The 72,089-nt window shown below is 37.7% G+C and overlaps 1 long non-coding RNA gene across 1 annotated transcript; it reads left to right on the forward strand.

Moving 5' to 3' along the window:
* Window positions 1–4,860: 4,860 nt before the first annotated feature.
* Window positions 4,861–43,159, forward strand: LOC136012566 (uncharacterized). Its single transcript, XR_010611822.1, has 3 exons — window positions 4,861–4,963; window positions 19,948–20,042; window positions 43,047–43,159. It is a non-coding gene; the product is annotated as an uncharacterized LOC136012566 (long non-coding RNA).
* Window positions 43,160–72,089: the final 28,930 nt, after the last annotated feature.

Raw genomic sequence — 72,089 nt, forward strand, 5'->3', positions numbered from 1 at the left:
TCTTCCTGCTTACTTAAACAGCCCATGAAAGACAAATATGTGGTTTTCTACTGATAAAACAGCATTCAAAACACTTTCTCTTTAAATACAAATGGGTATTTGCCCAATAGGGTAAACCAAAACCCAGTTCTGGTGTCTATATGTAGGTGAAATTTCCAGTGGAGTAAACTCAGTTAACTGCTTGCTATATCGCTCACATTTTAAAAGACCATTGAAAATGTTCAACAATCCAGTTTTTGGAAGAATTGTCAATTTGGCAGAACTAGTTCCATCAGAAAAAAAAAAAATTATTTTGGAAATCAAAAGTATTGCTAGTTTAAAGGTGAGTTTTTCTTAGATGAGATCTTCCCTTGCTTATGATAACAGCATGCAATCTAATTTAAGAAAATTAATTAAGAGTAAATTAAGAGAATTCAGCAGTTATTTTGATTAACTCAGATCTCATATAGAAGCCCCAAAAGCAGCTGTTCTAGCTACTTGAATTACAATTTCATGTATATATTATGGAGGTAAGCTTTCAAATGGAGGGAAAAAACAGATTAAGTCCTAATTTCAAAAAGAAAAATCCACTGTCAATGTTATTTTGGATTTCTGAGGTATGTAGCGAATAACCAAAGTCCTTATTTATTTACTGCTTGAGCTCTTAATTACTGTTTGAGAATCGTTCTTGTTTTCCTATGTCTGATTTCAGAAGACTTAATATTTAATCTGGGACTCTCAGCTAAAATCTAGTCACTCCTTACCCAGATAATACAGGAAACATTTTGAGAATGGAAGGTAATTTTCATTTTTGCAACTAAAGGTGTTTTGAAACAATGATGTCTGATGTTAAACAGTTGCTGTGTTCCATTCTAGAAGTGATTGTTTTCACATGTATTTAAAGTGATTCCTCTAGGTGCATCACTTACATAAATGTTGTTATGTACAAGACTCATCCAGTGGCTGAATAAGCAGCTAGCATCCTTTATTTCTTTACTGAATCTGAACATTATAAGTTTGAGCTATTTAAGGGTTTTGGTCTGGTTTTAGTAGCAGTTTTCTGAAGAGTGGGATCAGGCTCTCCGTTATGGAGCTGGGTCCCTCCTGTATCCACTATTACAATGAACCCAACTCAGCTCAGAAAGATCCTATACTTCACTAGTAACTAGTAAAGATATTCAAGTCTGCTGTCTCTTCCCCACCTTCCCCAAAGTCTTGAACACAGATATTGCATGCCAGTTTTCAGCTGGCACAGTCATATTGCATTTGTATATATACGTGCTGAGTTTTCAGCACAAAAATTACTTATCTTGGGAGGTTTGAAAATCGTACTGTTTCACTGACATAGAGAAATAGACAGCCGGGGAAAAGAAGTGTATTGTGACAGCCTGTTAGGCTGTAAGGTCTAGCATAAAACAGGGAATTGAAAATCAGAAAAAAAAAAAGCACAGACAGGTGGGTGGAAATAATGCTAGAGGGAACAGAAACTGCTGCAAGCAAGATTTACCATAATCATTCATGGAAGGTTTACAAAAGGATATTACAGCTACCTGGGAGACGAGGGCCCAGGGCCCTTTTGGCACACAAACTAGAGAAAAACTGTAATGCAGTAATACTGTTTTGGGAGCCAATCATAGTAGAAGTGTTTGGAGGCAGAAGGCAGCAAAAATGATTGAAATGTGAAAGTAAACCAGTTTTCTTTAAGCAAACAATATTGATGCAATGACACTTTCAGAGGTTTTCGCCTTTCACAGGCAGTATAAGGAGTATCACATGAAACCAAAAAAGTAAATATCCTGCAGACTGAGGGTGAGCGTTCCTTACATTAGTTTATTCCTGGAGACTTGCATTGGCTTAAACCAAGCAAACATTGGCATCAGGAACAATTCCTGTCACAGTAAGGAGATCCCGCTCTGTGGGCTTTGACAATAAAGCACCTTTGTGCAGATAAATCTCCTGGATTTTAACAGCTCTTTACAACTGTAGGTTAGTAATGCAATCCCTATCTTCATTGTTTTGATAGTAGGAAATACATTTTTTTCTCATCTGTTAATGGCGGCTTCATTGTAGCCACTACTGATGGCTGTTTGCTTGTCTTAAGTTTAGTATCTTGTGTCTTTTTCTATTCTTTTTTTTTAATTTTTTTTATTTTTTTTTTTTTAATTGGAGGGAGCTGGGGAAATAAAGGGTAGGATGTTCTTTTTATACCGGCCTTAGCATTGAAGAACCATATGACCAGAGAGAATGTGGAAGTTCTAGCTACTATGTTACCTGAAATGATTTTATTTAAAAGGGGTCTCAACTACTCACGTGGCAGAGGCGTAATTGCAGGAACCTAGGAGTTAGCTATTGCAGCACTTGGGAGTACAGGGTCTCCTCTGTAGAGCTAAAGTTCTATAATATGTTTAAACTATGAAACTGGGCTGATATGAAAAGTGGTGGACCTGCCTGTCTTCTCATTCTCCTCCTATGAGGCATTCCAGCCTCATGTCTGAGTCAGTATTAGGTTTGCATTGCATTAGGTCACCTTGCCAACCTGACAATGTATTTGCTCTCTTCTGCTGTAGCTGTCTGCCAGATCAGTTCCTTGAATCAGTTTACCACACAGCCAGCTGGTTGCAAGGGATAGGGAAGGGATGAGGGTCCTTCCATCAGAGCAAAGGAAGGGATAGCAGCTTGGCCTAAAACCATCTTACAGTGTCCTAGAGCCACAGCAGATATAGAGGGGGTACTCAGCTGCATGACCCTGGGTATAGTATGTGACTGAAGGAACATAGTATGGGTTGTATCCAATAGCAAGAACCGAAACTATGAGGCTTCCTAAAACAGCTATTAAATTTGTGTTTGAGATCACTTGTTTTCTGGCCCTCAGCTCTTGCTTGGTTTCCCCCCCGTAAGCTGAGAAGGAACACACTCCTTCCCCTGTGCTTTGTATGGCTTCTGTGTTTCTATAGTCATATTTTTTGGGTGACATCCTGCATGTCTGTGTGCAGCACATGGTACAATAGCACTGTGACCTGGGGGAGGAGGCAAGAGGAAGAAGTCAAGGATATCTCTCACTATTACAGTGATGCAAATAAAAAATAGCAATGTGTTTACTGGGATTGAAATCTGTAACCCTAGCCAACTGTAATTGTAATTCATTCTGATTTCTAGTGGCTATATATAAATGGAGTGTGGATCCTGGTGCTGTGGTAAATTAACCTTCATTTTATTGAGTAGTTCTATAAATAATTATATAAAAATTATGTATATCATCACAAATGTGTTATAATTATCTTGACAATTATTCTGTATCTCAGTGGGTATGGGGAGAAATGAAACGTGTTCCTAGAGCATTTCTGGTTGCTAAGAAACAGTTGCTTCAGTTGTAGAAATTGTCTCACACCAGATATATTATTCTGGCAAATTGGACTTTCAGATTGAGTACCAAGGGAAAGGGGAACAATCAGAAACAGAGAAAATTGCTGTTACAGAGCTGCATGGGGTCTAGTATATGTGTGTCAAAGATTCTGGTTTTATATCTACCTCTGTGTCTATTTTCATGAACTCTTTTTCTTTGCTTTTAATTTTTTTTCTTTTTGTCTTCTTTTATCCCCCATCTCCTTCCCCCCAAGAAAGCATTGACAAGGCAGCATATCATAAACTCTGGTTTCTTCTTGGTGGGGGAGGGATGGTAAATATGATGATTACCAGTTCCTACTTCCCTCATCTCTTCAAAAAATAAACCCCACGTTAAGGGATTTAAGACGTTGTTTCAGCAAAAACACATGAGGCAAAGGGGCTCTGCTCTTTACAATATGTGGAGCAGATGGGAATGATAACAAAGACTGATCTGCATCTGCTGGGTGACCCAAACTCTTTCTCCTTGCCCAGGCAGCTCTGTGCCGCAGCCTGGTGTTGGGGCCCATGAGGAGGGCAGGATGTTTGTGCTGCAGTCAGCCTCTTGGGGCTCCAGGGGCTGCCGAGCCCCAGATGGGACAGACTCCCAGTCCCTGAGCAGGACAGAGTCGGGGACAGGTTTTACAAAACTCATGTGAGCTGGGGGCTGGAATGTCAGCCAGGACTTGATCCCAAGTTTAATGGACTGTGAGAAGTGGTACCTACGCTATGAGAATGAAAGAGCTTCTGAAAAGGTCATATAGCAAGAAGGTGCTGAGTTCATTCATTAGACCTGGGAGCAGTTAGCGTGCGTGTTTATAGTTCATTTACTCTTTACATAAATTATAAATTGTCCCAGGTCATCTTCAGACTTATCTATGTTTAATTCCCTTTTGTTACAGCTTCATATTTTGCTCATTTTGAGATGCATTTTTTTTTTTTAAGATGCAATTATGTTACCATTACATAAAATAAACAGCAACCCAGCTAGCTTTCTGTCAACAGCAAGGAAAACAAGGAATTAATCTTTGCCGAACTCCATGTTTTAAGTTTGAAGCTGTTACAAACTCTGACCTACGTTACTGTATTTTATGTTTAAACATCTTGGCTAATTAAATTCTGGATGACTTTTTTCTGTAGCTTGCTTAAAGATTTATAACAGCAAAGATCAGAAGGTTGAATCAAGGATTTAATAAAATGTGTTGTACAAAGAAAGAAGTTGTGTCGGTGCGCAGAATAACAAGTGCTCATTTTTGCACTCTTCATGTGGTCATAATGAAAATTAATGCACATCTACTGAAATTGATTTAAGTTTTAATCTTACTTAGAAGTTTAAACATATCATGAATTAAATACTTTAGATTAACAGATTGGAGGTTGTCCTGGTTTCGACTGGGATAGAGTTAATTTTCTTCCTAGTAGCTGTACAGTGTTTTGGCTTTAGCCTGAGAACAATACCGATAACACACTGGTGTTTTAGTTATTGCTCAGTAGCACTTACCCCGATCAAGGACTTTTCCGGCTCATGCTCTGCCAGTGAGCAGGGGCACGGGAAGCTGGGAGAAAGCAGAGACAGGACACCTGACCCAAACTAACCAAAGAGGTATTCCATACCACAGCACGTCATGCCCAGTATAGAAACTGGGGGGAGTCACCCAGAAGGTCCACATTGTTGCTTGGGTGAGGCTGGGTATTGGTCAGCATGTGGTAAGCAGTTGTATTGGGCATCACTTGTATTTATTGTGGGTTTTTTTCCCTTTCCTCTTTTTAGTTTTATATTCTCTCACCTTGTTATTTCCCTTACTATTATTGTTGTTGTTGTCATTATTATTATTACTACTATTATTAGTAGTAGTGTACTGTACTTTAGTTATAATACTGTTTTTATCTCAATCTATGGGATTTGTACTTTTCTGATTCTCCTCCTCATCCTGCCTGAGACACAGGGGAGTGAGCAAGCGGCTGCATGTTGTTGACTTACCAGCTGGACTTAAACCACAACAGAGATATTGCTGAAAATCTTGTAGAAAAAGAAAGAAAGGTTTCTATAGTCATGTATCACTTTTCCCATTACATTTCTCTGTGTTTGAGAGGTGTGTGTTAAGTATATAGGCAGACATCATAATGTGTTGCAGTCATTTGTAGATCTTATCAGAAACAAAGTATTATCATCTTACTCTCTGCTGCTCAAATCCTATTATAGTTAAGGGATTTGTATCTTCTATGTGTGAGATAACAAAACTTAGAGAAATGTTTCACAGGGTTTTGATTCCATGTAAGTGATGGGATGACACTTGTAAGAGCTAGCTGTCTGCTACTGTAACATGCAAACAAGGCAGCTTAGAAAAGAGGCAAGAAAGTCCAAATTCAAAATAAATCTTTATTTCTCTAAATCTTACATAGCATGGCAGAATATTCAAAAGTTGTCAAAGGCTTCTGTGGTTGATTTGAGGGCTTTGTTTGTGGTTTTGTTGTTGGTTGTTTGATTGATTTTTTGTTTTTTTCTTAATTATGTTTTTTCTGAAGTGTACTGTTCTCCTTTAAGTTGTTTGTAAATCAGAGTTACAAGCTGACCTTTGAGGGAAGCTAGAGTTTGACTGCTTTGTAATTCAAGGCCCAGAAGGTACAACTTGGATTGGATCCAAGTTTTAGTATTTAGAACATAACCGGCACTTTGAAAAGTAACCCAAACAATGGGGGAATTAGCTTTCTGAACTCTAATTTATTTTGCATCAGGGAACGATTGAAGTGTTGCCACATGGTCCTTGCTATCTTGGGCAAACGTTCCTCAAGGGAAGGATCAGCCCATGCTTTCATAAATCCATGCTCAAAACTGGTATTAGTCATACTTCTGAAAAATGAGTGATTGTTGTTGAACACATCTAAGGAACTGGGATATACATCTCCTGTCCTTACATATTCTATCCAGTACACTTAAGGCTTCACCTGGGTGGACTTTATCAGAAAGCTTGAAAATTTTCTCTAACACTTTTTTATATCTGCTTTCTTCATAAAATAATGACACTTTAGTGGCTCTAATCTCGGGGGTCACAGCTTCCATTTGAAGACAGCAGGATGCTAAAAGAGCCCTTACAAATCCAATCAATGGTGTACACTGGTATTAACCTGCAGCTTCCTAATCTCCATAGAAAGAATGGCAGCTTTGGATCTGAACTTCAAATTCAGTACCACTGAGAAATGATGGGCTGGGGTGAATCTCTGGAGCTTCCATGTGTGCTTTTTTCTTGGAAGAAAAAAAAAAAGGAGAAAAAAAAAAAAAAAGTCTTTCAGCTGGCATGTCAAAGCCAGGGAAAACTGTTTTGACCTGCAGCTCTTTTCACACTGCAGGGCCAGCATTTAGCATCCTCCATCATCCTTGTTCCTGTGAAGGGGATGGGGATGAAAACCCCCTGCCTTGTGGTTCTGCCCCTTTGCGCTGTTGGCAGCTATTAGGAGCTAATGTGGGTCTTGTGAGATTGGTCTGAGGTAGAGGAAGAGGGTTTTACTCTCTGTGCAGCGCAAGGTTCAGCTGTGCTGTGGATAAAACTTGGTGGCTTTACTGAGCAGAATGGTAGTACACAAAGTTAATAAACTGTTCAGCAACAAACACTGTTGGCTGGAATTATTTCTCCTTAGTCAGATTCCAAAGCAAAAATAGATACTCCAGAATAAGATTCGTTTTGTAACTGCAAGTGCCATTGTTGCACAAGGAATTGCATATATTGATTAAAAACTCTTAGAAGAGAAGGGAAATGAGCTGATGACAGTTCAAAAATTATCTTTTTCAACAAAATATTGCTTAAGGCCATGCAAGGAAGAGAAGAAGAAACTAAATTGATGTGACGGAGAAAAGGGAATATGTTATCATCTGTGTGTTTAGACAGATAAAGCAAAGAAAAAACAAAGAAAAAATGTTTGAAATAAACTTTGGAAATACATTTGAGATATTATAAATAATACATTTGAAAATTATAGATGTGGAACTGGAAAACTCAAAGATGCATTTCATGAAGTGTATAAATTTTTGGTTTTTAGAAAGAACATTTATCCATTTCTTTTAGCTGCTCATATCTTTTACAGACCTTGAATAAATATAAATTATTAAAATTGCACAAAAGCAGATACATAAGTAAAATACAAAATTTTACAGGTAAGAGCTACCTTATTTTGAAATATGTACTGGAAATGCGAGGGTCTATTCCCATGCATGTAGTGGTTTTCCTTTCCTTTTTATTTCCCTTTTGTGACACTGCTGTATCTTTTCATTAGTTGAAAATTCAGAAAAAGCAATACTAATTACAGCATCTTGATAAATTGCCTTGTAGTACTATGAGAAGTAAGCCTTTACTAATTCAGAGAAGTAGAAGAGTAGACAATTTGCCTCACTGAAGACTGCAGTGCAAGTCACTACAGTCATACCAACATGAAGTATTTTAAGTCCAAAAAGTGTATTTGTTGCCTTTGTTGACTTTAGATTGTATTTAGATAATAGGTAACCTAAGAAGGAATCAAAAACGGTATGTATCTTTTCCTTAGGGCCAATTCTTTATGAAGTCCTGAGTTAAAAGCAACTTCAAGAGGTGCTATGCAGTGTGAAAAAGGAAGATCAGATATGTCTTTCAGTTGATTCTGTTTGGATATATGCAATTGGTTTGATATAGTGTAAGGATGTGATAATGTATGATAAATATATAATATGTGATAAATATGTGCTCTATATGGAGGAATAAACCAGCACAGCCAATAGCTCATTTTTAACATGTAAGTAGCACCTTGGGTACATCTATAAACGTGTTAGCCCTTGCTAGGATTTCTGGTGCTTTATTAAGACAAGTGCAGAAAGTATGCAGCAATACTGAGCAAATCCATTTAAGCATGTTGTCATGATGGAGCTTCAGAAATAAATCAAATTCCAAAATATTAATTCAAAGTTAACATCAACCAACCTGTTAATATCTTGTCTTCTTCCCAAGAGGATTACAGTAGGTATACCAAAGATAAATAAATAATCAACACCTATTGTAATTCAGAAGATGATGATGGAGGAAACACAAGTCCTACTTTTAACAGAAATGCTAAATGGTATGAAAAGATAAATGTGAGTCTCCACGCAAGATCATCGTGCGCAAAATTTGGAGGAGATATTAAAATCCTAACCTGAATCCAGATTTGGTGTCCAGTCTTTCATGGAAGAAGCCAACTTAATTTCTTTAAATTGACTATTGCTGTACGTTGGAATTTGGAAGCTGACTCTTGGAGATGTGCAATCCTAAAATCCAGATTGCTCCAATACAAAAGAACAGTTAAATGTTTACAATAATAAGCAATCTAGGCTAAAATTTCCAAAGCTCCTTTAAAAAGTTACACTTCAGATCTGAATTTACTTAATCAGATGGAGGCCATGGATGTGACAACTGGCTTACACTTATATATTTCACTAACTTTAATTGCAGTTTCTTCCATGGGATGGAATTGGACACCCTGCTCATTACAAAATGTCACTTTTACCATTATGGAAGTAATTTTCATGTTTCTCATAAACCAGGACTATAGACACATGTATTTAAGAGATGATTGATTTTTTTTAATCCTTTCTCAGCATTAACTTCTATTGCAAAATTGTGCTTGAAGTATTTTTCTTTATATTTATGGGCAAAATTAACCGTTCGCTCTCAACTAAAGGACAAGAAAGTATGACAAAAGGAGCTCGCACAGTGGAGCAACAGGAAAAACAACTAATAAAACAACCAAATATCTGTAAATAGGACTTTATTCTTAAGAGAAGTCTTGGCAACAGATTTCTTGTAACAAAACCTAAAATATTTTACATAAAGAAAATTTGATGTAGATATTAAATAGATCTAAAAACCCATCAATCTTCACAAATATTCCAAACTGTAACCTTACAAGCATAAATTTATTTTTTGACTGTGCTGTCCCCCTTTTGTTTTAATTTCATACAGATCCATAAACAACTGAGATTTAATTTAGTGTTTGAGGCATGCTTAGAGATGAAATTCTCAGTGATATTTGTGGCAGAAATGTATTTTTTGTGTGAAAAAATGTCACAAACCATTCTAGGGCAGAAAGGAAAAGAAATGAGCTATTTCTAGTGGTACAGTGATAGTACAACATCACTGTGCAAAGTTTGGTTCAGAATGAACAATAAATACATAATGTCACCTCTGTGATGTAGGAGGTCATATATTACTTTCAAAAGAGACTTGAACACTTGAACCCTATTGCTAGAAATCAATGGCATTTAAGCTTTTAAGCGCCAGAGACATTGTAAAGCGGGCTTAATCTGTTTTGTTATTCGTGTGTGGGGTTTTTTCAGTTTTTTTTATACTTGAAAATTGTTTTACTAGGTTACATTTAGGGTATTTTTTGTTTGTTTGTTTGTTTTGTTCTCTAAATGCATGCCAGGAAAGAAGTTTGACAGTCATTATAGTGCAGTCCTTGTTTTTATGAAGAAAATACAAGGCTCTTGGGTGAAAAATTGGTCCATGTGTATATATCTACTATGCCCTCAGCAAGATCATCAGATCATTACAGTCTATCTGGAGTGCTATGGACATGCCACTGAAAAATATTGGATTACATTATGCCTATAAACCTCAGGCATTGTGCACTTTTCTAAATTATTCACACATAATTACTCTAGGGGATTACACTTTAGAATGATGGGAGGATGCCTAAAATCAGACAGCCATGAAGTACCTTTATTCTTCAGTATGTTCTTGGAATACATTAATCTTGAAGCTTAAAATGCACAGTGATGAGTTTACCTATTTAGAAAAGATGATGATGATTGCCGATCTGCCAGATAGCAAGTTAATTACTATATTTAACTTAGTTATTGGGAATGAAAGGCAGGCTGTGATTTCTTTTTTCACCTTTTTTTTTTTTTTTTCCAAAAGGACACTTCTAATGACAATTCTTTCTTATACGTGGCATGGCTAGTTATTTTTAGTGGATATGATTGCTGCTCAAAATTCTTTCTGTCAGAAATAACAAGTGCATTAAATTGGATCTCTTGAACAAGCAATAGAAGATTACTGTTATTAATAAAACTATTTGCTCTGGGGAGAATATAGTTTGCCTAAGGAATTTTTAAAGTATAAAGATAGCAAAGGTGATGAGGCATCTGTTTTTCCTAATCAACTTGAATATTTTCCTATTGTGAATATATATACATATATATATAAAATAATAATATTGGATACAGAGAGGAATTTTGGAAATTCAGAGCAGGTTTTATAACCTCCTCATGTAAGCATTCATGCCTTACACGGACATTTTAGTAAATTAACAGCTCTGAATGATGCATAAAATAGAAGCAGAATTGATGTCCCTTCCTTATTTCTCAGCCTGACCAGAGTATCTCAGTAGAAAGCATTCACTATGGTGAACTCTGGGGCAATCACATCAGAGAACATTCTTCATTTTTAAAGATGAAGTGAAATCTATTTTGATGACAGCTGACTTGAACACATACATCTGCTGCAGAGCCTCACTTTAAAAGTAAATAAAAATACCCTACAGAAACTCTTGGAATTGTCTTGGTAGACAATTTTGAGATCAAAATGTAGTGTTTTCAGGCATATATATCAGGTCATTTGAGACTTTAAATGTCACCCTGTGAGTGCTCCTGTTTTCTTTTGCAAAATGAAGCAGACAAAGTATTTTTCTTTTCTCCCTTGTTTTACAGTAATTACAAAATCAGAGAATAGCAGAGTTCGGAAAATAACCCTGGAGGTCATCTGGTCTGGCACCCTGTGCTTGAGCAGGGTGAGCTGGGGCAGACTGCTCAAGGTTGTATCCAAGGGTTGGAATACCTCCAGAGATGGAGACCCCACAACCTCCCTGGGCAACCTGTTACAGAGTTCAACCACCCTCACAACAGAAAAGTGTTATGTTTATATTGGGTTCCTCGTATTTCTGTCTGTGCCCATTGCTGTTGTCCTGTCACTGGCCACCCCTGAGAAGAGTCTGGCTTCCCTTTCTTTACTCCGCTGATCACATTTGTATTTACACACATGGGCCAGATCCCCTGAGCCTTCTGTGCTTCAGGATGGACAGTCCTGGTTCTCTGGCCTCTCCTTGTAACACACATGCTCCAGTCCCTTAATCATCCCTGTGGCCCATCTTTGGAGTTGCTTCAATATGTCCCTGTCTCCCTCATAATGGAGAGCCAGTGCTGGACCCAATGTGTTTCACCAGTGATGAGGAGAAGGATCAAGCCCCTTGACCTGCTGGCAACACTCCCCCTAATTGCATCCAGGAAGCCGCTGAGTCCTCTATCCGCGAGGCAAAAAAATGTCATTAAAACATTTTGCAGTTACCTCAGTTTGTGTACGCGATGGACTTTTGTGTAGAGGCAAGGTCAGGAAGGCAAGAGAAGAATATACGTAGCCAATAAAGAGAATATAAAGTGACAGTAAAATATTATTATCTTTAAGAGCCCCCAGCACTTAAAGATACTTCAAATTAATGTTGTTGCTTTCACATTTAAGTAGGAGTTTATTTAGATATTTGGTGTAAAATAATTTTTTCCTATAATATACATTTATATGCATTTTCCAACAATATACATTTCTCTATAGAAAAATGTATTTCTTTACTGGAAAAGAAAAAAATAAAAAAAAAAAAAGCAAGCTCCTGTGTTATTCCCACACAGGATTTTAAATGTAATTAGAAAGTTCCCTAAGCTGAGCAACCTTATTTTTATGGTTCCTATTTGCATACAGATAATCAAATATAGCTACTGGGAGTGTTTCTAAGTTTGAGCAAGACTGAACAACAAAAAAATTGAGACCAGAGCAGCAATGCAGATTGCAATGAGAGCTGGACACTGGAAAACATACCCTTTGAGGAAGCCTCATAAGCAATGTGAAAATGTTTGAAAAATATGCCATTTTAGAGGAGATCATGCTCCAGAACTATGAGAAACTATCCACATTTTTAGGAAGTGAGAATTCATTCATGTTATTCAAGTAATGATACAAAAACATCTGTGTATGACAGTGCAATTTGTGCTTGAGACACTTACATAATGTTAGGTTTGCATATATTAGAGCAAAACTTAGTCTAGTAAAATGGAGCTCTGTGCACACTGAGTCCTCTCAAATGGCATACCAGTGCTTTGAAAGACAGGTGAAAAGTTCTTTTGTCCTTTTTAGTCTATGATTCAAACATACAAAGTTGAAAAGAAAATGCTGTTACTAGAGTGAAAGTAATGAATCAGTTCTAAATAGTTAAAAATAGCTTTTGATAAAATCTCCAAGAGAAAGGAGATTTAGGATTAAAGGAAATTGTTAATTAGATTAAATCTTTCCATCCTGATGTGGCTCATGAGTGTAATTAATCTTCTTTTAAACACAGATGTAAGAGAACATTTTATATGGGTGAACTGTACGAATTATCCAGGAAGCTGTTGAGTGAGGTTATATACGTATTTTTATGCCTAAACTTGTACATGAGCGATAAGTATTGTGGATGTTAGGACTCACAAAAGGACAAAACCAAACATACCCTTAAGGTCTTTAATTCCAGATGCTGCATTGTTACAAAAGTTTTGTTAGTGTTTCATACAGCTACCTTTTACAGTGAAGTTTCACCACTTCCCTGGAAAAATCTTGTATATGCAAGAAAAAGAAACCTGGTTCATGCTCTTTGAAGTTATAATCTGAGGTGAAAACAACCAACGTGGAGCAGATTTTTGTGGAATATAATGCAAGAACCAGTGCAGTTTATAGCTTTGTGGATGCTTCTAATACCCTACTTTAAATGGTGTTAAATAGGAATTTTGCCACTGACCTTTCAGAAGGTGAGACTCAGAGGTCAGCATAAAATAAGGTTGTTGTGTAGATAAGGATTGTATTACATGGCAAATTACTAATGTGTGTTCTTACAATACTTGCTAATAATCTGCAATTTTAACAAATAAGCATTTCCTTCTTTGATTAGTTTCTGTGTTAACGTCTTCTTTCTCCTCCCACCACTGCAGTCCAGCGTTGGTTTTGCCCTTTTTCCATACCATGAATGTGATGACAGCTACCAAGTTACATATCTCCATTAGGTTTTTCTATTAGATGTCACAACAGATTAGAGATGATGTATTACCCAAAAAAGAGAGCTTACTGTACATGTAGGATTAAAAAACCCAACCAAACAAGAAGATATGCCAGTGCATGCATGCAAATGTGTGCATGATCATCTATTTAAATTCAGATTTAAAAGAACTGTATGCACTAGACCATCAAATAATAATTTAAAAAATAAAACAACTAATTGAAAACTTGTTACAGACTAAAGTTTTTAAGTTATACATATAGCAAATGAATTTTACAACTTTTTTTTTCTTTGTTTCATAGAATCTGTCCACATCAGTTATTTTTACTTCTTAAAAAGCACCCAGGTTCCACACTACCAGATGGAACAACTCCCAGGTTGTAAACACTCTTGCATGAAGTCCACTGTCATCCCACATACCAGGGATTTTATTTAACATTTACTTAACCAAAAGGGGAAAAGTTCCAAGTGGAGGCAGTGTCATTTCCATGGTCATTTCAAACAGCAAGACACAAACCAACCAAATCAAGTTTTGTTTGTTATGGCAATTGTTGAACTATTTGCAGAATTCTACGTAGCTGTGAATTTTGAAAAGTATGTTCTCAGGTTACTAGATGCTGTAAGCTAAATGCTAATAAAAATATAACTCATTGCAAAGGTGCACATTTGTAGGTCATTGATGCAGTTGTGTAATTTTAGAAAAATTCTGTAAAGTCATAGCTAGAGTAAAATACAGCTACAGCAAATACTTAAGGGATTAAGAGGGGAAAAAACAATAATTTCATGTAGAAATCCTTGCAACCTCCGGGCAAAATGCTTTGAGGATTTCACTGAAAGGAGAAGACATAGAAACAAATCAAACCAACAAGCAAATAAATAATCCTAAAATATAACAAATATTGCATCTACTATATTCCTGGCTACATTTTTATATGCTTCTTTGTTGCATTGGAAGGTACATTTTCCTAATTATATACTATAAATAAAATTTTATATTAATTATCATGAAACAGCACAACTTTCTACTCATAGTCTTACAAACCTTTTGCAAAGCCCTTAAAATGTGTAAACTATTCTGGGATGAAGAAAACGCTTCCGCTTTATAGTGTTCATAAATACCAACAGAATGTGTCATTATGGTAAGAAGAGAGAGGCTAGTGAGTTAAGAATATCTTTTCAGAGTGATAAATATTTTCACGGGCGATTTTAGTCTTTATATTGAGTTTATGGTTAGGGTTTTTTGTCACCTACAAAATTGAACTTGTTTTCAGAAGAGAATGTCTCAATTCTACTGGTGACAACATTTGATGCAACACAGAGACTATAGTTCAGTCTTACAGCAGACCACAATTTTCCAAGAATTTCAGATTAAGTGGTCAATAACCTTTCTTTAAATCATCGTGTTTAGCAGCAGTTTATGGTAAACACTACTATAAAACCAGTATCAGAATTATACCTCAGATGTAACTGAGCCTATTTAGATTATCAAAACAGAGGGGCTTTTCAAATTCTTCTGAAAGAGTATATGGAAATAATTTAAAAATAAATTGCTCAATCCACTTGGATGAGTAGCAGTTGCTGATAACCAGCAAATGTTACAGGGTGTTACAATTTGTTATGAATTTGGACCATTCTGTAAGTGACTGTATATATTAGGTTATAATGAAACCTGCTGGTGGCGTGCTAGGGACATCAATATTAGATTTAAAATTGACTTGTGGAAAATGCAGGAGTTCTCAGATCCAACTGATCAAGGTCTCATGCTGTCACTGCCCTCTTGGCGCCATGTTTGTAGCTTTGGGGGAGTTGTATCATCAGTCAGCTTTAAACGGGTTTTGCTGCAGGTTCTTTTTTTCTTTCATAATTTTTCATCCAGCTTTGGATTTTCTGGAAGAAGAATGGATTTGCTTAAATGGGTTAGAAGAGGTGATAGGAAGCTTAGCAAAATGTAGGCAATGTTTCTTCAGATATCCCTTTGTGCCTTATGGGAAGCTTATTCCTTTAAATTGAGTGTGCAATGAATGGTCATAAGAGGAGGTTGTTCCTAAGAACAGATGAACTATTTCCAGATTGTATCAGAGGTCCTTCAGACCCTATAGTCTGTCTAGTGGTGGACAACTCCTGAAGTACAAGAATCAGGATTTAGATGCATTGATTCACACTTTTGGCAAAGACATATATTGAATGTTTTCAATAAAAGTTCACAAGACAGTTTGTATTTATGAGCTGTTCATCCTGCATATAAACACATTACTTTTATGGTAACATGCAACAGTCTTGCACCGAAGGCACCTTGAAAACAGCAGATAACATATTCTGTACCTTATTCAATTTGCAGCACAAGGATCTGTGGCACATCAATTGAAAGCTGCTGCAATTTGAACACAAGCATTAAAAACTGATTCCAGGATAAAGCAGCATAAAAGTTTTAAATATCTATGTAACACTACATTACATAGAGAGTTTCAGGTTACTGAAAATTTCTCTTTTGCAAGGCGCTTTTTCCCCCCTCTTTTTTTTTTTTAATATACATGTGCAAAGTTATGCAAAGTACTTTTATTTTTCTCTTCTGTATTTTGTTGTCAGGTTCTCTTACATTTGATGTAAAGTGTGTGTACACATTCAGCTATTAAGTTCATTTGCTCATCAGTGTAGTGGCAGCATCAGAAGTTCGTATTTTAAGTCATACCTAAAAAAATTTGCATTCTCATTTTCTCCCAATGGAATACATGGATTTTATTATCGGACTTGGTCAGGAGCTGGCAGCTCGGCTCCTTTGGTGATTCTCGCCACTCAGAGTTGAATCTCCTGGATTCTGTGTTTCCCCTCGCTCTGGTGTTGAAAGTGTTCTCTCTGGAGCTCCTCACCTTGGCAAAAATCAAATATGATAATGTTGAAAGTTCTGGAAACATCTGTATATGTATATATATGTATACACACATGGAGATGCACATAGGCATACTCAGTTTCATTTCTCCGTGGTGTAAAATACTGTATTTCAAATAAAGTTATGACTGCCCTCATCAGGTGATAGCACATTAAAGTTTTCTGAAGAGACCTTTACGTGTCTTATGCTTTCCTGGTTGCTTAACTTAGGCGCTGAAAATGTTAATTTAAAACAGAAGCTTAGGTATTCTTTCAAATCAACTGCATGTAATACAGCAATACTTAGAATCATAAACCTTAATACCACACTGATTTATAGCAATACTGAATCATAATTAACCTAAAGGAAACATATAGTTCTGAAGCTGATTTTAGCATTGTTTCTTTCAAAAAAACAGGTCAAGATCAAGATTTTAAAAAACCTACTGAGATTTCAAGTAGCTTGTTTTTACTGATTCCTTTTAAGAGCTTAAACGACATTGAACTAATTTATACATCCTTGCTTCACTATTTGTTTATGACAAGTGACGGAAAAAACAATTATAGTGATAATTCTGCCTGCTGCTTGTCTTTTTTGGGAGTAATTTATCTTATTTTCTACATCAAATTAGACAGAGCAGGAATAGTCTAACTTTGTACATCTAACATTTGGATATCTAGAGCTGATTAATCACCTGCTGAGATAAATCACATCCTATGGGTGTACAGGCTTCTGTCCAAGTAATTTCCCAGTTCATGCAGTGTGGGATTGTCTCTGATTGCAGGCAGAAACCTTACTTGGTGTCTGTATATGTATGCTAGGTATCTCTGCTGTGTCCCGTTTCAGGTGGCAGGACCCACCTGAATGGTAAGGTATGCACAACCCCATTTCAGCAGTCCTAAAGTAGCAGTCCTTCACTGGAGAAGTGCTGAATCAATGTATCATTTTCATAATTGTATGGAGGAGGAAAGAAAAGATGTTTTGCTCTTCTGTACACTGATCATATATAAAACTAGTCTGTCTGTGAGACCTATTTATAACAGTGTTCTTTTTTCTGAACATAGGGATGATTTTCCATAAAACTGACAAGTTTATGTTAAATGGAGAACAGTGTACACTATGGACAAGACTACCCAGATGTGTACAGCTTGTATCTAGACATATTTAGATGCCAGGATCAGTTAAATGTTTCACTAAGGTGTAAGTTGCCTGGAAATGCTCTAGAATGCATTTCACAGCGATTGAGAAGCAGTTGTACTTCCAGCAACTACAGTCATTTGAGCACATGAGTAATAGTCACAGAGAGCTGCAGGCACACCTTCTTGTCTGAAATTTCTTGTTGTATGAAATTACGTATTGTGTGTCATAAATCAACTTGAGAGAAAATTCTACAGCAAATATTTTAGGATTTGAAACAGCTAAGAAAATAGCAAATGTCTTGGTGACACCTGCTGCAGCAGTAACATTAAGAATGCTGTCAAGCAGAAGCCATTTGTCACCTACCCTATGTTGAGGAGGCAAAGTCAAGCCAAACTTAATCTACACTGCTTCTGTATCAGTGAAATAGCCATTTGATAAAAAAGGCTGGCTCAACAAGGGAAAGCCTTTCACTACAGTGTAAAGTGAAACAGATAGCTCTGATGAAAATTAATGTTATGTGGGCTGCACAACTCTTTTTAAACTTAACATGCATCGTATGCCGATGGAAACTTACTGCTTTTTTGACTTTTAAAATTCGTGAGTGGAATATCTGACACTTGCCTAAATGAATTTGTAAAAAATCAGATTATTTGTATGCCAAGTTAAGTGACGAATGTGTAGAACTGCACTCTGCAAATGTAAACAATTGTTTACTATCAGTTCTGCCCTGCTAAGAAACTCAGCTGGGGTCATGAAATCATAGAATCACAGAATGGTTTGGGTTGGAAAGGACCTTAACATCATCTGGTTCCAATCCCCTGCTATGGGCAGGGACACATCCCACTAGACAAGGTTGCTCAGGGCCCTGTCCAACCTGGCCTTGAACACCGCCAGGGATGGAGCATTCACAACATCCTTGGGCAGTCTGTGCCAGCTCCTCACCACCTTCACAGTAAAGAATTTCTTCCTTATATTTAACCTAAATCTCTCCTGTTTAAGTTTAAACCCATCACCGCTTGTCTTATCAAGTGCTCCAATCCCTGATGAAGAGTCTCTCTCCAGTATTCTTGTAGACCCCCTTCAGATACTGCTATATGATGATAAGGAGGATCATAATTATCATTTTGTTATATGCAAATTCCACAGAACTACCTAGCTCTTGCTTTCACTGTCTGGTTCTCCAACCCTCCCTGAATTAGCTTGCAGCTGCCAACCTGTTAGCCTTATTCTAGTTCTGCCAGTGTGACAGCTATTGTGTTACCTGACAGGAAGAAAATGATTTCTTTTAGTCTCTCTTTCATTTACATTCTTAAACTGTTGCTCTTACAATATGAAGATGTGAATGTGATTAGTTATATGAAATGTATTATTTCTCATTTTTCTGTTTGCTACCCAATAGATTTCTGACTAGGTGAAATACAGAAACCTTACAGTACCAGCTGATTAACACAGTGTTAAACGCCATATTGTATTGTTTCTGGTAAGCTGCTATGCTCACATGAGGGAGTAATAGGGATGTTGCTTCAATAAGTCTGAAAACAAAGTGTGTTCTCAGACTTTGACAGTTTCTAACCTGTGAGTCTTAAAATGACGTCTAGCTGGGCAAACTTCAGTTTGCCGCAGAAGCAGTTTAATCTTGGAATTCAAATGATTCACCTACAGGTGACCCAAAGAGGTGGTACCAGGTGTCTGCAAAGTAGATGATTTAGGACTAAATCATAGAAGGCTCATTCTCTTTTGCTCAAGTGTTGTGTTTTTCAGCATTGTTATTAATCTGTGGTGGTGATTGATAGTATTTTGCTTAGATGATGTCATAGCTGATAGAAAAGCAGGACTCATTTTTTTTTGCTTCAATAGTGTAATCCTATTCAATCAGAACAGCATAAAAAAATAGAAATTTTAAACATCTCTTGCAAAGTCCTTCCACACTGATATCTTATAAATACACTAATATAGCTGAACTAATTTAAGCCTGTGTTAACATTGCTTATGAAGCATGTCGAGTGTTTAATTGCAATGCAGAAAGAACAAATAATGAGAATAAGTTACCCAAATTATTTTATTATAAAAAAAATAATGTGATGGGCAATTAAAGTATGCATTTAAGTGTACTCATTACATTGTCATTCAAAATTACCTAAGCTAAGGTTAAAGGTGTTATTAAAAACATTAATTTAATTTGTTATATAAAAGGCAGATAATTATCATAAAATATTGCAAATGATAATGAGAAACACTTTAATGAAGTCTTGGTTTAATTAGCGAGGGTATCATTATGATTTGCCTGTGGGTAAAGTGGCAGACTGTTAATATATTTTCTTTTCATTATGATTAGAGTCTTAGTGAGTTATTTAACTTATATAAAGAAATATAGGCTTACATTTATATCTTTGGGATGTTATCTCATTTTGCTTGACACATTTATGATATTATAAAGATTTGATAAATCAGATTTCTGAAGATAGTGTTCCAAGTATTGTTTATCCTGATTAACCTTTGAATTGCAGGTAATATCCACTGCTGAGAGCACCTTACAAGAAAAATTCTTGTGGAACTTGGATGAACCAGAGAAAATTTCCTTGGTGGCTTATGGCAGTTCCAGGTAATCATTGTAAATGTATTTGAAAAGTACTTTAAAATCGTATTTATAGTATGCTAGGATGTACTTCTAACTCAAGCCAAAAATTGTTAACTTAAGCTACAACAAAAGCCAACTCAAGGTAGCTTTATTCATATAAAATTCTGAAAAAGCACCCCCTTATTAATTCTAAGAAGTTTGAATGAGCCAAAACACTAAAGTAAAAGGTATGTTCAGCTCACTGAGTTTTCATTTCCATTCAGTTTTCATTTCCAAAGTTTAAAAAATTATTTTAAAAGTAACTTCCTCTGCACCCTTTTAATAATAAAAGCACTAGAAATTGGAAAAATTGTTCTGTCAGGGAGAAATGGTTGTTCTTGAGAACTTGTTATCCTTGTGATGGTGGTCTTTTTGTTTTCTTTATGCCATTCCTCCATCCACTGCTTCTTTAGAGTTGACAAATGCCATCAGAAGCTGTGAGGTTGTTATTTAGAACAATCAGAATAATATGGAAAAATTCCCCAAACTCTGAATTAAAGTTATAATATTAGATGCAACTGGATAAGTCAGAAATAACCACATAGTGATATAACCAGAATCACTACATTCACTGTAATTTTACTAATTAAAATTGGTATATTTGACAAGTATTTCATTCTAAGAATTCCTTCAATCAAAATACTATTTTCTAAAGGAATAACATTTTTTTTCTAAAGATGAATTCTTAAATAGGTGCATATAAGTCATTAAGACATACTGTCGGCACAGATGCCTCTATACAAAAGCTGTATGTGGTGAACCCAGGACACGGTACCATGGGGAACAAACAAGAGGAATTAGAGATGTGTGCACGTCTATGGGGGTTTGATATCACAGAAACATGGTGGGATGGCTCCTATGACTGGAGTGTTGGAATGGAAGGTTACAGGGTGCTTAGAAAAGACGGGCAGGGAGTTGCTATTTTCGTTAGGGATAGACTGGAGAGTATGGAACTCTGGAGACAGGTGAGCAGCCAATAGAGATCGGACAGGGTTAAAGGGAGAACGGCGATGGGAGACATTACTGTGGGGATGTGTTACAGACCACCTGATCAAGAGGACTCTGTGGATGAAGCACTCTATAGACAGATAGGAACAGCCTCATACTTGCTGGCCCTTGTCCTCATGGGGGACTTCAACCACCCTGATATCTGTTGGAGGGATGGTATGGCCTGGCACAAGCAATCCAGGAGGTTTCTCGATTGTCTGGAAGACAACTTCCTTCTGCAAGTAATAGAGGAGCCGACAAGGAGAGGTGCCATGCTTGACCTCGTGCCCACCAGCAGGGAAGGGCTCGTTGGAAATGTGATGCTTCAGGGCAGCCTTGGTTGTAGCGATCATGAGATGGTCAAGTTCGAGATCCTGAGGACAGCGAGAAGAGCGTGCAGCAAGCTCACTGCCCTGGACTTCAAAAGAGCAGACTTTGGGCTCTTCAGGAACCTGCTTAGTAAGGTTCCATGGGATATAGCCCTGGAGGGCAGGGGGACCCAAGACTGTTGGTTGATATTCAAGGATCACCTGCTACAAGCTCAGGACTGTTGCGTCCCAACTAGAAGGAAGTGCAGCAGGAGGGCCAGGAGACCTCCTTGGATGGATAAGGGGCTGCTAAGGAAATTTTGAAGGAAAAAAGAGGCTTATAAAAGATGGAAGCAAGGACAGGCAGCCTGGGAAGAATACAGCGATGTTGTCCAGGAAGCTAGGGACCAGGTTAGGAAAACTAAGAACCAGTTAGTACTAAACTTGGCTAGGAATGTGAAAGATAACATAAGGGGATTATATAGGTACACTGCAAATAAAAGAATAGGGACAATGTGGGCCCTCTCTAGAAGCTATCAGGAGAACTGGCTACCGTGGGTTTGGAGAAGGCCGAGGTTCTTAATGACTTCCTTGCCTCAGTCTTTCACTGGCAAATGCTCTGATCACACCATCCAAGTCTTGGAATGCAGACCCAGGAGCTGTGAGAATGAAACTTTGGGCCCACTGTAGGAGAGAATCTGGTTCAAGACCATCTTAAGAACCTGAACGTGCACAAGTCCATGGGACCTGATGAAATCCATCCGTGGGTCCTAAAGGAGCTGGCGAATGAAGTTGCTAAGCCACTGGCCATCATGTTTGAAAAATTATGGGAGTCAGGTGAAGTTCCCAACAACTGGAAAAAGGGAAATATAACCCCCATTTTCAAGAAGGGGAAAATGGAAGACCCGGGGAATTACAGACCAGTCAGTCTCACCTCTGTGCCTGGCAAAATCTTGGAGTAGATTCTCCTGGAAGGCATGCTAAGGCACATGAAAAACAACAAGGCTCTTGGTGACAGCCAGCATGGCTTCACTACGGGGAAATCCCACCTGACCAATTTGGTGGCCTTCTATGATGGGGCTACGGAACTGATGGACAGGGGTAGAGCAGTTCATGTAATCGACCTGGACTTGTGCAAAGCGTTTGACACTGTCCCACACGACATCCTTGTCTCTAATTTGGAGAGACATCAATTTGATAGATGGACCACTCGGTGGATAAAGAACTGGCTGGATGGCTGCACACAAAGAGTTGTGGTCAGTGGCTCAATGTCTGCTGGAGACCAGTAATGAGTGGTGTCCCTCAGGGATTTGTGTTGGGACCGGTCTTGTTCAAGATCTTTGTCAGTGACATGGACAGTGGGATTGAGTGCGCCCTCAGCAAGTTTGCCGATGACACAAAGCTGTGTGGTTCAGTTGAGACGATGGAGGGAAAGAATGCCATCCAGAGGGACCTTGACACACTTGTGAGGTGGGCTGATGCCAACCTTACGAAGTTCAACCATGTCAAGTGCAAGGTCGTACACCTGGGTCAGAGCAATCCCAGGCACAGCTACAGGTTGGGCAAAGAAGAGATTCAGAGCAGCCCTGTGGAGAAGGACTTGGGAGTGTTGGTGGATGAGAAAATGAACATGAGCTGGCTTCAGTGTGCTCTTGCAGCCCAGAAAGCCAACTGTATCTGAGGCTGCATCAAAAGGAGTGTGACCAGCAGGTCGAAGGAGGTGATCCTCTGCTCTGCTCTTGTGAGAACTCACCTGGAGTACTGTGTGCAGTTCTGGTGTCCTCAGCATAAAAAGGACATGGAACTGTTGTAACTAGTCCAGAGGAGGGCCATGAGGATGATCAGGGGACTGGAGCACCTCCCATATGAAGATAGGCTGAGGAAGTTGGGGCTGTTCAGCCTGGAGAAGAGAAGGCTGTGTGGAGACCTCATAGCAGCCTTCCAGTATCTGAAGGGGGCCTATAAGGACGCTGGGGATGGACTCTTCGTCAGGGACTGTAGTGACAGCACAAGGGGTAATGGGTTAAAACTTAAACAGGGGATGTTTAGATTGGATAGAAGGAAGAAATTCTTTACTGTGAGGGTGGTGAGTCACTAGAATGGGTTGCTGTCCTGGGTTCAGCAGTAGCAGTCAGTTTTTCTCCTTCTTAGTAGCTGGTGCAGCGCTGTGTTTTGACTTTCAGCCTCGGACCAAAGCCGATAACACCGATGTTTTTAGTTGTTGCTAAGTAATGTTTAATCTGACTAAAGACTTTGTGAGTCTCATGCTCTGCCAGAGACGAGGGAGGCTGGGAGCAAGCAGAGACAGGACACCTGACCCAAGCTAGCCAAAGAGGTATTCCATACCACAGCACGTCATGCCCAGGGAGGTAACTGGGTGTTACCCAGAAGGGCACGGGCTCTTCAGGGGGTGTCAAACTCGTTTGGCGGTGATATTGTATTCTCTTCCCTTGTTATTTTCTCTTATCATTATTATCATTGGTGGTAGCAGCAGTGATTTGTGTTATACCTTAGTTACTGGGCTGTTCTTATCTCAACCCGTGGGAGTTACATTCTCTCAATTCTCCTCCCCACCCCTCCGGGAGCGGGGTGGGGAGGGTGGGGAGGAAAGAAAGAGGGAGAAAGGGGGGAGAGTGAGAGGATGAGCTGTGTGGCTCGGTTTAAACCATGACAGTTTCTCAGGGAAGTTGCGAATGCTCCATCCCTGGCGTTGTGCAAAGCTGGTCTGGACAGAGCCTTGGATGATATGGTTTAGTGTGAGGTGTCTCTGCCTGTGGCAGGAGGGTTGGAACTTGATCTTAAGGTCCTTTCTAACCCTAACTGTTCTATGATTCTATGATTCTGTGTAGTGCTTATAGCGTATTTTCAGCATTAACTCCAATATTGCATGAGTTCTTCGATCAGATATTCTTTGATGCTGAGACAAGGCGAGCAACTCATTTTGCACTCTAAAATCTAGCTAATCAGGCATAATAACAGGTGATTGAAGGAAGGCAAATAAAAGAAGTATGTTTTCCGTTAATCCATTAATTAATCATTTATTCTAAAATACTGACTATGACCAGGTTTTCATACACTTTTTCTGCAAATTCTTGCCTGCCTAGATTTCCTTCGTGAGCCAATGAGACCGTTGCTAATTCCTGCTGAGTGTATCAAAGCTCTGTAATAATTTATATTTTTTTTCACACCTAAGAGGAAGTTATATGCATTTTGTCCTCAAGATTCTGGAATTTTAACCTCTGTATCCTGCAAATCACTGTGTTCTTAAAGGCGAAGTTGTGTGCAGTTTAGGAGGATTTGCGGAAAGGAGACTGGAGATGGCTAGCATAACATTATATGATTTTGACATCTCAGTGCTACCAGAGCTACATGTATGAATGCACTAAAAGCCGACTTAAGTACTTCGACCCATGATGCAAGATATCTTCTTCCCTTTCTTTGGCCCATTAACACCTGAGCAGTGTTGTATTATTTGTTTATTAGCCTACATAAATGTCTCCCAGCAGCATTTTTGTATGGATAAAAAAGTGTACTTTTGGAAGGTATCTCATGCTCATACCAAATGTGCATGCTTTGGTTTTCACTGATTCTATGGTGAGTGCAAATGACCCTCCCTTAAGATGAAAGTAACCTGAAAAGTGAACTTACAAGCAGTCCCCATCCTTGAACAGGTGTAAAGTCCACAGGATCAGACCAGAGTCACTTCATAGTAAACCCCTTGAAGCATAAATAGTATGGATATCAGATCCTCAACACAGTTGTTTTTACTCTTTGTGGGTCATCTGAGCTCCTAGCTCCGCTCTGCTTAAGTACACACAGCCTGTGTTTCAATCTACGCATGGTTCAGATATCTATTTGGGCAGAGATCTCCACATCACTGTCTGCCAAACAGCAGAGGTGTATTATGCTCTTACACACAGCTGGGTACGTTCCAGCTGAAGCTGCAGTGCAGTGTAAATTCTGTATCACATCCTTAGTTGAGTAAACTAAATCAGACTTACAGTGCCTCAAAGCTGATAACAAGGTTAGTAAAAAAACTTGAAGAGGGTGTAGTTTTGGGTTTGTAGTGGTAGAAATTTTCACTTTCTGATACAACAAAAGCATTTTACCTAGCACACATGGTGCACAGTTAATGAGAGATACTTCTACTGACACAGTCCTCTTAAGGCAGAGGATTTCAGGTTTTTTTAGTTGTAGACACAAAACTTCCTAGATTATTAAAAATTGCTTTATGTCAGAGACTAGAACTAGATAAAGTACATGACCTGTTGCGTGAGATATAATTAACTTAGGAGCAGCTTGGCCATATCTGAAGCAATAGAAAGCAATTTTCTTGAGAAAGGTTGAAAAAATCCATATTGATCAGTAGTAAGTAGTAAAAATTTATTGCAATGTTGTCAGTTGCCTTATTCCAAATCAATACAAATCTCACCAAAAGCTTCTTAAATGCAATAAGAATCTGACAAGGCCTTTTTGTCACAGATTAGTGTTAGAGCAATGAAAAGGCCCCCAAGGAAAACTTGTCTCTGACCAGAATGCCAGCTGTATCCCATTTCAGCAGTACTCTGTTTGGTGCAGGACATCTTTATTGGCATTTTGGAACCTTGAAGAAAAGCTTAATGTTTTATCAGTTAACTCATGCAAATGTTAAGAAATGCCTAAAGACCTTGTGTTTCTGACTGCTTTTATCAAATCAAAGTTGTTAGCTTTCAGAAGAAAAAAATTCAATCAGGCACTGGAATAAGAACGAAAGATTGATGACAGGAGAAGTGTTCTTTCTGTTTACAACTTAAAGAAAAAACTTTCATCAAAATCTGTTTTCATCAGAGCACCAAGACCCCATGACAGGATCTTAGATCCTGAAACTAGCACACAATGATAGGAGACTAATACTTTCCTTAGAAAAGCATTCAGAACAATTTCAACTTATCTATAACCTAAATTTGGATGTTCATAAATTACTTTCCCAAAGCTGTACAATCTAATTTCAGGTAGAACTAAGACAACATCCCCTATACTTTTAGAACAAATATTTTCCAGGAATTCTGGTTGTACTAGCATTTGATCAATTAACTGGCTTTACCATAGTAGTTTTTATAAAAAGAGCTGTTTTAGTTATTAAATTATCATGTCCTTCACTATTTCTGCAGAAAATGCACCCACGCATTCATTAAAAATTAATGAATTGAGAATTAGTGAAAAGTATCTACTTAACAAGTTTCAAATCATGCATTTTTCAAAGCTGGAAATGATCCCTTGATTTCTCTGGGGACTAGGGACCTGACTGCCTGTAAATGTGTAGCCACAAATAGTGCAAATCCTACTGAAAGACAATGGCTTTTTTGATGATAAATCACTTATAACTTGCTAAAAAACCACATTGTTTTTGTTCTTTGTAATGTGATTTAGCTCTTTGTCCCTAACTCTTTCAAAAGACACTTGCAGACATCCTGAGTGTGCACTGGATTGGTGTATTCACTTATGCTAAATCAATCCACACTTTTAGAATGTTGTGGTTTAAACCCACCCACAAACCTCGTTTACTCACTCCCCCACTTCTTGCCCTCCCCCTGCTCCTGGAGGGACGGAGAGGAGAATCAAAAAGAATACAACTCCCATGGGTTGAGATAAGAACAGCCCAGTAACTAAGGGATAACACAAATCACCGCCGCTACCACCAATAATAACAGTGCTAAAGGAAATAACAAGAGGAAAGAATACAACACCTCAACACCAGCCGACCGATAACTCGCCCCACTCCCCCCAGCCGAGCACCGACCGATACCTCATCCAACCCTGCAGTCCCTCTACCCCTTCCGGGTCCCTCCAAGTTACATCCTGGGCATGACGTGCTATGGTATGGAATACCTCTTTGGCTAGTTTGGGTCAGGTGTCCTGTCTCTGCTTCCTCCCGGCCTCCCCTCCTCCCTGGCAGAGCATGAGGCTCAGAAAGTCCTTGGCCAGACCAAACATTCGAGCAGCAACTGAAAACATCGGCGTTATCACCACTGTTCCAAGGCCAAAAGATCAAAACACAGCACTGTACTAGCTCCTAAGAAGGAGAAAAATGACTGCTGCTGCTCAACCCAGGACATAGAACTAGACATTCGTCTCACTCAAAAGACAGCAAATAATAGAAAGAAACTGCTTCCTGAACTTTCTCTTGGGTGTTTTGAATTATGCAAGTGCTGCTTCTGTGTTGCAGTGTTCCACCCAAACCTGGACAGTTTGTCTAGAATGCTTGCTTCCAACCAAGACAAAGCTACTCCACTTCCAAGGCAGAGTCTGATAGAGGCCATCCACCAATTAATAAAAGATAATTAGCTATGTAGAGAGCAAAGGCAACTTTTGGTTGAAACCGTGTATATTATTGTGACAAATATTTAGTAGTCTTTTTTCTTAGATGCAAGGTTTCCCATGCATCACTACTTAAAAACATGAGTAACAAATAAGAGGGTGATGCAGTGTGTCTATAAATGAAGATACTGAAGATTACGTACGGAAGGCCTGCAGAGTAGAGGACAAAGTGCAGAATGCAGAGCTCCAGAGTAACTAGAAAGGAGAGAGAGAACACTACAGTACCACTTCCCACCTCACTCTCTCCCAAAATAAAAGACAAAAGCAAGTGGGAATGCTATTAGGGAGAACAGGTAGAAATTAGCTTTTCTTTATCTTGGTGCTAATATGTTGAGTCATGTGTCTGACGAGCTGCAGTTGAAAACCAGCAACTTTTTGGGAGACTGCTGCATACCTGTAAGGAATAAAATCACTCAGGCCTACCTGTTCCACACAAGAACTCAAACCTCTGGATTGGTAATTATGAAGCTTTAAAGTGACTGACAACAGAACCAGAATTGTCATTCCCAAATTTGCAAAATTGGAAGATTTCTGGAACCTTTCATTTTTTATGATATTGCAGTGAGGAAGAAACCAAAGCTGAGAGTCACACTTCCAATGTGGAATTAAACATGCGGAAAATACAGTTTCTGCTTATCAAGTTGCAAAATGTAACTACACCAGAGATTATGTTTTCATTGGTGAGGAAGACCATGATAGAAAAGACCAGTAATCTACAGAACACACAGAAACAAACCCAGCCCTGAAAGCAACTGAAAAGGAGGAATCAGCAAGATGAAAATGGAGGTATATGGAAGATGCGAAAGCAAAAAGGATTGAAGCAGTGACTGGCATTTGGAAATAGGTGCTGCATTTACAGGAGCAAAATTTAATTTTCAAAAGCCCACAGAAAGAAAACAACAAAACCAACCAACCAACCAACCAAACCCCAAAATATAAAAATTCAGAAAATATCTTTCTAACCATCACATGCAAGTGTCATTAGTGTTTGGTTGTATGAGGACTCTTTCTGTTTGGCTCCAGAGTCACTTTAAACATATTAGCTGAAATCCAGTGCAGTTCTTCATGGACTTCTTGGCTGCAGAAACAATCCTCTCAGCTACATTCTGTTAGTGCCTGGTTCCAGGCAGTGGAAATCATCCTCCCCTTCCCTCTTCTGTGCAAACTACCAGTGGTTTCAACTACTTGGTCCAACTCAGCATTAAAAATCATCAGTTACCACTCTTACAGTAGAGACAGCAACACTTCCATATTGCCACTATCATAGAATCATAGAATCATGGAACACCAGGTTGGAAGGGACCTTAAGGATCATCTGGTCCAACCTTTCTCAGCAAAAGCACAGTCTAGGTGTCATGGCCCAGCATCTTTTTATTGATCTATAAGACTGACACCCTCCAACTACAGATACTAAAAAAGAAAATAGTAATTCTCTGCACAATACACTGGATAGAGAATCATGCTGCAGTTAATCATGTTTCTGAAAGTCATGCAACATGGTGAAATGGAAACCTCAATTTCTTATGGCCAAAACAAAGTGTAACTATAGCATAAAGATTTTTTCATCATACTAAAGCAGGCATTTGTGGGGAAAAAACCCCAAACCAATCCAACAAAAACCCAAACCCACAGCAAATCAAACCCCGCACCTTTAGAAGTTTAAAAGATGCATTCCCAGCCAATTAGAACCATGGTTTACTGCCCTCCCAGAACTCCCTCCTCCATCAAGGAAAAAAAAAACCAAAACCAACAAAAAACCTACTTTGTTCTCTATATGAAAACAAAATTATTAACCACCATCTCAGAACTGTAACACTTCAGAGTGCAGCACAAACCTTACATACAGCCATAAGAACATTATGGCTTGGTAACATTCATCAGCATAAGCTAGTGTGTCCCACCAAGAAAAACAAAAATTGTCCTCAAAGACCTTAGCTTTTAAAACACAGCAGAATAAATAACTGAGCAAAAAATGTATTTTATGATACTGAGGTGTATTTTATGATACTGAGGTGTATTTTATGATACTGAGGTGTCTGGCCCTTTTAACAAAAGACAGGCATAGAAGCAATTCAAAGGCAACATTTGTTTGCTTGTAGCTTTGCACCATACAGTACAGACAAAAACTCAAAAAGGCACGTAGTGTTCAGAGTAGGATTTCTGATCAAACGTCAAAATGTACATCCTAATATTTAATTTTAAAAGTTATACAGAAACCACAATTAGCAGATGTTATATTCATAATGCTACCCAATGAATAAAGCCGAAACTACACTGATAAGCTGAAAACCTATGAACACATTAAATGCCATGAGTTTTTCAGTGCTTTGCATCTCCTAAGACGACAAACTAAACTATTTACTTAATTTTACACTGGGACAGAGTAAGAGAGAAATAGTCACCTGGTCAGTCCACAGTTTAGGTGGATGAAAGAAGTACAATAGCAGTAAATTCAAGGTCTGGTGCTAAATCAGCTTAGTTTAGCTTAGTGATAGACATATTAGACGTACTATCTTGGCTAGTTTTTGCTGAAAAGCTAAAAATGTAGAAAGCTGTTAAAAAAAATGACAGCAAGAATTTAACGTCTGAGATTCTGACAATTCATCAGTGGCATATAAGCCTTTGAATGTCTACATATTCACATTAAAAGAGTCAGAACTAATTTTCATTCTAAATTATATGAACAATTTGCAAGCGAAAAAAAGGTTGAAAGCAATTGCTAGCATTCAAGCTGATTGCCATGCTTTTTTTCATCTTTTGTCATCTTTTGTCATCTTTTTTTCATAAGCATGTAATGCGTGTATCTTTGTACTAAACAAAATCAGTTCCAGACTCATTCCTTAAGTCAAGTGCTTAGGGAAATGCAATGCAAATGAAGCAAAAGATATTGTAGTTCTATTTAATGTATTATTTTTCTTCAACCTGCTGTAAAGAGATTTCTTACAATGTAGTCAACGGAAAAACTCTGCAGAGCAACATACTGCTTAGCAGGTTTTAAATGTTCTCTTCTTAGTGGGCATGATGAAGTTGATGGAGGGTGTGAGGCCCTGGTGTGGCTTTGGGGAACAGTGAGACCTTGGTGGGACTTCAGGGCAATGAAAGGTTGCTTCAGTCAACATTGATATTGGCGAGAACTGATCTTTCCTTGCTCCCAGACATGATGTGGGATTTGGTTTTCAGTATATCTTTTTATGTTTCTGGTACATTTATCAGATGCTGCTGATAGTTTGTAATGTTCTCAACAGCTTCCTTGTCACCATAAAAGCGGTACTTTATTTTAGTAGGTAGGGTAGGGAGATACAGAGTAGAAGTGAGTCTGAAAAATATTAATTTTAACATGAGTACACCAGATCATGAGAACAAGTTACAGTCAGGATGCAGTTTAGGGGTCTCCTTCCTCTTACCTTTGAGCTGGTAATTACCAGTCCTTTGAAAAGAACCAGAAGGTGGCTACAGAAGTGTTTATTTAACCTTCTTGAGTCAGTGTAAGACTTGAAATATTTTCCTGGATTTCCTAACAAAATTCAGGGATTTCATTGACAGAATATACATTTTAGTTTGCTTTGCAAAATCAGCATACAATGGCAGAATTTTATCAAAAGTAATGCCAGCTTCTTATTCTACCTTCTACCAAGAATATGTATCACAGCAAAGCAGAGGAAACACATAAGTAATGCAGACAAAAATGCACTCAAAGAGTTAATACAGACAGTTTCATTGTAGTCAGTAGTGGATATGCAGAAATGGGCTTGAGAGAGCTATTTTGTGGGAGTATTGCAGGGACAGCTCTGTTATTGACTGCAGCTCTCATAGAACAAAACATTATAAGGCATTTGTAAGCCATGACTGTCTCTTTAGGTGGTTTAGTTGTGTTAAAGGCTGGATTATGGAAACATCCTTATGTTCTTTGATGAATTAAAAAAAGATTTGCTGCCTTGGACAACAGGAAGTCATGCAGTCCAATACTAAGTAACATCTGCTATATACTTTTATGCCACTTGCAGACTGTAAAACACGTAGTGGGTATCTGTTGAAAAGGAGGCAGATTTCAGGATCCAAAAAATATAACAGGTAGCAGATGTTTTGGTCAGATGGTAAACTAAAACATACATTTTGTTACTGGTGTCTGAGACAGCAAACAGGACCAGAATTTATGACTTAATGAACTTTTTATGCACTAATTTGCTTAAAAACCTCCTCAGGATGCAAAGCAATATTACAAATGAATTTCATGTTCCTACAATCAAGTAATTCTGGTTTTGGTGCTTGTGAATGGATCCTCAGTTTTAACTTGACTGACCCAAGTACTTCTGTCAGATTTCCAGATTTTCTATGTATCCAGCAAATTAATTAAAATTGGGCAGTTGCAGATGGCTTGTATGGTTTTAATATGCGTGTTGTGTTTTTATCAGCATCTTCTGCTGTGTCTAGTATTTCAGTAGGGAAATGGGAACATACCCTGGTGGAATGCTTTTCATATCGCTAGGATATTTTTACTTCTTCTCATTAAATTATGACACTCCTTGTAGCAGTCTGGTAGAACTTAATTTGACCATTCTAATTTAAGCCGTTTGTCTTTGGTTGACAAAGCAGTTGTAGAAAGCCATGAATATGTTCTGCCAGGGTTCTCTGAAATTTCAGAGAAGCAGGAACCTGAGTATTACACAGCAAAGCTGTTAGAGAAGGCAGATGGCTTCAATTGTTTCTCAGGCGCTGTCACTGCTCATGAAGGCCCCCAAACGGATAGCCTCGGTACTTTCAGCACTGCTGTAGGAGAGAGAGGTTGCTATGCCGCCCATGAAGTGACTACTGGCTGATGGGGCACACTGAGGCTGTCAAAATATCCCGGATCCATGAAAAACTTAAAGAGTGGTTATAGCTTCCTGCTATACAGTTTGCAAAGTACCTCTACTGGCAATCTATGACTATAAGGGGTAGAAGATCCCAGAGCTGAAAGAAAATGTGGGTGTTCACATAGAGCAACCATTGCTAATTTATCCTTTTATGATTCATGAAACATAATTTTGTTGATAAGTGTCGCAGCACCCTTAAAACATGATTCCCTTGCCACACGTTACCCCGTGTGGTGTTTGTGTGTCACTGCCACTTTATATTAATTGGTGCGCACAAGTTCTTCACCCTTGGCAGCAGGGAATCTGATCTCTCCTAGCTTCCCTACAGTACATTCAGAACTCCTTAACTTAAACTGTCTTACACAGTCATATCTTCTTTCTTAACTTAGAAACAGAGAATGAAGCAGATTTTTTTATTACTATTATTTTTTTATTCCAAGATCTGCTATTTATTAATCTGAACTGGATGAGGCAAAATCACCTTTTTATATTTTTGTAATCCCAATAGGCTTGATTAATGTATTTCCACATGTCAGATTCCTCAACTGGCAGGGTACATAGAATTTTCAAAAATAAACATAAAGAATTGCTTATCAGAGCCCTGCAGGTTGATCTCTACCCTTCCCCATGGTAACACTTTTTCAGAACAGTAGCAGCCAGGAGAGTAGATAATGGGGCACTTCTGAACCTGACAATTAGATGCTGTCTGCCATGACTAAAAAGAAAAAATCTTATGGTGGAAGGGTATGAAGAAAACAGAATGAAGTTAAGTTTTGTTTGTATTTATAAAAAGAGGCAGATGGAAATCAGCGCTAACAAGAGAGAGAGATGTGCACTTGAAGTCAGGGAGATGGATAACCAAACATACCAACCAATGCAATTGCTTGGAAAGTGTAATGCAGAATTCTTCACTCATTTAACAGGTAGAAATTTTGTACTGCAGTGCCTGTACTGCCATTTCCTTTTTACAGTGGCAATATTTACAAATAACAATCTGAAATGAACAGATGACTTTTTTTCCAGACAGCAAAAAAAAAAAAAAAAAATGTTTATGGGTAATTATATGATGCAAATGAATAAGAGTTTTTTTGCAAAAAAAAAAAAAACAAACAAACAAACAAAAAAACCCACCATAAATTGGCAGGGTTTCTTTTTACTTTTTTCACTTCTTTAAATTGTCATGTGTATGTACCTATTAATGAATCAGCTGATACAGGGGAGGGGAGAGGAGAGAGGAGAAAGGTTAAAGACCACATTTTTTTTAATGCAAACAGTTCTTTGACTTTTCTATCAAATCAGGGATGTTTTGTGCTTATGGAATAAAAAGATGAATGAATTTCCTCAAAAATTTCTCAATAGTGCTTGCTGATGCTAAGCAACAATATGCCTTTTCTGATTGACAGCTACAGCACTCTAACTCTGTCTCTTATAATACAAACATCACACTGAATCTTTCACGAATAGATGTAGTCTCCTTCCCTTTATTAGCTTTCTTGTCCCATATTGCGCAGCCAAGATAGGCATCATTCCTGTCCTTTAGAAAGAAGTAGATTAGTCCATTTCCTCATGGGGGTTTGCAAAGTCCTTCAATAGACGTGACTGGAAGAGGAAGAGGCTGAAGATGGTGGCCTAAGGGAATAAACTGCTGACTTGATAAATCTTTGGGTCTTAAGAGGTCATCTCTTGATGTCTGAAAGAAAGATTGACTTGCCAGCAAATATGAGCACTCGTCTTTACAGCTTTGTGAGGGTTTTTTAAGTAATATAGAAAACATTTGTATATGAGATACTTAGAAAATTTCTACAACTGCAGAAGCAGTGTTTTCCTTTCTTATGTCATATGCAATTCTTATAGCTTTATTTATTCTGTTTTATACTGTGCATGTTGCCCATGAGATGTGCAGGGAATTTTAATGAGTTTTTACACTAACAAATGCAACATGAAAAAAAACTGAAATTCTGTGAACTTTTGTTACATGTGACACCTCATAAAGAGTGTAAGAGCAGTGAGCAACATATTGTTAATGAATATTCTGATATTTTATATCCATTGTCCAGAGATGCAGCTAGAAGCAGATTAAATCTAATTAATTTTCTTTTTCCTAGAGTATTTCATAATTTGTCAAGTTTTACTCTGTACAGGAGAAACTGCTTATTTTTGGCAGGAAACTGTCCACAAACATGTAGCTTTTATCACTGCTTACTACTGGTAGATTCTAAAAACTCATAGCCAGGCCCTTAGTTATGTAAACTAAGGAGATGCATCAGGAATCTACAGAACAATTTGTGTTTGAAAAAAAAATTACTTTATTTCATTGTATTTTATTTTTTGTAATTCTATTATATAAATAGGGGCTGCAGACAAAGTGTAATCTGCATATCTTTGGACTGTGATTTAAGAATAATTCACTTCCCAGGTACCCAGACCACCCTGTTGTGACACTGTCTGTGGATGGTTACGTGTCTGGGTTAGGACACAGGGTTTCAAAGGAGGTCTGCCTTAGTGGATGTCCTGTGCTCATTTTTGGCTGACACTGAATCTACTGGTAGATTATACTTTCTAGATATTTTTTGCTTCTGTAACTTGCTCTTGGCAAATTTTCTTCTGCTGATTTGTACCCAGAGTCCACAAAAGCATGGGGTACTTCTGGAGACTTTTGTGAAAACAGAAGGCTGTCTAGACTGTGGAAGGAATCTGAAAGTACTTTTGTTACCTGGGAGGAACAGCAAAGTGCTGCTTTTTCATGTGACATGCTCAAGCTCTCATAAATGGTAGGTGAGCAGGGAGTTAGATTCCTATGTAAATTCCAGACAATTTTTGGAGCTGATTTTGATTTTAATTTTATACTTGGGGAAAAATGCAGATGTTGCACATGTAAGCCATAGTCTTCTGGAATCATGACAGATCTATGAACAGAATCTGTGGCCTACCTCCAGTAAAAGATTTTTCTAAATTCTTTATTGTTAGGCTATTATATCATGAGTGGAATGGTGTTTTTAAATAACAGCTGTCAGGACAAGCAGTTGTATCCAGTTCTGGTTTTTTGTTTTGAAACATCTCTCTCCTGAGAGCTCTATAATCTAAGTCCAGATTGCTGCTGTCCTCCCCTGACAAGCTGGCAGAGAAGTATTGATCCATTGTGGGAAGATGTGATGAAGTGACAGCAGTGGGGACTTTTATTTGCTCATCTCAGAAAGTACCAGAAAGCAGTGTTAGCTAATCTCCCATGCTTAAGGAGAAGGAAGATGTGAATAGAACAATGGGAAGAATGTGCCTGATTATTGCTTCTATTACTGCTTAGGAAAGGGTGCACTGGCATTAAAGTTGACTTGCTGAGAGTAAAAGCAATACAATTTGTTGGTGTCTTATGATCATATGCAACAGGATTGAGCGAAGCACTTGGGGCCTAATCCAAACCAACTGCAAAAGACGTGCTTTGCCCAAAAGGTCCACAGGGTATCTTGCCCACCATTTGAAATAAGCCACAAAACATTGCAAACATTTAGGGAATATGTACACCATAGAAAACAAAAAAGGAGGAAAATAATCACAACTATAAACAGGAAGGTGCTGCTTTTCGTAATAGGAAAAGGTACAGGGTGACTAAAACGGAAGAAAGGGGGTGTTTGAGGGTATTAGCAAAATAAGCATTGAAAAAAACATTTGTTTCGACAAAACTTCTGGCAGAACACAGATTCATGCCATTGTTTTGCTTTTTTTTTTTTTTTAAGAAAAGAAGAATAGCAAAATTTATTTGTAATAGGAATGTATACGATTCATAAATGCAATCTGTATTTTTTGATCAATATTTCATTGTGTTCTGTATACACTGCCAAAGAAATCAAACCGGAATGATGTCTCTGAAAAACAAATTGTTAGGTTTAGGAGTATAGAGGTGTATGGAGAGAAAACAAAAAAATATCCATTTGTATTCAGCAGGTGTATTTGAATTCTGGTCCATACGCATAAAGAGCAATTGTTCTGATGCCTGGACATTGACTTTCACATTTTATTTTATGCTGTGTTATGCCATGCCCTGTTGGGTTCCAGTACGGCGATGCTCTGCTGGATTGCTGCATTCCGGCAGACTGTACCAAAGTCAGCCAGCTGACGACAAATTCTAGAAATGCAGCAAAAGTGAATAATATTAAATTGGAAAATAAGATTGATGACATGTTTATTTTTTGAAAAAGTATACCTACAAAATATTGCTGGCTGAAGGAGCACAGGTTGGGATCAGGACATAAAAGCAACAATATGTGTAGAGAGCCGTGCAGTTATTGTTCTGCTTTCTTTGTAGAAACATTTTTGGCTGTAAAATATCTTGCTGTCTCTTTCCTGAGGAACACTTCTGAAACACAAGGAGAGATATTTAACACCACTTGATATCGTTTCCTACACAAATCCATTTTACTAGGCAATATAAGGCATCTCATAAGCCATTACCAAATAGCAATATGCTCTCTGTGATAAGTGAAAATTATGGAAGTTTTGTGTGCCTAATCCTAGATGCATCCTTAGATATTAATTATACTTTATTTGTAGGCTAGTTGCCATCTTCATGACTCTAGCATTTAAGTTGCTGGAGTCTGGTCTTCATTGATCTTGGACAGATTTTTAAGAAAATTGAACTAAGGTGTTGTTCATATAGGCGCATAACAATAACAGAGGGAAAAAGAAAACAGATCATTCTCCAGTGACACTCTTGACTAGTCATCTCAGTTTTGCACCTCTGAAACTTAATCCCCTGTCGTGGTTTCAACCCAAACCACACAGCTTGTTCACTCACTGCCCCACTTCTTGCCCTCCCCCTGCTCCTGGAGGGACGGAGAGGAGAATCGAAAAGAATGCAACTCCCACGGGTTGAGATAAGAACAGTTTAGTAACTAAGGTATAACTCAAACCACTGCTGCTACCACCAATAATAATAATGCTAAAGGAAATAACAAGAGGAAAGAATACAACACCTCAACACCAGCCGACCGATAACTCGCCCCACTCCCCCCAGCCGAGCACCGACCGATACCTCATCCAACCCTGCAGTCCCAGCCCTTCCGGGTCACCCTCCGTTACCTCCTGGGCATGACGTGCTATGGTATGGAATACCTCTTTGGCTAGTTTGGGTCAGGTGTCCTGTCTCTGCTTCCTCCCGGCCTCCCCTCCTCCCTGGCAGAGCATGAGGCTCAGAAAGTCCTTGGCCAGACCAAACATTCGAGCAGCAACTGAAAACATCGGCGTTATCACCACTGTTCCAAGGCCAAAAGATCAAAACACAGCACTGTACTAGCTCCTAAGAAGGAGAAAACTGACTGCTGCTGCTCAAACCAGGACATCTCCATATCTAACATTTCTCAGCTGTGTTATAATTTTTTTGGTAGTGGAGTAGCTGTGCCATAAAAAACGGCTCAGTAAGATTGCATTAGGTAGCTACATAAACTACTAGTAACTACTGTTACTACAATATACTAGGAATATGCTCAAACTGAAGAATGTAATTTGAAATTTATAGTCTCGATTAAACAAAGCATGATTAGTCATCCACTTGCCTGCTGACCTCCTAATGACTGTGCTGCTATCATTGTGGACAGTCACTCCCTTCCTTGCAGCCTCTGACTTTGACAAGAAAATGTTTTCCTTGTTGGCAGCATGGATACTTTTAATTGACACACACAGGAGGAAAAATATTGCAACAATAGAAGAGGAGAGGAAAGGAAAGGAAATGAAAGGCTGCATAAAAGTGCAGCAACAATGAAACAAATAGCAGTGTCTACACTAGACTAATAGTAGTCTAATAATTCTGATCACTGATTTCTTAACATCGATTCATACTGAAGAATAAGCAGTAAATCCTTACAATAATTTGCAGTTGGTGTGATTTATGACGCACTAAAAAAAAAAAAAAGGCCATTAAGTTGTTCTCTTTTTTTTTTAATCCAAATCTTTGCTTAGTTTTCCAGACAGAAGGAAAGTGCAATGTCAGTTTAAAAAAGCCTAAAACAAGAAGTGAGAAAGCGACAAAAAATAGTAGCAGTATTCAGTGTGCTCAGCTGAAGAATGGTTTTGTACATATGTCTACTTTACATCCTCCATTTGAAAAGTAAGAGAATTTAATTGTGTTCCTTCTGTGGAAAGCATATGAAAAATGTATTTTAAGGGAGACCTATAGGAAGCTCTATTTTAATGCTGTTAAAACTTTAACTTTCTATGAAACAGCCTGGACTGTTGATTTTGAAATTTGCATTAAGGAAGTGCAGCATTTTCTGAGAAAACTGGCCTCAAAGTAGGAAAAAATTGATTCTGTAACGATGGCCTTTTACTCCTACTATGTTTCTGTGGTACTAAGTGGTTGATGTAGGTATAACCATTCAGTCTGATGCTGCTGCAGCAGAATGAAATTTGATCAATATATCATTATTGATCAGTTTCTTTCTGATTGGCTTAGCAAATCTGTGTGTTATTTCTAGCCTCACACAGCCAATCTAGCCCATCCAGAGTTAATCTAAATAAATATTGTGTCTACTGACAGACAAGGTTAAAAAACAAGTAGATTACATAAAATCGAGCAGAGCAATACCATATTCATATATGCATATATCAAAGCATTTAATATGTCATTAAAATCAGGATGAAATAAAAATCACACTTAAATCTAGACATGAAATAAAAGTACTTTGCTTAGTCACAGTCAAAGTAGTCCAACAACCTCTCTGTTCAGCTCAATCTATGCAAAACCTGTAAAAATCACAGAATCACAGAATCACAGAATCCCAAGGGTTGGAAGGGACCTAAAAAGATCATCTAGTCCAACCCCCCTGCAAGAGCAGGGTAACCTACAGTACATCACGCAGGAACTTGTCCAGGCGGGCCTTGAATATCTCCAGTGTAGGAGACTCCACAACCCCCCTGGGCAACCTGTTCCAGTGCTCTGTCACTCTTACAGTAAAGAAGTTCTTCCTGATGTTAACGTGGAACTTCCTATGTTCCAGTTTACACCCATTGCCCCTTGTCCTATCACTGGATATCACTGAAAAAAGCCTAGCTCCATCATCCTGACACCTACCCTTCACATATTTGTAAACATTGATGAGGTCACCCCTCAGTCTCCTCTTTTGCAAGCTAAAGAGACCCAGCTCCCTCAGCCTCTCCTCATAAGGGAGATGTTCCACTCCCTTAATCATCTTTGTGGCTCTGCGCTGGACTCCTTCAAGCAATTCCCTGTCCTTCTTGAACAGAGGGGCCCAGAACTGGACGCAATATTCCAGATGCGGCCTCACCAAGGCTGAGTAGAGGGGGAGGAGAACCTCTCTTGACCTACTAACCACTCCCTTTCTAATGCACCCTAAGATGCCATTTGCCTTCTTGGCCACAAGAGCACATTGCTGGCTCATGGTCATCCTCCTATCCACCAGGACCCCCAGGTCCCTTTCCCCTTCACTACTTTCCAGCAGGTCAACCCCCAACCTGTACTGGTACATGGGGTTGTTCTTCCCCAGATGCAAGACTCTACACTTGCCCTTGTTAAATTTCATCAAGTTTCTCCCCGCCCAACTCTCCAGCCTGTCCAGGTCTCGCTGAATGGCAGCACAGTCCTCTGGTGTGTCAGCCACTCCTCCCAGTTTTGTGTCATCAGCAAACTTGCTGAGGGTGCACTCAGTTCCCTCATCCAGGTCATTGATGAAAATATTAAACAGCACCGGTCCCAGCACCGACCCCTGAGGAACTCCACTAGTCACAGAGGAACTCCACTAGTCACAAAATTACTGCTTCTAGGAAACACACACTATAAACTCAACTATTTCAGAATTTTCAATTGAATTCATAAAGGTGCTTTATTAATAAAACCCTTAAAATAGAAATATTTTACAGCATCATAAAACATTCATGTTGCAACCTGTGCATTTAGCGCAATCCAATGAAATGCTTTTAGACCCATGCTTTAGCTACTTCTGATGTATTCTTTAAATGCTTTGTGAATCACATTCAATAAATGTTTGTGATTCTGTGACAGACTTCTCAGTTACTTCAGAAGCTTTATTTGGCTCCTGTGCATGAAGCACTCTGTTAAGTTCTCTTCCCCCAGGTTTAGTAAAATGGTTTTTAATACCCAGTTAATCAAGATGCTAACCAGCAAATCATGATAACCTCATCATCTCAGAGTGCTTTTAACATCCAATTTCAAATCTCTAGTGGTTAATGTGCTGAAAATATAGTTATTTTATCAATTGAGTGTCTTTTCCAGCCTGGTTTCTGTGTGGAAATACATCTGAGTAAGAAACTGTGTCACAGCACAACTCTTTTCTTTGGTTCTTTTTAGCATATATCTAGCAGCATAGAAATGCATGGGAGGAAGGGTCAAGTAACATTTGTGTAGCTAAACCTAAGAAGTCAGATTATGCTTCCAGTACTCAGGTATCATGTGTTTGAACTAACATAATTACAATGTTATCCCATTATGTCAACAAAAAGAGATGTCTGGAGCTGATTATCTTGATACTCCGTTATTACCCTCCTTCACCTCACTTACTTTTCCTCAGGAAACTGTTTTAAAGAGAAGTAAATTGATTATCTATTATTTATGTGCATACATCTTAGATTTTAGGCAATGTACACTGATTTTCTGTTAGAAATTATTTCAGAATAAGAACAGAGTTAAAGGCCTTGCCCTAAGGACTGATTCTTTTGCCTTCACTCACAGCTGAGAATTGGTCTGTGTAAAGAAGATTATAGGAAAAAAAGATTCTTTAGATCAATTCCAAAAAGCAATTTATAGCCTCTTTGAGAGAGCTTGTTCTCTTGGACACAGACATGATAACCTGCTGAGACACTCCAACCATTCTGTGTTCAGAAAGGGCAATGAAGCCAAGATTATGCTTCATTATATGCACCAGAAACTTCCCAGCACCCGTTTTTCCCGCTCAGATGGGTAACTGCTCTTGCAAACCTGATGATCTCATTCACACACATATTTCAGAAAGATAAAATCATTGAAATGATCAGTGTTCGGTAGTCAATATTCAAAAATTATACGTGACAAGTAGCAATGTGAAGGAACAAAGCTACTGTTTCCCCTGAAAATGGGTTCTTCTCCCAGATTATTCTTTGTCTCCAAATCATCCCAACAGCATTTCATCTCATCTTCCTCCTGATGAGTGTTAGTTTCGTTAGCCTATTAACTGACTCGTTTTGTAAAACATAAGTGATTTTACTGTCTCATGTGTGGTTTGCCTTCTGGGGCCAGATGTTCTCCCAGGCTGAGAAGCCTCACTGGCCTGAGCAAATGTGGCCAGACATCACCTGAAGCTACTTTCAACTTTCCGTTATATGCTATCACGACATGAGAGAGCTCACCCAATGTTGCTTCTCCTCCTGCTAGTTTACCATCATGTGTTAAGAGAAAGGTAAAATATGTAGTCCTACCCGCTATTTAGTCTATGGCTTTTCTGGATTCTCTAGGTTGTTAATATAAATTCTCCCGCTCTCCCGCTCTCCCTCCCTCTCTCTCTTTTAAATTTAGGGATCCATCTGCCTCTGTGAGTGACAAGAATAAAAGAGAGTAAACCTCACTATAAATCAAGTTGATAATACCATAAAATATGGTTCAAGAAAAACGAGCTCTAGCTTGCAGAAAAGAGAGGTGCATCTATAAGAAAATTTTCCACCCAGCTGAATGCAGGTAAATCTCAGGAAATTATGAAAACCCTGGGATACATCTGTGTTTTGTGAACCAGCATAAATGGCAGTCAGCCTGTGCCCATCTATTGCCTGCTCATTACTGGGTGTGAGGGTGAAAGGAGGTTGCAACTTTCTAATCTTATCTTACCAGTCTCAAGAATTTTGAAGTCAGGTCTTGAACAGTATAACCTAATGAGACTGCTCTGAAAACTCCAATTATTCTTATAATTTTCTTTCTGACTCCTGAATTTTCAGGCTATATCCAACTCATTTTTAAAAAAGGAAAAGCACTTTTGCTAGTTACAAACTTGTGAATCTTTATGAATAAAGGTATTATTATTATCATACACAGGGGTGTAAAACACTCCTGTGAGATTCACATTTAAACCAGAGAAGGTTCTTCCATTATCTGTTATATACAACTGAGAGGAATATATATCAGCCACAGCAAAATCAAAAAGCTGACCAAGTGAATTTAGAGCTAAACAGCTTTTCACCAGCCAAGCAGAAATGAGAATTCCCCAAGGCACCATTGAGAACACAAGTGGCCACCAGTTGCCAGGCAGCAGTATCTTGGAGATCACAGTTTCCCATGCAGTATTACCTTCTTTGTTCATACAGAATGTCTGCTGGAACCTCTTAGAGTCCTAAGCATGAATTGTGGGATTAGGATCTATTATGATTGTCATCTATGATAAGCTAGTCACATTTTATATTGCACCACGTTTTTGAACATTCTTGGATATTCCGAGTTATTCCCTGGGAGCTGCTTAATATTATGTATTTCTTTTGTTTTATCTCTTCCTCTTCAGCAGTTGTTCCTTACCAAATGTAAAAGCACAGATGAAAGCAACAACAGAACCATGAAGTTTGCACCTTTTAAGAGAGTTACATCTGGAGGCAGATGGACTCTGTCAATTGCTCCTATCCCATATACAAGAAACTTCTTTGACGCTGGACATCTTGCAAAATGGCGCAACTCTGTGAGCTGCTCTTTAAATTGCAATTTACAGAAGTAATGGTTAATCAGAACAAAGTAGAAGTAATGAAGCTAAAAGAGCCAGGGAGCTGGGCTGGATTTAGACTGGGTGATTTTGCTTGCCACCAGGCATTGCTACAGGTGATCAGCAAGAACAATAATGCCTCCAAATTTTGTAGTAGGAAATACTAGGTGCTAGGCATGATCAGACCTGGAGCATAGCATCTTCCCTGTACTTCTCAGTTTAATAAAGTCCTTTCCTTAGATAGAAAATACAGAATTGGGTTATTTTATATAATAATGAGTAATGGATAATTTTATGTTGCATTCAAGACTGGTTCTCCAAGTTGTGTTGCTGCAGCTACTCCAGCAAGGTGGAATTAACTTGTTTAGTGATGTAACACAAAAGTGAAAGTGAATAATGGATTTCTAATGTGATGACAGAAAAGTAAAAATAAAAAGAAAAATGTAATTTTAAATTGAATGGAGGGGGAAAAAACATCTATTTTCCTGCCTCCACTTTAGGTCAGATGAAATCTTTTGAGTTTGGAATGGTTTATATAAAATTTAGCCAAATTTGATTTCAATATATAAAATTATTTTTTCCCTACATAGTTAAAATCTTTTTATTTTTGTATTGATTTTCATTGTTTTGTTTGTTTTTTTCCCAAAAGCTGTTCTCTAAATTATCCCTTACTTGTGTGTTAAATGTTTTTGCTTAAAATTTTAAGTGAGGTCTAAAAAAGCCTTTAAATTTCAGCTAAGATATTAATTTTTAATTATACGCATTTGAATTACTCTGAGTTTGGGTGAAGCTGAGCAGATTGTGGAAGCGTGTCTACCACATCCTAAAAGGATTCTGCAGAGTTTGGAAGCAGGTAGTGAAAATCAGTTCATTCTAGAAACCCACTTAAATGCGTGTACCTCTATGTGTCCCTTTCCACAACAGACTGAAGCAATGCAAGCCCACAAATACTCATCCATCACAGCAAACACTAAAAATACCTGCTGAAGTTCAGCTCACAAACTGGCACTTTTTTTTCCCCACTTATTCCCTAACTGAATTTGTAAATCGATGTTTAGCTAATAAGCCATCATTACATCTACAAGCTTATCATTTCAGCTTGTGAATGCTGCTTCATGGTAATTAAGTCTATTTTTCTTCAATATTATAACAGTGATCTGTGCAATGGAATAGCAATTTACTCAATAGCATTCTTCAGAGATAGAATTCTAATATTTCTGTGGTACATTTTTTAATGCATATTTTCTTGAAATCCTCATTCTTCATGGTGAAAGCTGACTTCCAGCAGAAACTCATCCTCTTCAGGATTATTGTCAATAAATGTGAAGATGTAATTTGAGTGATAATGAAAGAACATTTTATTGAAAACCTCCAGAGAGTTTGTTTCACAAGATATAATTGAAGAGGGGCTGAGAGTCTCCTGCACCAATTTCCAAACTAAGCATCTCAACCATCAAGATGTGTATATTTTAAAACTGTCTAGGGAAAAAAGAGTAATATAATCAATAACAATATAAGATTAGAATACAGCTATGCTGAAGTGCGAACATGGAGGGGACTGTAAAAGAACTCTTAAAGGTGATGCAATTTGTACACTGAAATGTTGATCACCAATGTGTTCTTAACTTTCCTTTCCATCCATATCTTCAAAACTGCTGGGACATATCATCTAGCTGGAACTAGATTACCTTAAGGTCCTTTCCAACATTAACTATTCTATGATTCAATAACTCTATCTACATGTGCTGCAAAGTGTGGAGCTGCACTGATCTGCTTGGTTTAGAGAGGTAGAAGAAACTGCAACTTTTATTTTTTACATTTGTTTGAGATAGGAAAAACTCCAATTGCTGGTAGAGTGTGAGCTTTGCTTTCCGATGCTTCTGCTTCAGGGTATACTGAGGACTTTAAAAATCCCTCTCTCTTTCTTATGTCCCTAAAATCACAGCTGGATATCAGAATGTATGTTTGGAAAAACTACCATACCTTGCCAGTGTATTTTCAAGGACTTGATGACATCAGAGTTGCAAGTTTTCCTTCGATTTTGTTTCCTGGTAACATTGAATTCTTTAGTGTTTTAGGCCTAAATTAGACATTGTAGCCTCATTTCCTTCTTGATTAGTGCTTTGGTCACAAAAGCTCATCATTAAAGAAGACAACAGATTGCTGGCTCTTCACTGCAAGGGAATTTTGTGCATGGAATCTGATTTTCTCTCCAGCCCAAAATAATTCAAATCAGTTGACCCTTAGTCCCATTTCTTTCTTTTAATGTAAGCTTTTGGGAAGGAGTAGAAAGACTGGAATCTGAGAGTAGGGAGTCATTTGAATTCCATTTGACTGATGATTTGTCTTTTTTTTTTGGTGCTTATGAAAAGCTTCTGAATGCTTTTAAAAATCATGTCAAAGATACCGAGAAATGTTTATATCCAGTATCATAGTTTAATATGCTAAAAATAATTAATTTTTGTATTTTGCACTTGATCTTTACTTCACAAAAAACAAAGTTCCTTAAAAATCTTCCTTTAATACAGATTGAAAGTAAATGAAAACTCACGTTGCAAGCTTAGTGCAATATAGAAATAGTATTGATTTTCTATATGCTAAGAAGAATGTTGTATTATTTCTTTGATACACAAACCAGGTTTACTATAGCTGGGAGTGAATTTCTGCTAGAACAGAATTAGCTGTAATTTTCTTTAAGTCTATCAGTATCATTAGTAGGGCCACTCTTTCTAGTTTTAAAAGGGTACAAGAACCAGGGAGGAACAGTTTGCTTGTGCACTACAAAAAATAGTATTTGTACTCATACAATTTTCTTTCTCATGATTTTCCTGCTCCCCTCTATCCAGTTATTATTTCTCTAAAACCAAAATTAATTATCTTTTCTTCTGGTTTCTGATATATTATTTGGGGGTTTCTAGGCTTAAAACAAATATTTTATTTGGAAGTAAAAGCTTTCATGTAAGGAAAATGACAAATATTCTAAACTACCATAGCTGATAACAGGGAAGGGTTTGGGTGTGCATTGTTACAAATAGGCTTGCAATCGTCTTTACTTTGAAGACTGAAAACACAGAAAATTATTTGTTTTAAAACCTTGTCCTAGGTTCAGCAGTAGCAGTCATTTTTCTCCTTCTTAGTAGCTGGTGCAGTGCTGTGTTTTGATTTTTTGGCCTGGGAACAGTGCTGATAACACTGATGTTTTCAGTTGCTGCTCAAATGTTTGGTCTGGCCAAGGACTTTGTGAGCCTCATGCTCTGCCAGGGAGGAGGGGAGGCCGGGAGAAAGCAGAGACAGGACACCTGACCCAAACTGACCAAAGAGGTATTCCATATCACAGCACGTCATGCCCAGGATGTAACTGGGAGTTACCCGGAAGGGCTGGGAGCACTGCAGGGTTGGACGAGGGATCGGTCGGTGCTTGGCTGGGGGGAGTGGGGCGAGTTATTGGTCGGCTGGTGTTGAGGTGTTGTATTTTTTCCTCTTGCTATTTCCTTTATCATTATTATTATTGGTGGTAGCAGTAGTGGTTTGTGTTATACCTTAGTTACTAAACTGTTCTTATCTCAACCTGTGGGAGCTGCATTCTTTTCGATTCTCCTCTCTGTCCCTCCAAGAGTAGAGGGAGGGAAAGAAGGGGTGTGTGTGTGTGTGTGTGTGTGTGTGTGTGAGTGGAAGAGCTGTGTGGATTGGTTTAAACCACGACAAACCTTCAATCAGTTTCTTTCCATATGAAACTTTCTTTTTTTCACTCTACTTTCTCTTAGGAGATGAATGGTTAAAATCACTGTTCCTAAATCGCACTAGGACAACCTGAGCAGTAAATCCAAATGTAATGGTGGTGATATTTCTGTTTAGACACTAAGAAATAATTTATAGCATAGGTGCTTGACACTTAACAGCTTGAGAACCTCCCTACTGCTGAGCAAAGCTGCATGAAATACACACAGTCCTAATAACCTCACTTTGTGCTGCCATTTTTACATAATGTGTAAAACCACCCTTGTGAATTTCTGTAACCAACTTTTCTCTTAGTTGCCTTTTAGAGTTATTTACTCCTGAGTAGTTTAGCATAGTTATTTTCCTCTCCTTTCCGAATTCCCATCAGTATTCTGTAGTCACAGGTTGGTGGTTGAGCTCTCAGGAGTCCCTACTGTAACCTTTGCAAGCATCATATTAAGGCAGGCCATTTTCATCTTATCTCTTATATGGTGTTATGCTAGTTGTGTAATGTAATTCACTCTTAAAAATGTATGGATGGTATAGACCTGCGCATTTCATTTAGCATTGGGAGGGTGGATTTGTTGGCACTTTTTTGACCTTTTTTGTGTTTTTTTGACCATAATGTTTAATGACTATAGAATATTAACACTGCATAAAAATAACCAAAAGCAGTTTGACAGCTGGGAAGCTGTCAAATTAATGTGTGCTGGGAGAATTAATGTGTGCTGGGTTGGTCAGATAGTGAAAAGTTGACTGGAAAGACCATCTGAGTTAATGGGAGAAGAAGGATAATGCAAAAATATGGACTGCAAAGGACACTGCTGTAACAAGAGGTATAACATTCGTGAAATACTTCAAACAGAGCCTGTTTAGGTTTAGCAGGGCTTGTTCTCTTTATTTCTTGATCTTGATCTTAGCTGGTTCTGTAATGAGCTACAGTCCAGATATATCAACACAGATTACTTGGCCATGATTGTAATTTGAGAATCATTGGTTTAAATCCTTTTACTATAAAGTGGAAAATGTTACATTAATGTAAAACATCAATGACCAAACTTTGGTATGGGGAGAAAGGGAAGGAAGAAAAAAAATTATGTCTGTCTTATCATTTCCCTTATATCTGCCATTCTAAACTGCTTCTGGAAATACCTGAGCAACCTTTCCTTTTTTTTGTGACAGAAAGCCAAAACTCAGAAATGTAAAAATAATGGTGGTGTTTCTACAAAGGGTTAATTTTTAACAGGGTCACGTTTCAGCAAAATGCTCAGCAATACGAGAAAATTGTTGATTTGTTTTTGGTTCAAAATGTTGTTATTCTGGAACAAAATGATCAGTCATATATTGTGCTCTGAAAACAGATAAATGCTCATCTACCCAAGCTGCTAAGTGGAGAATTGACAGACATGACCCTGAAAAAGCCTCATACGTGAGAAAATTATGGAATAATAATACTGATATTTAGAGGGGTAACATCCTCTCTTAATTAGTCATCCTACACTGCACACAGGTGGTCTATGCACTCTTGGTGTCTTAAAATCCTGAAATCTAAGAGCTGATCACCGTGTTCCTCTCCCACTTTGTGGAAAAGAGTATGTGAGGACATCCTAGAAATTTGCAGCCCATTTTTACAAGCTAGATATTACAGATAGGCATGTATTTTATACCAATAAGTACATGACAGGACTGCTAGAGCAGAGTACCTAGCACAGTTGAAGGAAGTTGCAGTTTTATTTTCCTATTAGGGTATAAACCAGAAACATGTATGGGAGAAGGCTGTGACTGAAGCAGAAGATCAAATCTTTCTACCTCTGCATATAAACATACAAATTTTTGCATACACACACATTTATATGGCTTAGGCATGAGTCTGTGTGCCAAGTAACCATCATCATAAAATGACCATTATGATACTAACTTTGCTTTTTGACAGCTGATTTATTTTTTTTTCTTGATTCAGAATTGTTGAATTGCATGAAAAATGCTTTGCTTTTTGCTTTTACAGCATGCCTATCGCTATAGCATATGAGCACTTGCTGAAATGGGTGAATGAACCCATTTTGAATTTCTGTCATTTCAGAGAGAATGCTTAAATTCCATCAGCAGGTGTATGAACTAACTGTCCAGTTTCCTTGGGCTTTCCATATGCAGTAAAGAGAGTATGGAAAAAGTCAAAGCGTTCTCTGAATTGTCTTGCAGAGGAAATTGTGGGATGGGTTTTTCCCCCTCTTGATTTGGATTTTATGGAGACTAAATATTTAATGCAATAAGCTGAAAAAGTAACTAATAGTGGTGGGAAGATTATCCCTTATTTTTCGTCCCCCTCACCTCCTTTTATGCTTTCACACACCCCCTTTCTTTCATTGTTAATTTCTTCAAGTATTTAAATGTTTAACTTCTCTTATGAATGTCAATATTTATTACTACAGAGCCACATTATTTCCCTGCTATCCCCCATATTTTATCTATCAATGCTACTCTTCAAAATGTGTCATTGGGATTGTGGATTTTGTTTTCCCAGTACGAATGATTGACAAATAAGTCAAATTCATGCTCTCAGAATGAAATGTTGTTGCCTCTTTTAATTATTACAAATTGATACCATTATGCAATAAAGTGTTTCCACATTGTATAGTGAATATTTTCTTTCTTAAAGGTCTCTTTTTAGAGATGTGGCAAGTAAGGTCAGATGCCTTTTAATTGAAACAGAAATGAAAAGCACTACCTCACTGATTTCTTCTCCACTTCCAAAAATGAGATTTTTATTTTTTTTTAACTCTCTGCTTCATCATGATGATTCCAGATAAGTATCTCCATAATAGAAGACTAGTATGGAGAGCTATAATGCTTCATTTCAATGATATTCTATAGTAAGTTTATCATAGATTCAATTTGCTGCCATGCGACTGTGGCTACAGTTGCTAAGAGGAGCTCCCAATGAAAGAATTCATCTTTGCATGGAAGACAGTGAACCAAATTTATCCCTGCTGTAAATCATCCAACTTTATTGGAACTGTCTTAGAAAAAAATTTGTCCCACTCCATTTATCCATCACTCTACAAAAGGATGCCATTCATAAAAGCTATTTTCCTCTTTGTTGCTCTGCTACTTGCATATTTCAGTCTTTGAGTAACAAAACTAGATGATAAAGATGAATATTTGGCACCCTATTTCTTTTTCAAAGAAGGTCATATGCAAAGAAATATGAGTATGAACATTTCACTCCGACTTGTGAGACAAAGTATGAGCTTTCCTTGAGCCAAGGGACTAAAAGAAAAACTTTCCAAAATATTAGATTAAGGAAGTGCTTCCACCAGTTTAAAACAAACTATGTTTACAAAGCAATTCTGTTATTCAAGTTTCTGAAGGATTCCTCATAACATCGCCATGAGGAAAAGCTAGTTTCCATACTACTGATATACGAACAGATTTGATAAACACTACAAATACTCGAAACACTATTTCATTAGCTGAAATAGCAGTTCTCATTTAAAGTAAAAAGCACATCCTACGAAAAAGCAAAGTCTTTTTGCCAATAAATCGGATGCATTTTTTGAATTGTGTTTCTGATAGTTTCCTGATCATCTTGGAAAGGCCAAGTTATTAGAGGATTTTTCATTCCTTACACAAACCAAATTAGCTAGGAGCTAAACTTGCAGAGGAATATTTGGTGGTAATTGTTAATTAGTTCCTTTTTACTATGTTCTTAATAACAACACTGAAAAATAGAATGGACAGAAAGGCCTAGATTGTATTGAAATGTAAGACGAAGTGCTAAAAATCAAATTACTCCTTCAAAAGTCTTAATGTAAGTCTATGTCACATTTTGAAGCATTATAAAAGATCCAGGGTTGTGTTGCCTTGTTCCGTAAACTCATGGCAGTTAAGAACATTTTATTCACCTTGAAATTCTACTTTTATATACTATTCCCCTCTGATACACATTTTTATACTTACAGAAATCTGTCAGTCATGAAGCACTTTAAAACTCCCAGGATAATGGAAAAAGATAGCAACTGACATTTAAAATATGCTTATTGCTTGCATGCTATGTTAAGCAAAAGTTTAATTAGTATTGTGTGGTTTGGATTAGTGATAAATTGACAACACACAGATTACATACTGAGAAAGCTTTCTCAGTTTTGCTTCAGCACCCAGCCAGGCTGACTTCTGCTTATTGCGTAGAATAAAGCATAAACCCATTCATTAACAATAATTCAATCTGACATTTTCTGTTCTAATATATTGAAACTATCCTATTGTTTAGCAAATACATCACTGAAAACTAACTGCCTAAATCAGCAATTAGATTTTCAACTGAAGGTGATGATAATATCTAGTACCCAGAGATGTCTCTTTTTCTCCCCTTACCTCTGACACGGTGCGTATTTTATCCTGTAGAGGGTGCAGTATACAAGAGTTTAGGCTTGTATTCAAGGAAAAAGTGGACGTTAGATCTGAGAAATGGGTGTGGGACATTATATAATCAAATGGGATTGATGTGGCAGTGACATTTTCCATGTACAGCTCTGGTACTGAACATATTTGCTCTAATTGTGAATTGGTTAAAGCTGCACCAGGTTCTAGGAAACTTACTGTAAAGTCTATTATTCAGGAGATGAAGATGAAGAAACTAGGACCACACAAGGCAAAGCCTTTAGGAATGAGCTCCCCTTAAGGTGAATAACTGCATGCATGTTATTCATACATGGGACTTTTTGTCTATTTTATGTAAAATGTGTATTCAACTGCTTTGCTGAATTAATAGCTTACATCGCTTGCTTCTTGTGAAGGCAGGGTCTACTGAAGACATAAAATCTGACCTGGCATTGGAGTTTCAGATGATTGTGTGATTCACAGATGTGGTATTTCTCTATTTTGACTCCAAGTTAAAAAATAAACAAACAAACAAACAAAAAAGCAAACAAAAAAACCATAAGCCATATAATTTCAAGTCACCAGTGATAAGTGAACCCTGTCCTGCAAGCTTAAAGGGAATGGAAGCAGTTATTCCATCTGATTTTTTTATCATCCAGATGGAGAGTAAAAGAAATATAGAAAAGTTGGCTGGGGTGAACTGAGAGGAAAATGTATTTTGAACGATGATGTCATCTGTGTGACAAAATATACTATACACTTTGGCTAAAGAAATAGTTTCATCCAGAGCCTTCTCAGGAGAATTAGAAATCTCATGGTGATTAAAATAAACAATAGATCAGGCCACATTTGTAATTTAGCTTTATGTGATAGGAGAAAATGTAACCAGTCCTACTGCAAATATTTCAACTGGTAGTAGTCCAGAAGTGATAGAAATTATTAAAAAACATAATGTTTGTTGGAGTACTTTGTGGTGTTTAAGTGCTTTATCAAAGTGTGAACACATCACATTAGCTCATCCAAGGTATCATTGAATGAATGTGGTGGAATATATTGAAATGTTGATCATGTTGCACATTAGCAAGCTGTATATTGACAAGGCACTTCCATACTCAAGGTGTTGATTTTGATTTCTTGTTAAGCTCTCTCAGTGATTTGTGACTAATCTATATCTAATTTAAACTATTCAATAGAATCTCCCACATCTCTATTTTGAAGGCCTTCTTCTTTGATAGAAATATTTCTGAACTTTATTACCCTCTGATTACAGTTAAACATGTTGTGCACAAGCCTTGAGAGAGCTTGTCTAATGACTTGCAATTAAAATTTTCTTCCCCACCTATTAGTTTGATGATCTGTGACCGCTTCATGGGAATTACAACATGAGATATTGCAAAACACACAGTAAGATGAAATTGAATAATGTTATTTACTCGTGATTGCAATTGTAATTGTTTAAATATCAGCATCATGAGCTCCACAGAAGCCTGACTCTTGGCTGCCTGCTCTGCACGATGTAGTTCTTGCTTCACCTTGGGAGTGTGGTACCAATTTTAGCAGCTCTATTTTCCTCATTATTGAATGTGACTTTGATAAATGTGAATGGTACTGGCCAGGATGCAGGAGCACTCATTTTTTCTTTGAAAAGCTGAATATATACCCATAAAGTATATAAAATATACTGAATATAAAATCCCATGCAAGTTTTTGTTTCTTAATAAAATAAAATAAAATAAAATTAAAAAAAAAAAGCCTGGCTTTTAAAGCACAATTCTTCTACACACAAGCCCAAAGGTTATATAAACCATCATTTATATAATGATGGTTTATAGGAAAAAATAATACCTACAGCAATAACAAAAAAATGTTGTAATGTAGTTCATAAGCTTTTTCCCACAATTTTCAGCAAGATGAACAAAATAGTGAAAGAGGAAAAGTAGCTTTTTTTTCCCCCTTTCCTTTGGAATAAAAATGTGCATGGCAGAAATAAGTGAAAACATGGAGATTTAATAACTATGTCTCCTAAAGCATAATGGCATGGACACTTTGATCACTATGTCAAGTTCTAAGAGAGCCTTGATTCAGGGTACAGATATGAATTTATATTCAGACAGTGAACCTATCCTTTCGACACTATGCATGTTACACAAATATGGATAAGAGCAAGGGCTGGTATCCCATACTTTCTCAATTCTACCTGCTGAGAATGACCAGATCGGTCTTTCTATCCTCAGTAAATAACAATTCTCTTGTACACAGTGAAACATATTCACTGATGAATGCTGGCAGAGACCTACCGCCTGATGGGCTGCACTTCAAGGGAGCCTCTTTCTTGCAGTAAAGGGAAAAGAAAAATGAAAGCAGTCCCTTGAAGTTCTAAGTTTGAATGTGTTTTCTCTTCTGTTTCGTTTTGTTTTTTACCATGTGGCCTGATAGAGCAAACCCTTAAGGCTTGCTGAGGCTTATGTATAAAAACTACCATGACCCACCTAAGCAAATCATAGAATCACAGAATGGTTTGGGTTGGAAAGGACCTTAAAGCTCATCCAGTTCCAACTCCCTGCCATGGCCAGGGACATCTTTCACCAGACCAGGTTGCTCCAAGCCCTGTCCAACCTGGCCTTGAACACCGCCAGAGATGGGGCAGCCACAGCTTCTTTGGGCAACTTGTTCCAGTGTTTCACCATCCTTATGGTAAAGAATCGCTTCTTAATATCTAATCTAAATCTACCCTCTTCCAGTTTAAAGCCATTCCACATTTTCCGATCTCTACACGCCCTTGAAAAATGACCCTCTCCACTTTTCTTGTAGGCGCCTTTCAGGTATTGGAAGGCCACTTGAAGGCTCGCCTCAAGCCTTCTCTTCTCCAGGCTGAACAAGCCCAACTCTCTTAGCTTGTCTCCATAGCTGAGGTGCTTCAGCCCTCTGAGCATCTTCAGGACGTCCTCTGGACTCACTCCAGCAGGCCTGCATCCTTATGTTGGGGGACCCAGAGCTGGACTCAGTATTGCAGGTTGGGTCCCACTAGAGCCAAAAATTTCGGATGCCTAATTGACTAACTATTTTATGATTCTATGATTTAATATTGATTTCTCCAAAGCAAAGCTATAAGTGAAGGACAATTGGAGCACATACACTTAGTAGTTAGGCAGTTTTAGACAGCAATACACCGAAGTGTCTGCAAATCTTAACACAGAGTGTCTCTGAGCAAATAATGATGTACTACATCCTGATGATAGACTGATTAACAGGAGGTGACAGAAATTGCATTTGTCTTTGCTTGCAAAGCCAAGAAAAAAAAATCTCAAAACTTCTTTATGCTCCTCAACAGTAAAACAACGAAAAAAATCATCATCCTTTGCCATGCATGCATTGCATTTTCTCTATTTAAAAATACTTTAACTTTTCATATACAGTGGTGGTTTTAATAAGGTCCTAGAATGCTGACTACACTACAGCAAAAGATTTGTTAAAGTGGTAATTAATTCCGTTGAGAAAAGAACACATGCACCCCACCCCCAGCCAAGGAGCAAGTATCTCTTGCTAGGATTATGGTCAGTATTTCTGTGTATAAGCCATGATGAGAAGACTCATAGGTATTCACAGAGGAGACTTTGAAGTCCTGTGTTCCAGGTGATGTTCCCAAAGGGGACTCTGCCAGCTCCTGCTGAGAAATGAGCATATATGAGAATCAGCTCTATAATATTCTTAATGGATGTCTTAAAATAACTGTGTGAAATAGTCTTTATTTTGCAAACTGTCACCAAAAATAAGCAGAGCTGAATAAAGTTATGTACCTTATTTAAATAATTATTGTTATATAGTTTGCCATATTCTTTCATGATTAAAGATTTTTAAAATAAATACCAATGATGCCTTAGATAAAGTAAACATTTCTGTGTAGAGAGGAGGCAGAGAGCTCCCAAACTATGCAAAGATCATATTAAAGGTTACAGTTAAACCTGTTCGATGCAACTGAAAAGAAAAATGCTATTTCCACAGCAATTTCCTGTATGACTGCATTCTCATCTTTCTTCTAGTGACACTGCTTGTTGTCTAGCTGCACCGTGTCCTGAGCACTAAGCAGCTCCAGGGAAGGGAACTGCCAGGAACATAAAAACATCAGGATCTGCAACTGCTTTATTCTCACAAAACATGAAAGCAGAAGATATGTTTTGCAAAAGGTTATATATCCTCTTCTGTATCTAGATGTGTCAGATAAAGAGTGGCGGCCTATAGTGGTTCATGAATTTTCAGCAAGTGCTACTATTCTCCACAGCTTTGACATTTATACTACAGCTTCATAACTGGATTGAAAGTCAGACTGATTAGACCACGTTTGCCAGTGTTTTGATCAAACCCCATTGCTCTGCCTGAAGGGAGTGTTAAGACACTGTGTTCTCTCAGGAGGGGTGTAGAGTTGGGTACCTTCAGCATAGCCACCCAGGCAAAACCCATCAGTTTAGTACCCTCTTTGCAAAGGATGTTGTTGGCAAAAAAAACCCAAAACAAAAAAACAAACAAACAAAAAAAAAAAAATGTAGACCAGTCTATAATTTAAAATATGAAATTGTATAGAGAGTTTTGGAGGAGAATGGCATTGAGAGGTACAGCAGTGTGAGGCTGAGCATGGTATATAGATTTGTTATTTACTTTGGTCTCTTTGTACACATCAAACCTTCTCCATCTGTGACTTTTATTTGTCTAGGAAAAAAAAAAAAAACAACACAAAACCAACAACAACCAAAACCCAAAACCAGTTTCTCTGTTTCTTCAGGATTTCTAGGTGCCACATGGCTCTGTTGCAGCTAAGCAGCAGAAGTCCTAGAGAAAAGGCCCCTGCCTTCTGCATGTGTCTGTCTTACTACTCACAAGCTGCTCAACTATGTTGTGTATCCATCCGTACATCTGTATAACTATTTGAAATTTCACAGAAGTACAAAAGCTCAAACTTTTGCTATATTTCAGGAGGCTAAAATATTGCAGATTATCCTTAATTACAGATGAACCTTATCTGGTATAAAAAATGAGAGGGGGGGTTGTAATATATTTTCTTTCTAGGAATCATATTAGCAAGAAGTGAGATTACTGGTATCTCCTCTGGTATTCTCCAGTTTTGTAGCATTTTCATGGCATTGTGATGAACATGTGCTTTGTGGATCATCTTGAGAACTGTGGGAGACAGAGCAGCTGGATGTTTGGGAGCTAGAAAATTTCAAATGCTAACAGTGACAGATTATGCAGTTACTGCAGAGATTTAACCATTTAATTTCTTTTCTACCAGTTTTCCCCCTTCTTCTCTGTCTCTCTACAAACAGATGCTTATTAAAATGGAAACGAACGTTTGCTGCTTTGCAGGGTTTTGCTTAGTTTTTACTGACAGAGAGCATTGTGCTTCAGTTTGGCTCACTGCCAAAGCAATAGTCATATCCAATGCCAAATTGCAGCACAAAACTATTTTGAATGACAAACTAAAGTTGTGTAAGGATGTGAAAACAGGTGGTCTGGGATGTCTGGTATCAACAGAGCATCTGGTTGTTGGAGTGCAACTGCAGTATGCTTTGTACTCCTAATCTAGAGTGGTATCAATGAATGAAGAAGTTGTCATCTTTTCTAAGCCTATCATTTTGTAACCTGTCCTGAGAACCCAAATACAGACAAATGTGTATTATATGGCTAAAAATACTTTGGTTAATTTAAAATTTCACTACGTAATCTATATTTTTAAGTGGCTAGAGGTCAGATTATCTTCACACATGACAGAGTATTTGCACAACATGGTTTTGCTCTCTTTTGTGAAGACTCACAGATGTTGAGAAACACTTCAATTTTTGACTGCTTTGTTCAGTTACAACTGAGTAGATAAAGTAAACTTACTTTTATGTTTGTTTAATGTTACCAGCTGTATTGATTTTAGGCATATTTAATAAATAAAATTACTTAAAATAACCCTTGAGGGTGGGCATCCTTTCTGTCTTTGCAGTCAAACGCTAGCTATCAACAATTTACAAGCGGTTTTAAGTGGGTACATAAGTAAAGGCCAGAAGACCTTTCTGTCAGATGACCACAGAAGGTGCTTAAGACATACACTGCAGTGAATGTATTTTTTACTAATATTGCAGGTTTTACATTCTTTGATACAAGGAATGCAACATTTTTCTTTAACATGCAAAAAGAAAAAATTTAGATACAGAATTGCAGTAGCAGGTATAACAGTATATGGTGTCATTAAACATGAAATGTTCTATTTTATGGTGTGTCAGCTCTTCCATGGTAACTCCTTATGTACACATACTTTCCTGTGGTAAATAGAAAGTGATTCATGAGACTTTATCACACACTGAAAGATGAAATGTAGGCCATGGTTTCAGATAGCAACATTTTTCAGTTAGGTTTCTTTTAATGACTCTTTTTCTTTGAAGCATGACTCTTCTACTGAAACCAGGTTTCTGGTTTGTCATAAAGTTAAGAAGGACTGATGAGGAAGCCTATAATATTCTCTTTGTATAAGATGCTGGAATATCTCCACTCACATTTAAACTGAGATGTAAAAACAAAAAGATTAAAAAAAACCCAACTCTCAAATCATTGATGTAGCACATTCTTTTATACATTCTTATATCTCTTCTCTTACTCTGATGAGAAAGTTAGCTTTGTTGTTTCAAGGACTTGCACAAGAATACAGCACCACTGAGGATCATCTAGGAGAGAATTATGGTGCTAGCATTATTCATTTGCCCTTGTGAGCACATGATAGCAATATCAGGGTGTTACCTGATGAATATGTATCTTGCAATAAAACCAACAACATAGAAACACAAGTAGCAGGAGCTCCTATCTCTTTATGAAAAGGAAAATTATTCTGTAGAATATAGCCATTCATGTTAATCAGGGTTGTATAACTTCTGATTGCAGAGATCATAGCTTTTCATTGTGCAAAGCTGATGACCTTTCCCTTAAATTTCAGAGGTTATTAAAAGAGATCATGTGCAGTTGTTTGCCCAACCGTATAACCTGTACAACCAGTGTCTAGTGCAACCATTCTCTAGTCTAAGCACTAATTCTCTAGTCTAGCTCCCAAGGCACTGATCCAAGGTGTTTAGGGAAAAAAACACAAAACCCAAAAAAACCAACCAAACAAACCCCCTAACCATGAATCACTATTTTTAGTATCTGTTTACAGTATTGTAAGTTTATATTTGCTGGATGACCTAAACTGAAAGAGGAGAAATCAAATGCTAAGGCTCTCTTCAATAATGGACAGGATGGGTAGTCTAACTCCAGTAATCTTACAATATTATAAAGAAATAACCAATATTTAGTTTCTATTATGTTTTGAATTCCTAACAACACTGATGCAAGGCAAAGTGTGACAAATTGAGGGTCCTCTGACAAGGAGAAACCACATTTATGCCTTTTATTGCAAAACCTGATTTGGCCAGATTTTAAACTACCATGTCTTGTTTTGTGAGATTTCACCAAGGAATAGCTGTCAGCATTAAAAAGTCAGCCTTTTAAGATGCTACATCATGTATGTGTATGCTCTCCCTCCATCAAATAGCTTTGAAATACCAAAGGTCATTACCTGCTCTAGTACCAGAACTCTTGTAACATGCTGTGGTGTCTTAGGTACCTCTGTGTGTTCCTGTTAACTTCTTAATGCTGACAGCTTCATGGAGAAATGACTGTTGGTCTGAGGTGTTTCAGGCATTGTCTCTTCTTCTCTGTTTGACTAAGAAAGTATTGCATGCTTTCCATTTCAAAATATCAGTTATTTTTAAAATTAATGCATTTGTTCTTATTAATGTGGTGCTACTAACATCACCATTATAAAGTATGCAGGAGGTACACTGCTGAGGCTATATAACAATGCTGAAAATAAAGACAAATATGATTCAGTTTGTAAAACACATCTCTATTTCTGCAAACCAACCTAAATCCAGCAACACACTGGATTCAGAAATAATTTGATCTGCTAGAACTCTAAATCCCCAGTTATTGGGTCAGACTTTAAGATAATTTTCCTTTTTGGGCTGTCACAATGACAGAAAGAAGCATGAGACATGGGCTGTGGAGGCAGAGCTCTTTTTAAATCAGGTCTGGTGTGTTCCTTGCCACAGCTGCTAGCATTGCCGTACATGTTGTGGACATTTGTAGGTGCAGCAATAGAACAGGGGGCCCAGAGAAGCAGTGGCTGCCCCATGACTAGCAGACTGGATGGGGCCCTGAACAAACTGGTCAAATGGAAGGTGTCCCCTCTGGGAAAGAACTAGATGATCTTTAATGTCCCTTTCAACCCAAACCTGTCTGTGATTCTTTGAAAACAAGATTGATTGATAGATGTATTTTAAATATTAGAAGTGATCTGTATTCTGTAGACATAAATGTATTGCCTTATCTTTTCAATCAAGGGTATCATCTCTAATATACTTCAGTGCCGAAACCAGGATCTGTAGCTGTTTTAAAATATTCTTCATTAATTTTTCTGAAGCTGTGTTATGAATTAAAACTTGCATAGAAATGTAAGCCAAAGTAATAAGACTGGAACCAGAATTCATTTACTTTCCAAATTAGACTTTTATAAAAAATGGTAAATTGAAATGCCATTACAAAAAGGTTACCATCTTTTATTGCATGACGATAAGAACTTAAATTTTACTAATGGTGCAATTTTCTCTGTAATTCATCTTTTGCTTAATAGCATAGAATTGTCTAAATAACGTTTTAGTCTCTGTAGAAAGAAAGTATTGTTAGCAAGGAAAGTCTCACTGTTAGATAGCTCAGGAAAACCAGAGAGAGACCTCTTTTAGAGATGTTTAGATATATTACTTTGTATTTCATTAAGCCACAGCAGCATATCATTTCTACACTAACAACTGATTTGTATTCTGTCTGATGACCTCAATCTCTTTCCCCCTTTTTTCCTAGCAGAACACTTAGGGGGAGTTGTTTAAAATCTACTTTTTGGTGTTTGATTTTTTTTTACTAAACTTAATGGGGTGCTATGAATGCGATTTACTGAAACAGATTTGTAAGTGAAAGAAAAATGTGCTCAGAATTTCAATTAAGCCTGATAAGTGCCTATAGAAAAGAATATGCAATTTTAAGCTTAAAACTTTCAAACGTCAGGTCCACTCTGCCCTCAAGGGATACAGTTGCCCTGAAAGCATAAACTTTGTAGTTCTGGATGGTTTTAAAAATGTTGGTAGGAAGATATCACCTAAATGCTGATCCATTTTAGCATCCACAGAATATATTTGGGCAGCTGCTTTTCTTTTAGTGTGCACGAAGACTGTGTGACTTCAGACAAGTTGCACACCCTGCAGTTTAAAGCTGTTGTGGGACTCATAACCTGCATGTTTCACTTCATTCTCCTGAAGCATGGTTAACATGCGCCAACACAATCAAAGGCGCCACAAAACCAATCCTTTTCATTCAGATTTGATGATGATGCCTATCTCCTGCTGCACAGGGAGTGGCTCAGTGTTTGGAGTCAGGAGGTGGGAGTAAGGATATCAGGTCATGCTCAGTCTGATTGCCCAGCTCCTACTCCTATGAGTGAGCTCACATTTAGCAGTGAGCATTGAGCAGGAGCTCTGTCCTGGACTGGGGTGTGCTCCCACCACCCATCAGGGCGAAACAACTGCAGCACCCTGCTCCCCTTGGAGCCTGCTTGGGGACCACCATATGCAAGCGAATGCAGAGATCACGAGGACAGGAAGAAATGAAGCAAGACACTCTCTCCCAAGAAGAAAAGCTGCGTTTCTCTGCTCTGCAAGCCGTTATGTATCATATCCAAAGACTTAATGAAAATGTATAAGCTGGAGCTGGAAAAAATCTATAATATTTCTACTGCTATAATATCTTATGTGCCAAGTGCAGACATTTGTTTTATTTGGCCTCTGGCATTTTTATCTGGCATGCTCTCCACTTAATTTCTCCCATCCTGTATCAATTCTGAAATTCCTTTGGTTTAAAGAAAAAGAAAAAAAGGAAAAGGAAAAGAAAAACCCTCAACCTCCCCTGAATTGTTTTTCAGATGAGATGTCAATGAAAAAAGCCTTCTTTTTGTAAATATTAGTACTAATATAGTGGCAGTCCTACTGAAAAGCTGAAGGAAAGGTTTTGCCTGTTGTGGTTGCCTGTGAAATACCCCCTTCCCTCCCAAGCTTGATGTCATTCACCTCCTAAATAGCAAATGCTGCAGCTGACACATGCTTCACTGAACAGTGTAGCTCGGTGGCATCCCAATCCTGCCTTGTCATGTCAATTGGAATTGCTATGTTGGAATGTAAATTAACCCCCGAGATTATAGGCACACCTTTGATAACTGTATATACGTATTTCTTTTTCTGTATATGCATTTCTTCCCATCTAGGGGAGGGGCCTGGATGAGACTGTCTTGGACAGGAGAGGTGGAGCTAACTAGCACCTCAATTTTCCACCATATTAACTTGGATTTGTACATTTTAAGTGGAAACCCAAAAGCTTATTAGGCTTTTAGGCAACAGCAAGTATTGCTTATGTTACATAAGCAAAAAGGCTCTAGTTTGCAGTTAGATTAAATCACTAATAAATTTTTCCAGCAATGTTCCTGTGAGTTTACCACACATAGCCATGAAGTGTAGCAAAAATGTCTTGACCATTTGTGGGGAATAGAGAGGGGTAAGCAAAGGTTGCAGGTTATCAAGTGCATCAGCATGTCAACAGATTTTCTGCAAGGTTGTAAAATAGCTTTAGGTATTGACCCAAATTCAGTCAGTTCTAAGAAAGTGTCTCCCTTGTTATTTACTGGGTGTCAGCTCAGTTGCATGATAAAATTGGCACAGACTCCAGATTCTTCCCAGATTCCTGTCCATTAATGTTGTAGAAACCCTGAAATTAACACTCGTAACACAGTGAAATAAGAATTGGGATTATTGGTGTTGGTTTAATATTTTTCTCCTTTAGTATGCAAACTCTCCCTCAGGTTTCAGAAATCTAAAACATTATTTTGAGATTTTTTTCTCTACTTTACATTCTTTTTCTTATTACCAGCTTTATATTTTATGTCAAGCATCTGTGAGTCATTAATTTCAAATGGCTGAATAAACATTGCTTATTTGACAGGCACTTATTTAAATGCATTATTTTTGGCATAAGCACTAAAAATACATTTGCAAGAGATGGCCACATTTTTTGGCTCTTTTGTCCCCTCATCTCATTGCAACCTGGCACAAATTTCCCAGTCTATCTAGTTTTATCTTACCATAGCTTAATAGACAGAAGGATGAAAAGTACCCACACCTAGAAATATGTGCTAATGATTTACTTAGAGCTCTTTGTTAAGCTATCCTCTGATCTTTAGCTGTGTTGCTTTGTCTGCTGTCTCCACATAGTAGGCTGTGACAGTAAGTGAGTATATTTAAACTCCCCATGTCAACAGTCTAAACAGTGAAGAATGGTAATTTCAACAATGGAGACCAGCACAGTTTAATTTTCAATAATTGATGGCGAATGAACAGTAGAAAACTGTTTTAACGAATTTTGTTGTTCTTTTATTCAGCTGTTCATTGCTCCTTGTTTTAACTTTGTAATTACCCTCCTTTGTACATGTATTTCTGCAGCTCTGCTGGCTCTCTTTTCCTTCTATTGTCTGAGATCCAATTAGAGGACTTGCCAATCTAGTTAGATTGTTTTGAAGAACTGAAATATTCTCTGTGGGAAGAGTGTATTCTGAAGAGTGAAAAGTAATTTATTATGGAACACTGTTTTCTGGTATTCCCTGGACCACTTTGTTCTCTGTTCTAAAAGAAAATAGAAAGTGATCTAAAAAAAAAAAAAAAGAGTACAAAGAAAAAGATACCCTACACACATGTTACGTTGCAGATGCCAGATACGTGCTGACACTAGCTGACAGATATATTTACAGACTGCTCTCTTCTGTCAGTATCTGCAAGCAGACAGTGCTTTCAGGTGCAGGTTCATATGATATTTTAGATATCAATTGAAACAAACACTTTAAATATTTAAACAAAAAGTTAATGTTTGTGATAGCAAATGTATAATTTCTATTAAAAGTCTCACTTAACTAAATTTAAAGATATTGAAATATTTTGGGGAAGACAATACCTTTATCTGGAGTTAATGTCTCTGTTCTGATATCTTGAAAAAAATTTAATCGATCCTTGGTCATGAATTATCATCATTAGGCTGCTTCATAAGCAATTAGAAAGTGCCAGCTGATAAACCATACGGGACAAAAGACAGTTCAAGGATTACAAAACATTGGAAGGTGTATTGAAATGGATTTTTCTAATGGAATGAATGTATGCTGGAACAGTGTACCACACTTTACAAGGCATTTATGTACAAGTGTGCATAGTTTTCCTGTACATTGTTACTGTATATTAGTCATGGCTCTTATAGAGCAAGAGATACCAACACGGTATTTTAGAGACTTGAGATAGCATGCAATCTGATTGGACATGCAAGATTACATGGGTTTATACTGATGATGTTCCCTGTCTCAGAAAACTTAATTAAAAACCTAAGGATTGGTAAAATGAATTTGAGGCATATTTCATCCAGTTGTCATGTCTATCCAGGGAACAAACCCATAAAACTTCATTTGTCAAGTTCTTGGCTGTACTGCTTCAGGCTCTTCTATTTCAGAGGAAAGAGCAAGCTTCTCTGTTATTGCCCTGAATGTTAGGTACCAGTTGTACCACAACAAAGTGAGTAAAATATCCACTGTCCAACAGTCTCTTCGTTCTTGAAGAGATTTGGGCCCAAATGTGCCTTTTTAAGTGGAGGTGTTATAATATAAAGCTACTACATTTTGTTATTTTCATGGCCATATATTTATAGATTTACAGATATGAAATGGGCTTTATCAAGAATAGTTATGAATCAGACCTCCTAAAGTAATTCTATTTCATAAAGTTCATTGGTCCATTTGGTTGCAATTAATTCTTAAGTTCAGATCTGATCTGGGAAAGAAGTTGACACTTAAGTTTTTGGTTTCTACAGATCTTCATAATATCATGAAAACATGAAACTGTACCATGAATTTCTTTCTTCCCTTTATTTATTTTCCAATTTGGAAAGAAAACCATCTACTTGATGTAGAAAAAAGGGAAGGAAGAAGAAAAAAGAATAAGCTGTGATGGCACGTGGAAAGTGACATGTAAATTCCCTGTTTTTTTAAATGCACAGTATTTTGCAAAAGCTAATAGAAATCCTACAGAACGCTAGAGCTGATGAACTACATAATACACAAATTTATAATAAATAAAAACATATGAATGACATGGATAAAGATAGAAAACAAAGGAATTACAGAGCAAGCAATCCTGACAGTTACAGGAAATCTTCGTCCTGACCCAAATCAAGTCAGTAAGGAAGCAAAAGCATGTCAGGACAAAGTGGGGTCCAGAAATAAAGCTATGAAAAGACTAGGTTATCAGCTTCTCTGTTCCTGATGTCACAGGCAAACTGTGTGCTGTAATAGCATTTATTATGGTTGCTACCACCGTATTTTAAAAGGCCTTATGCCGCACAATTTGAAGAGAAGTTATTGTTGAAAGACTGCTGAAAGGTACAAAAATATTGTATCAGAGTTCAAGTAGTATGTATAATTTAGCAGACTAACTGTAGTTCCACAATAACTGAAAAAAAAAACCCAAACCCTCATTCCAGAAGCTCTCACAAACTAAAATATTTTGTATTAAATTATAGGCATTTGGTCTTAGATGCCAGTGAGCTCTTGTTGTTCAGGAGATGTGAAACTAAAACTTCTTTTCAAGATATGAAAATCATACATAGTAATATTTACAGAAACATCTCCATTCTGAGCCAAGAGATATTTCTAACCAGGAAATTTCTGAGTGTTAATAGACTTTTCTCCCACCTGATGATAAGATTGAAACATCAACTTCCATTTCAACACTTCAGACACACTCACTTACTTTCGACCTATCCCTTTTCATTCAACTAAGTAAAGCTCAGGATGAGGCATTCAAGACAACAAGGCACAAAGAAGACTGTTAGAGTCATCAGAAATGGGTCATCTTCCTTCTTCCAGCCAGGGCATCCACCAGCCCTTGGAACTGCTCCTATTACGTCCTCTTGCATCCAAATACAACATGGGTCTTCAAAGGAAGCACCCCAAAAGAAGAGTAGACATTATCTGGATGATGGCACTATGCCAGGACAATTATAAGAAGACTTCATCTTACAAAACAACTTCAAGTAGATCCATGAACGATTATAGTTATCTGTCAGCATCCACAACTGCATTGGCAACTGAAGTTTGTTCTTGAGAGGAAGACTGCAGCGACGGTGATGGTCTGTTCAAAATGTACTTTATTTATTTTTAAATTGAAAAAGAAACCAGAAACCAGGGGATCATGATTTCCTGTCACATCTCAGAAACCTGAATTGCTAGTAATGGATCTGCTTTACATGTACGAGCACAGAGCTTCTAGTTTTTACTGTTGAAGAATGTTTTCAATTTAGAAAAAAAAAAATCAATCAACAGAAACAGTAAATGGCACCAAACTCCACATTTCTCTTTGAGAGCAGAATTATAAAATTTAGTCTTGCTCAACAAAAAGTTTTATATCACTTTTGCTTATATATAGGTTAATATAATGGAGATGCATGGCTTCTGTTTAGAAAGGTTATTGGCATTGACATTCCTGGTGCTGTGTTGGCATTTATTCTTTGGATTTTTATTGCTTCTGATCTATGGTATTTATGTCTCTGAGGTGAGGACTTTCATCTGTGATACATGCTCAAAATTTACATACCACATGGTGTCCTGATGTTGTCTGCAGGAACAGGAAATAAAGCAATTAAATAGACATGAAGAGTAAAACAAAATATTGCCCTCAGTACATTTCTTTTTCAATATTATTGTCTGTTGGTTGGAGAAGGCCAAAACCCACTGCCATACCCCGTTACTTTGGGAGAAACAAAATAGGTTTCAATAAATGGACATGAGAAACAGGCAAAGCACTTCAGAAAGGGGAATTAACCAGGCAGAGTATGAATTGAGCCTTTAACTGCAGATTGAGCTTCTGTGCTTCTTCTGTGATCCATCTTCATCCAACCTGCACAGCACTGCTGAAGCTGTTTTTTCTGGCCTTTGATACAGACATGCACTTCCCCCAGCTCCAGCTGCCTGAAGTGACCATTGCCAAGCTCCCTAGTGATTACTTTAACTGTAATAGCAATGACAGATCACTTTATTAATTGCAAACTACTCTATCTGGAGATGGTGACAACAGACATGAAGAAAGATACAGAATATCCTAATTTTTCATAGCATAATCAGCCTGTTTGTAGCCCCAGATAAAAATTAATTACCTCACCCTTACCATAAACTTGACATATATTTATTGCAGCATTGTCTATCAGCAATTGCCATACCTACCTGAGCTAACTTCTCACACGTTACCCTAAAACGTGAAGGGAAGTGTTAATGAGAAAGGGCAGTCAAAGCAGAGCCCCAGGAGCTGGATATTCATGTCAGTTGTCGAATGCCACCAGCGCTGGACCTTAACTTTTGCAAGCACCTTGCCCCCACTCTCTGCTGCAATTTGCCCACCTAGGTAGCAGACCCAGTGAGAAGTTTGTGGTAGACATCTTGAAGGTAAATGTATGACAGAAAAGGATGACTTCGTAATTGTTCAGGGGTAGAAAACAATTCAACAACATTAAACCAGAATACTAGATACTGAAAAACAAGGAGGGAGAAGAACAATTCCAGTTATTTGAGAAGGAAAGCTGGCAGCATGAGCTTAATTTTGAAAAGCTGAAGAGCATGACTATAGACCTGCTGCTTATTCATTCTCAGAGCCAAAGTTTACAGGGCATTATAATGGAGGCTGACAATTTTTCAGTTCTTGTTTGCTGCAGCTGTTTTTGCTATGTCCTGAGTTGTTTGGTACAAAGTCTAAATTAGTCTTGAGAAACAGGATTAACCTTTCCAATCACATTTGAGGTGAAATTGCTTAACTACAGCACACAATGTCATGCTGTAGATAATCCATGTGCTTGATTAATGCTTTTATAATCAATTGCTGTCTGGAAGTGACTCCTTCCCATCACACTCTCCACAAAAAGAGCAGATGGTATTTAAAAGGTTATGGCAAGAGGGCATTTCAGAGGTCAAATAAAACATCGATCAAGTGGGCAGAAAAATTGCTTTTTTGCTTCCCCTTCTTATCCTCACAATCCATGAGGGAATGTGGCCTATGAATTATAGTTTGATCTATAGTTCAAGCACTAAAATGTTTTCTTGTTTCAAATTTCTATGTTGTTTTGGGTAATGAACCTAGAAATTGGATTCCTTTTGTGCCAGTAAAAAATTGTGCCCAATACATGTATCTCAGCAACATAATTCTTAGACCCACAGAGATTTGCTTGCTACTACCTTGGCGTTTTAAATAAAGGCTGTACTAATATCCACAAGGTCCTTTGATCAATTTGTATCAAAGATAATGAGTCTGTAAAATTTCCATGCTCTTTTACAGAAGCCAACAAAAAGTGATATTGTGTGACTTATTCTCTTTCACTGTTTTCCCTGTGCATAACTGGTTACCATTCTGCATTAAAGTCCAGAGAGCTATTCTCACGTGGAGTGAAGGGGTCAAAGAGATTACACCTACTAATGCAATCTCCAAAACCAGAAATCGCGGGTTTGCTACTGTGCAATACATAAAACAGAGCAGTAACCTTTTTCCTCCCCTTTCCATCTCTTGTCATGCTAATCACACATTATGTGACTAATAGAAACAGAAGAGTAAACATGGTTATTAAGCTTTCTAGCAATTTTTGAAGTTTTACTAATAAAAATGTAATGTTTTCCTATTGGTTTGGACACAAATATCGTCATCTTCACTGACTAATATAACTATTTTTTTTTTTGTTACATAGGCTATTGTGACAAATAGAAGTACTCATCCTAAGTCAGTCTCTAAAGCAGGCTTTCATCTGGGAAATAAAAAGTGAAAATACTATAATCCTGCTTTGTGATCAAAACCAGGATTGATTGGCTAAGATATTTTTCATCATTGTAACTTACATTCAAGGGCCTGAGCTCACTAAGTCTTTCTTATCTGAACAATTCTCACTCACTTCATGTAAATAGCCACACAGGAGCCTGAGGAGCTATTAATGAGTCAGAAGTTTACCTTTATTCAGGTACGATTATTACCTGCCATATCCTGCTCTAAGCATGAACCTTTGAAAGGTGGACAAACGCAGAACTTGATGAAACCACACTAACTGATCCTGTTAAAGTGACTTCTGGGTGTCTTGCCGTGTAGGAGCAGTAGAAAAGCTATCACCAAACTGGTGGGGCATTTTAAACCGTCCTAATACACACAGCCATCTAAAGCACACTGATGGACCTTTCATTATCAATTTTGAAGTTTAATTTCCTTTGTTTCATTTTGAAAGAAGTCTATAAGGTACTTCAAATAGGTCATGTCTGTCAGCACTGTATTTGAAACACACGTATGAGTACAAATGTGTATTCCATGATTTTTTCCATGATGTACTGGCTAACAGACAGAGAAAGACTTCCCATATGGGTGAGGTATTCTGTTTCACCACTTAACTACAGGTTCTTATAAGGTAGTATGTGACAAAAAGTTGTTAATGAGGGCATTCGCATAGTTATGAATAAGGAGTTAGGAGAGTTTTATTTCTAGCATTAACTTTAAAACACACAATTTCCCAGAAAGAGTGACTCTTGGGCACTAGCTGCACTCAGGGCATTCTGTATGGGGATTCCTGAGACAGGAGATACTATTGGCCATTAGCAGACAGTTAGCATCAATTGCCTTGTTATGACTTGTACCCAAGCGATTAGAACTGCCATATTGAATGCAAATTGATAAATGAAAGTCTTTACTACTAGTCTGAAGGCGAAAAAGCTGTGAAAATAACCCTAGATATTTTGACATAGCATTTTTCATAGTGTTTAATGTATGTATTTCATCACTAATCTCTTAGAAATTTTTTAACTAAATCTTTTGTCTTCTACTGTGTGTCCATATTGATCTGCTGAACCATTGCTTGTAATGGAGAGGTATTATTCATTATGTCTGGAATTTGTTTGATCAGAGAAGAAAACAGTGCAGTATGGTTTCAAGAGACAGAAAAAAATCAATTTATATTGAGGAAAAATAGTTAAGGCGTGCTTCTTCAACTTACTTTTATTTGTTTTTCAGGGCTTTCATTCACAGAAGAGACTAGGGAAACCAGATAAACTGATAATCTCTTAAGTAACCTAATTGGTTAGGTCAAAGCCATCTAGCTTTTAACAATAGAGGTGTCTATAAATATAAATCTGTTGTTTCAGCTCTTTTTCCCTTTTTCTATTTTTATGTTTAATTTCATACTTTTCCCCCCAATTTTATAGGAAACTTAAGTAATCAAGTAATCACCTTAAGGATCAAATAATGTAATTGTATGGATGACTGTGACCTGATTTTTTAAAAACTATTGCAGTTTAAATGCCAGGTGTGGAACAAGAACTATATATACCATCAATCATAAAAAAAAAAAAAAAGAACTTAGAGAAACCACTAAAAGGATTTTTCTTAACCAACTTTGTTTTAACTAAACCTATTATACATATGTATGCTTCCCATCACTCTCCCTCCTCCGTCACTTTCGAAGCCATAGCTCCCTCTTACCTTTCATAACCACTCACAATCAATCCTACGTGTATTTTTAGTTCTTTATAAGAGTGCACAAAGTTTTCTCATGTCTCTTATTCCTGATCCAGTATCAACCACCAGGGCCATCACGTATATCTGCCAGGTGATCACTTCTGCACCCTCTGAGTATTTCCTTGGAACAATTATATTACTGTCTGGGTTGTCTGTTTCTTTCTCAGAAATCTATAATACACTATCCATTGGAGGGAAGAGAGAGGAAATGCCCTAGGCTTTCTAGTAGTTCTTGGATTTGTATAGTTTACAATGCCACTTAGTCCATAAATGTAACACTAAAATGAAGCTGTGATATCTGTGTTTTGATGACTATTAAATGATGAAAGCTCTTCAGTATTCTTGTACAATCAATATCATACACGTGAAATCTAAGACAGCACTTTAAATTATATAAGAAAAAAAACCCCAAACAATAAGACATTATTAACAAAGTGATCCTATATCTGCTTTTGCCTGCGTATTGCTGCCTTTTCCTGACAAAGTACTCCATCTCAGACCCTTTCTGCAGCCACTAGTAAGTGCTAAAGAGTGACATTGATAAAGCATGTGCTGCTATACACTGTCAACATTTGTCAGACATGCTTCTTTATGTCTACCTGATGTAAGTGTTCTGCTTGTTCCTTTATTTCTTTGGAAGGTTTTTGACTGTCTTCCGATTTTTAGATGTTGCAATTTTAAGCAAGCCTGCTCTGTTGTACTTTGGGCTTCATCTGAAAAGGTGAGAGAGATGCTGTTGAATTTCACGGGGAAAAAAGGGAGAGAAATAGGAAAGTAAAAGTGATGAGCAAAGCAAGGCTTTTTTGATCCTGGTGGTAAATTTAATCAAAATATGAATATGAAAGTGCTTCCACAGAAGAACAAATCTAATAGTATCTGAAATTGTTCTATATGTCCCAGGCTGTAGTAGCAACAATGTGATATAATTAAAAGTTTTCAATCATTTAGGTTCAAAATGTCTCCACCTATCTGCCTGTTTGCAATTTGAGGCACCTGAATTCCTTCGTTTAGTTTTCTGTTCCTAGAATCTCAGAGAAAAAGACAGTAAATCTGCAGTAAAATATGCAATAAACAAACTCTGCTCAGATTGATGACAGATTCAGATGTCTTTCGTAGACTGATTTCTCACAGACAAACAGCTTCTGTGTAGCTTGCTTAAGGGCACTGCAATCACCTGAATACTGGACACTTAGAACAGGATGCCCACACTTCCTTCTTCAGTTTGGACAGCCAAATATATGCGTGTGTTGCAGAACTGGCACATGCACACAGTACAAGGTGCTGAGTTAGGGCACACCTTGCAGGTCATAGCTTCTGCAGTGCAAATGTGGTACACCAGACATGTTCTGAAGTGTGACAACCAGCTGTGCATGCTGTGCTATTTGTGTGCACAGGTCCAGCTCTCCTCTAAGACTTTGCTGAACACCAAGCAATGTAATCATGGTGGTAGATCTAATTAGGCTGTGAGGTATTCAGACATCCCACACTTAGGCTCTATTTCTTTCTTTTTTTTTTTTTTTCATCTGGATATAGTTTCATGATAGCAAGAGAGCATCTCTAGGATAACTAGGATATATGCCATCTTACACTTTCATTCCACAGTGTCTTTACCATATCACAATTAAGAATCAGATGATGTGTGAGCTAGAGTTAACTAATCTGACAGGTGAGAAAAGAAATGGGCGCTGTGCTTCACTAGCAAACTGAGCACATATTATGTGGATATTTTTTTCCCCAGGATAATATAAATAGAATTATTTTGTCAAAAATTATATTATTTTAGAGCAGTACTGAAGTTTAATTACAAAATAGGCAACTGGTAAGAAAATCTAAGTATTTCTGTGTGAATGATAATTCTTTTTAAATACAGAATTTTGAAAGTGTCCTGAGTGACAGTGAGATTAATTTCCCGTCCTGAAGATAAAAGGGGGAAAAAAAAAACAGTTGTTGACTTTTATTTAGTGAATGCGGGCTGTAGCGGAGATTTGCACAAGCCCTAATGTGCCTGTTCCATGAGACACCTTTCAGG

This window comes from Lathamus discolor, chromosome 4 (assembly GCF_037157495.1).
Source record: "Lathamus discolor isolate bLatDis1 chromosome 4, bLatDis1.hap1, whole genome shotgun sequence".
NCBI classification, from domain to species: domain Eukaryota; kingdom Metazoa; phylum Chordata; class Aves; order Psittaciformes; family Psittacidae; genus Lathamus; species Lathamus discolor.